The following is a 72,089-nucleotide window of genomic DNA, read 5'->3' as shown; positions in this document are numbered from 1 at the left end:
TATATTAATTGTATCACTTAATATTGAGCAAAATTAAAGTATGCGGACAACCCCTATGGACAGAGTGAGCACCCCCCACGTAGTCTGCACATGTACAGCATGAGCCCCCACACAGCCCCCACGACACACAGCGCGAGCCCCCACGACACAGCGCGAGCCCCCACACAGCCCCCCAGACACACAGCGTGAGCCCCACGTAGCTTCCTATATACATACAAGTATCCCATGCATATAAAAAACAAACACCCCCCCATATATCGCTCCTATACCCCTGGTGCTCTGCTACTGTGCACAGAGTTTCAGCAGGAGTATGATGAAATGACATCATCCCATCTGCTGTCTCATATGCTGATTGGTGGGATATGGAGTCAGCAGCCCCATCCTCCTCCAATGTATTCACCTCTCTCTGCATCCTGAGGATAGCGGTGACAGAGGGAGGGGGGAGGTCTGCGGGCAGGAGAGGGCATGGTGCAGCCTGTGGGCCACTGCCTCGATCTACAGGCTGTAGTTTGCCAAGGTCAGCTGTAGAATATGTCAATGTGATGGCGCTATAATAAGCAAAAGTATAATATACTCAAGTAAGACGCAGCTTTTGGAGTGCTGTGTGTGTATACATACAGCACTCCAAAAACTGCGTCTTACCTGAGTACATTATACTTTTGCCTATACAGCTCCATCACATTCCGCAGCCCTTTGCAGACATCAAGTTCATAACCGTGTTCCTGTCTATAGAAGGGAATAAGCAACACTATTCCATGCAGTGACTTCTAGGTGGACATACCTGTGATGCAACCTGAGAAGACAGGGGCCCTGGAGGTAAGGGGGCTACTAACGGCTTCCAAAGCAGGCGGAATTGTGCATTCTGATGAGTTATTGGGCGGCACAGGGCTCATATACTGTTCTAGCACAGGGGCCTCTCCTGTCTGCTCCAGGAACGGTTGGTACGCAGACGGCACCGACAGTGTGAACACAGACGTACGAACCAAACCTGTGCAGAAAGTGAGGCTCACTCACTAGTGGCTCTTAGTTCTCAGCGCTGAGCGATCACTACAGATCACTGTTGATGGGAACCCATAAACCAGTAAGGGGCACCAGCCTCACCCTGTCCTCCTCTGTACACACCATTGCCGCACACTAGACCAAGGGAAAAGGCCCAGGGACTTCACATCTACCGAGCACAGAGGGACCGTACACATAACGGCAGGTAATAGACGTGACTATACGTATACAAAAGCCGCAACCCGCCCACAGCCGTACACAACCGGAATCACCGAGCTCCGCACACACCCACCCAGCCTTACCGACGGTAGCGTCCTGGTTCCGTTCTACAAGATGGCAACTAGAGGAGTCGCGCTGCTGTGACGTCACCCCGGCAACCGGCTCATGAGGAAATGCGTCACACGTCACCTGAGCGCAGGAGGTACGACTTCCGGGTCGTCCTCCTTGTTGCTATGGTAACAATAGTCCCCAAAGCTTTGACGAATGTTTCTTTTCAAATCTCTGTAGAATAATCATCATTATGGAAACTTCACATATTATTATTTTTGTAGATATGTCTACCCAGATATAAAGACTGTTTCTAAAGCTGTGTGTATTTCTGTATAGAAGTGAAGTATAAAAAAGGTAAAAATTAAAAAAAATATATAAAAATTCAAATCATCTCTCCACCCCCATTTAAAATAAAGGAAAAAAATACAAAAATAATAAACCTATTTGGTATCGAAACATAAAAGGAAGTAGTCCGATTGATAAACACCATAGTCATGAAAAAAGTGAAAAGTTTTTATTGCTCACCTTTTCTCCCCAAAATAAAACATAATATCTACCTCAAATTAGCATTAAAAAAAACCCTTCAGCACGTCACGCAAAAAACAAGCCCTCCAGCTGCATCGACCAAAAAATATGCCTTATATATATAAAAATAATTCCAAGTGATTTTATATATCCACCAGCAGTAATCAGAGCATAGTATAGTGCACAGGAATCTGTAGGATTCCATTGCTAGTACATAGTTCAACCAATATCTGACCTAAACCTAAATTAGTAACATTCCAGTGCCAAGTAAGTAAAGCAGTTTTTAGTCTAAGCCTAGAATTACTGACTGGGTGGATCTGGGAAATGCGGTAGATATAGTATATCTTGACTTCAGCAAAGCATTTGACAAAGTATCTCATGCAATCCTTATTGAAAAAATGACTAAGTATGGAATGGACAAGGCAACTGTTAGGTGGATTCATAACTGGCTTAGTAATCGGACCCAAAGAGTGGTCGTAAATGGCTGCACATCCAGTTGGAAGAATGTCTCAAGTGGGGTACCACAGGGCTCTGTCCTGGGCCCTGTATTGTTCAACATCTTTATCAATTATTTAGATGAAGGAATTGAGAGTAAACTGATTAAATTTGCTGATTACACAAACTAGGAGGGATAGCTAATACTAGAGAAGAGAGAGAGAGGATTCAAAAAGATATAAATAACAGAATGCTATACATGGGGCAGAATGCTGGAGACTGGGGCAGAATGCTGAACATGGGGCAAAATGCTAGAGACTGGGGCAGAATGCTGGACATAGGGCAGAATGCTCTGGACCCCCTTCCTGAAATGTAATAATGTCCCCATCCTAGCACCTTCCTATAATAATGCTGAGCCACTTCCTGTTAAAATGTTCCCTATCCTGCCCCCTATTCTGTACTAATGCCCCCCCGATTCTGTACTAATGTCCCCCATTCTGGGCCACTTCTTGGTATGATGTCCCCCATCCTGTAATAATAGTGCCCACGAAAGACACGCTGTCAGCTGCCGACCTCTGATAGGCTGGCGGCTGCTATAGCTATTGCAGCACAAGGGAGCTGGTGGATTTGTACTCCGCAATACATTTCAGCTGAATGTACGTCCTCAGAAAACTGGGCTGGTGTTGGCAGGCCCCCTGACCCTAATGGGTCTAGTTATGATTATTACACCACTGATCATAATATCTAAAAGCCCTCTTAGATGAGGTGATATTTATGAAACGTGTGTTCCCGGTAACCATTGTGTTGGTTTCACATTATCCAACAGTATAAAATTCTTGTTTGTCAGGTTATTTGATTTTTCTGCTAGTATAAAAGTCATCGTTATCTGCAGCACATCACCCCGTGGAAATAGGAGATGTGCTGCCGATAATATGATGGTGTGTATGTGGCGCCCCCAGGAGCATGGTCGTCACAGTGGCATTGCCTTCCTCCAGGGAGGGTGATGTCAGGCTTGGAAACAATGAAGGGTCTCTCTGGCAGTTAACCATAACATGCAACACAGTTCCCACTCCAGGTCAGCAGATGGAGCTCTGAACCAGAATTGGGGGAGGAGTGCGCTCTGAGGGCCAGGAGGGGAAATTAGGGAGTTTGTGTGAGGAGGGCAAAGAGTGTAGACGTGTGGAGAGAAGCTGGATGTTGAGCTGAGGATAGAGAGCTCCCTCCCAGTGATAGTGCATGATCTGGAGCCTGGTCTCCACGGATGCATGGATACTGAAGGTCCTGCAACAGAAACCAGAGGAATAGGAAGCTGTAAATGCTCTATTCCCAACTAAGACTCGGAGGCACAACAGCGACGGGTGAGCCAAGAGAAATAGAGGGTTACAGCTGTCTGCCATACGAGGTAGATCCAAAAGGGAAGAGGAAGGAGGAACTTCAGTGTAACACAGTACTGCATGTACCTCAAATAAGCGCTAGAGAGGAGACTACACAACCTATCTGACTGAGAGATACCTAATTTGCTCCCAGGCTAATCATCTCCGGTGCCATCTGTAATCTGGACCCTGTGTGGGAGGAACAGCCCCCGTCGAGTGCCCGGGCCGGAACCATGGGAGCCGTCATCTGGGTTCCGGGGGAAACTGTCCCCGGGGGACAGGATTCAGGGGCGGACCACTGTGACAGACAGATGGGCTGGGGGAGGGACCAATATAAAGAAGGTGGGGATTTCCCGGGCGATGAGTCAGCAGACGACACAGAGAGAGCAGGAGACAGTGGGAGCGGCTGCAAGGGAGAGCGACTCACCAGTGCCAGGGAGGACGCTCACCGAGGACTCCAGAAGGACGGTACAGAGGAGACTATCCGGGACTTGTTGCCCCGCTCCAGCCCGCGGCCACTGCGGCCCCAGTCCAACCCGCGGCCGCTGCCGCTTCCCCTCAGCCCGTGGCTGCGGCCTGCTCGCGGTCACCCGCGGCCGCTGCTGTCCCACCCAAGCCCGTGGCTGCGGCCTGTTCCCCGCCGCCAGCAGCCGCCCTGTTCTCACGAGTGGCTGCGGCAAGTACAGCACCGCCAGAGGCCATCACTGTCCCGCTCCGGTCCACAGCAGAGGCCGGGCCTCTGCTGACCACGGACCCCCCGTCGCAGCCGTTAGCTGCGCAGGTGGCCTGCCCTTCGCCACCACATATCCCTGCTGCTTGTCCCAGGCCAGGGGCTGTGGCCCAACCGTCCAAGGACCCCGCCGGAGCCTGTGGGGCTCCATTGTCATCAGCGCGCCAGAGTGCGCGAAGACTTTGTCATCGTCTCAGCAACTGGGCCCAGCAACTACTACGCCGAAAGACCACCAACCCGAACGGCGAGGGACATCTGGACGGCTAAGTTGACTTTATAATTAAGGACCCGTAGTCGACCATACCGCGGCCCTATAGTGACCGGCTGTTGCCGGAAGTAGTGTTCTACGGTTTTGTGTGTGCCTGTATAGAGCCCCTGCGAGGGCAACCCCTACCCATTGACTTTCAGACTGGGGATCGGGTCCTCGTACTTGATCAACGTCCCCAAAACAAGTTAAAGCCATGGTGGGAGGTGAATCCGTACCAAGTGTTGCGCCGAGTAAACCCCGACGGGCCTGTGTACGAAATACAAGCAAAAGGAGACAACGCGCCTCTCACTCGAGTTGTGCACCGCAACATGTTACGACCTTGTACGTCTACCGATCCCCCGCGGCTCGAACCAACCCTCCAGGTCCCCGACCCCCTACCCACAGTCTGGGACCTGGATGACGAAGAGGACTCCCCCGTCACATCTGCGGGTCGCCCCAGTAGTAGCACTCCAGTAGACCCGGACATCCCACCAGAACCCACTATGCGACCACCCTCCACCACCCCAGAAGACTCCACGATACCCGAGCTTCGACGCTCCGAGCGGTCAACAGCTGGTAAACCCCCTGAACGTTACGAACAGGACCAGTTCGTATGGCGACAAGGACTGGCGTCCCAAAAGACTAGCCCAAGTCTACAAAAACCCTCACTCGAGGACTGGCGAGCATACAGGGCGGGGGAGTGTGGAAGGAACGGCCCCCGTCGAGTGCCCAGGCCGGAACCATGGGAGCCTTCATCTGAGTTCTGGGGGAAACTGTCCCCGGGGGACAGGATTCAGGGGCGGATCACTGTGACAGAAAGATGGGCTGGGGGAGGGACCAATATAAAGAAGGTGGGGAATTCCCGGGGCGATGAGTCAGCAGACTGACACAGAGAGAGCAGGAGACAGTGGGATCGGCTGCAAGGGAGAGCGACTCACCAGTGCCAGGGAGGACGCTCACCGAGGACTCCAGAAGGACGGTACAGATGAGACTATCCGGGACTTGTTGCCCCGCTCCAGCCTGCGGCCACTGCGGCCCCAGTCCAACCCGCGGCCGCTGCCGCTTCTACTCAGCCCGCGGCTGCGGCCTGCTCGCGGTCACCCGCGGCCGCTGCTGTCCCGCCCGAGCCCGAGGCTGCGGCCTGTTCCCCGCCGCCAGCAGCCGCCCTGTTCTCACGAGTGGCCGCGGCAAGTACAGCACCGCCGGCGGCCATCACTGTCCCGCTCTGGTCTGCAGCAGAGGCCGGGCCTCCGCTGACTGCGGACCCCCCGTCGCAGCCGTTAGCTGCGCAGGTGGCCTGCCCTTCGCCACCACACATCGCTGCCGCTTGCCCCAGGCCAGGGGCTGTGGCCCAACCGTCCAAGGACCCCGCCGGAGCCTGTGGGGCTCCAGTTTCATCAGAGCGCCGGAGTGCGCGAAGACTTCGTCATCGTCTCAGCAACTGGGCCCAGCAACTACTACGCCGAAAGACCACCAACCCGAACGGCGAGGGACATCTGGACGGCTAAGTTGACTTTATAATTAAGGACCCGTAGTCGGCCATACCGCGGCCCTATAGTGACCGGCTATTGCCGGAAGTAGTCATGTTCTACCGTTTTGTGTGTGCCTGTATAGAGCCCCTGCGAGGGCAACCCTTGTTACCCCTGTTTTTGGTGATCAGGCCGGGACTGAGGAAAGTTCCCTCTGGCCCTATAAACATTAATACACAAAGCACCTACTTGTCTCGCGACTTGTCACTGCATCCTGCGCACCTGCGAGTACCACATTTGGCGTAGTCGGCAGGATGCAGTCTCCGAGCGTGGACAACGAGGGCCCCTGGCCCAGCATTTCTTTGGGGGCCATGCTAAGCAATCTACCCAGGTTCTCCGGCAGCAATACTATGCTGTGGGACTGGACGGAGCGAATGTGTGGGTTATTCAGGATGCATCCGCTTACCCCTGACCTAGAGGCAGAAGTGGCCCTGATGGCGTTGGACGGGGAAGCCCGGGATACCGTAATGTTGAGGCCCTGGGGGCAGCGCAATACCTTCATCCGGGTGTTACAGATCTTGGAAGAGGCCTATGGGGACCCGACCAATGTGGGGGAACTGAGAACCCAGATGTTTAGATGCATGGAGAAAGAGGGGGAAACAATGACCCAGTATATGAATGTTTTGCAGGAACTGTTTTTAGCCATTGAAAGGAAGGATGGAGTCGGCGTGGGGACCGTGGACGTGACATTACTTGACCTGTTAGTGACCGGGTTACGAGACACCCTGACAAGACAGGCTTTGCGAGAGCGAGTGGATCCACATCTGACCTTTTCAGAGATAGGGAAGGAGGCTCGGGTTCGTGAGCAGGAGCAAGAGATGACGGTCCCCGTGGGGATGTCTTGGAGTATCGAAGCATTCGTAAGCGCCCTGAGCGAATCCCACTGGGTACAAGAGGTGAAGCGAGAGATACAGAGTATTAAAGGTGAACTGGCCGAAGCCAAAAAAGCAGCCACAAGGAGTCGGCCAGGGCCGGGTAAAGGGGGCATGAACCATCGCGGCCCCCACCCAAGTCGGTCCCCACGACCATTCATCGGTTATGATTGTGGAGAATTGGGACTCTCCGCCCGAGAGTGCCCACATTCCAGGGGAAACTCACCCCGCTGGTCAAGAAGAACAGAGGACCCTGAGCCATGGAGATGCTGCCCGGAGCTGGAGCACATCACACGGGGTGGAGGAAGTCACAAAGATCTGATCGCGCTGTGCCCAGTGGTATGGGCAGAGATCGAAGGCCGTGCCGTGCGATGCCTAGTAGATACGGGATCGCAAGTTACGACCATGCCAGAGACTTATTTTCGGCAGCATTTTCCCGAAGCAGTGAGACCTCAGTGTGGGACAGTGATAAAGTTGGTAGCCACCAACCAGCTACCAGTTCCTGTCGTCGGAGTAGCCTGAATGCAGATTTCAATAAGCGGCAAATCACTCGGCCGCCGGGGAGTGGTCCTGACCCAGGGAGACACAAATAGCAAACATCCGGTTATTCTGGGTATGAACATACTACGAGAGTTCGGCAACCTCCTCCTCAATGAACCCACACAAGAGACTCTGAGCCACCGGGGTTCTCGCTCGGCCCAGGGGCAGGTTTTCCAGCGGTTGGTGCGGGAGGCGCGAGTGCTCCAGGAGTGTCAGGAGGGTGAGGCGCTTGTCACGTCCGCCATGTCTGCCATGTCTGTTTGTCTCAAGAACTCCTGGAGCGATGTGCATGCGCATGTTTTGTCTGCTGTCCTGCATGTTCGCTAGAGCTGTGTGCAGACTCACCTCATGTCTGAGCTGCAGGATGCCTGCGTTTCTGCTCTGCCTTCTGTGATCTTCTCGTCATGTCTGGAGTCCTTGATCATGTGATGTTTCTTAAGATCCTGCACTGTCTGGTTCTGCAATCATCTCGTCATGTCTAGAATCCCGGATCATGTGTTCTTCCTAGGATCCTGCACTGGTTGGTTCGGTGATCATCTCGTCATGTCTGAAACCCTGATCATGTGACATTTCCTAAGATCCTGCACTGTCTGGCTCTGCTATCATCTCGTCATGTCTAGAATCCCGGAAGTTCTCCCCTGGTCCTGACCTGGAGGAGGAGGTGCTATGCCCTATATCAGGCCGCCTCTTCCTATGCTCAGGGCCTGATTATTGTGTTGCTTCCCTGCAAGGCTCTGGGTCTGTGGGGTTGCTCCCTCTATTCTGTGCCCTTGCACTTTGCTCTGTAGTGCGTCTCTGCACACGCTCCGTGCTCGTATTCCGCCTCTTGTCTTGTGCCATGTCTTGTGTTGTCTCTCATGCCATGTTTGTCTTTGCCTTGCTTTGCCTTGTAGTCCTTCTGCTGTTCTTTGTCTTAGTCTGTTTTGCTATGTCTCGCCTTAGCTATGCTTTGACTTGTAGTCCTCCCTGTGTTCTCTGCCTTGCTATTCCTTGCTTTGTGTTCCTCCCTATGGTCTCAGTCTTTGCTTGCTCTGCCTCGCTCTCTCCTATGGTGCTCTGTAGTGCTCCCTGGCACACGCACCATTTCTCCTCTCCTTAGTGCTCGTTTCTTTGTCTAGTCCCAAGGTCTTCCCTTGGCCCGGCTCTGGGCTTCTGCCTACGCTCCGCTGCTAGACTCTGTCCTCTCGCTGACCTGGCTCTGTTTCTGCCTGTATTCCTTGCCTTGTCCTTGCATTGAACCCCGGCGTGGGTTCCCCTTGGCCGTCTCCTGTGCCGTGGTAAGTGCCACGTGTTTGTGTACAGCCGTGTGTACTGGCCAGTGTGGCGTGCCCCCTGCGTGGCTCCTAGCACGCAGCCCTTCCTTGTGCCCTGGCGTGGCTCCTAGCACGCACCCTGCCTTGAACCCTGGCGTGGCTCCTAGCACGCACCCTGCCTTGAACCCTGGCGTGGCTCCTAGCACGCACCCTGCCCTGAACCTGGCGTGGCTCCTAGCACGAAGGTTCCTTTGCCCCCTCCTGTGCCTTAGTCGTGCCTCGTGCTGGCGTTACAGCCGTGTGCATTGGCCAGTGAGGTGTGCGTCCCTGCGTAGCTCCTAGCACGCAGCCCTGCTCTGAACCCTGGCGTGTCTCTACACGCACTCTGTCTTGTACCTTGGCGTGTCTCTACACGCACTCTGTCTTGTACCTTGAACCTTGGCGTGTCTCTACACGCACTCTGTCTTATACCTTGTACCTTGGCGTGTCTCTACACGCACTGTCTTATTCTATGCTTTGGCGTGGCTACACACGCACCCTGTCTCGTTTGCGAACCTTGGCGTGTCCCCTACACACGCACCTCGCTTTGAACCCTGGCGTGTCCCCTACACACGCACCTTGCCTTGCACCTAGTCTTGAACCCTGGTGTGTCCCCTACACACGCACCTAGCCTTGGACCCTGGCGTGTCCCCTACACACGCACCTAGCCTTGGACCTTGGCGTGTTCCCTAAACACGCACCCTGCTTGGATATCTGTCGTGCCTCCTTGCCTGAACCCTGGTTTGCCTGCCGGATGCCCGGAACCTGCCGACCGTTGCCAGACGTCCGGAACCAGATGACTACGGCCTGATGTCCGGAGCTGACGTCCGCAGCCTGATCCCTGGACCCTGTCGGTTTGCCAGCAGTCCGGAGTCCGATGCCATCTTGCCATTACCTGTGCCTAGGCGTGCCATCTGGCACGTACCATGTTATGGACCTTGGCGTGCCCACGCGCGCACCTTGCACGTTTTGCTTGTTTTCTCTGTATGTGATCTTGTGTTATTCTAATGAAGATACCTTGCACCTACGTCTAGTCTCGTCTTGCTTCCTGCTCGTCCTTGTTGTCAGACACTCGTCTAGTGTCCCCTGAGCCGGCCGTCTGGTCCCAGCAGTCGTGGTGGCTCACCCCCTTGGTCTTGCCCCTGACACTCCCTGTATAGGGGGTGGATTCTCACAAGGTCAGCTCGCCCTCGGTGGGTGGGTGCCACGACCCAGAGGGTCCACTCAAAAAATGGGCTCAGCAGGAGCTGAGTCCGTCACAGTTAATCAGGCCATGGACTCCGCTGGTACCTCGGCTACCCGTCTGATGACCCGTCTGTTATAGAATCTGATCTGCTCTGTCTCCTGGACTCTCCTGAATATGGCGGTACCCCGGCCACTCTTCTGATGTAAATCAGACCTGGCCCTTGACCTCTGGACTCATTTGGAAATGATGGCAGCCAGAGTAAGAAGACTTGCTTGTCTAACCGCAGTCCTCACCACTGGATCTTCATGTCTCGTTAGCGGCTCCTGTGTCTTGACCGGTGCAGGTGTCCGTTTCAGATGTCGGATCAACATTGTTGGAGTGGTTTTGTACTAAACTCTGGTTTCTGCCGAAGAAAATTTTTTTTTTTCTTCTTTCCAGCCCCGGTGAGAGGGGGCTTAAAGAGGGGGGTACTGTCACGTCCGCCATGTCTGCCATGTCTGTTTGTCTCAAAAACTCCTGGAGCAATGTGCATGCGCATGTTTTGTCTGCTGTCCTGCATGTTCGCTAGAGCTGTGTGCAGACTCACCTCATGTCTGAGCTGCAGGATCCCTGCGTTTCTGCTCTGCCTTCTGTGATCTTCTCGTCATGTCTGGAGTCCTTGATCATGTGATGTTTCTTAAGATCCTGCACTGTCTGGTTCTGCAATCATCTCGTCATGTCTAGAATCCCGGATCATGTGTTCTTCCTAGGATCCTGCACTGGTTGGTTCGGTGATCATCTCGTCATGTCTGAAACCCTGATCATGTGACGTTTCCTAAGATCCTGCACTGTCTGGTTCTGCTATCATCTCGTCATGTCTAGAATCCCGGAAGTTCTCCCCTGGTCCTGACCTGGAGGAGGAGGTGCTATGCCCTATATCAGGCCGCCTCTTCCTATGCTCAGGGCCTGATTATTGTGTTGCTTCCCTGCAAGGCTCTGGGTCTGTGGGGTTGCTCCCTCTATTCTGTGCCCTTGCACTTTGCTCTGTAGTGCGTCTCTGCACACGCTCCGTGCTCGTATTCCGCCTCTTGTCTTGTGCCATGTCTTGTGTTGTCTCTCATGCCATGTTTGTCTTTGCCTTGCTTTGCCTTGTAGTCCTTCTGCTGTTCTTTGTCTTAGTCTGTTTTGCTATGTCTCGCCTTAGCTATGCTTTGACTTGTAGTCCTCCCTGTGTTCTCTGCCTTGCTATTCCTTGCTTTGTGTTCCTCCCTATGGTCTCAGTCTTTGCTTGCTCTGCCTCGCTCTCTCCTATGGTGCTCTGTAGTGCTCCCTGGCACACGCACCATTTCTCCTCTCCTTAGTGCTCGTTTCTTTGTCTAGTCCCAAGGTCTTCCCTTGGCCCGGCTCTGGGCTTCTGCCTACGCTCCGCTGCTAGACTCTGTCCTCTCGCTGACCTGGCTCTGTTTCTGCCTGTATTCCTTGCCTTGTCCTTGCATTGAACCCCGGCGTGGGTTCCCCTTGGCCGTCTCCTGTGCCGTGGTAAGTGCCACGTGTTTGTGTACAGCCGTGTGTACTGGCCAGTGTGGCGTGCCCCCTGCGTGGCTCCTAGCACGCAGCCCTTCCTTGTGCCCTGGCGTGGCTCCTAGCACGCACCCTGCCTTGAACCCTGGCGTGGCTCCTAGCACGCACCCTGCCTTGAACCCTGGCGTGGCTCCTAGCACGCACCCTGCCTTGAACCCTGGCGTGGCTCCTAGCACGCACCCTGCCCTGAACCTGGCGTGGCTCCTAGCACGAAGGTTCCTTTGCCCCCTCCTGTGCCTTAGTCGTGCCTCGTGCTGGCGTTACAGCCGTGTGCATTGGCCAGTGAGGTGTGCGTCCCTGCGTAGCTCCTAGCACGCAGCCCTGCTCTGAACCCTGGCGTGTCTCTACACGCACTCTGTCTTGTACCTTGGCGTGTCTCTACACGCACTCTGTCTTGTACCTTGAACCTTGGCGTGTCTCTACACGCACTCTGTCTTATACCTTGTACCTTGGCGTGTCTCTACACGCACTGTCTTATTCTATGCTTTGGCGTGGCTACACACGCACCCTGTCTCGTTTGCGAACCTTGGCGTGTCCCCTACACACGCACCTCGCTTGGATATCTGTCGTGCCTCCTTGCCTGAACCCTGGTTTGCCTGCCGGATGCCCGGAACCTGCCGACCGTTGCCAGACGTCCGGAACCAGATGACTACGGCCTGATGTCCGGAGCTGACGTCCGCAGCCTGATCCCTGGACCCTGTCGGTTTGCCAGCAGTCCGGAGTCCGATGCCATCTTGCCATTACCTGTGCCTAGGCGTGCCATCTGGCACGTACCATGTTATGGACCTTGGCGTGCCCACGCGCGCACCTTGCACGTTTTGCTTGTTTTCTCTGTATGTGATCTTGTGTTATTCTAATGAAGATACCTTGCACCTACGTCTAGTCTCGTCTTGCTTCCTGCTCGTCCTTGTTGTCAGACACTCGTCTAGTGTCCCCTGAGCCGGCCGTCTGGTCCCAGCAGTCGTGGTGGCTCACCCCCTTGGTCTTGCCCCTGACACTCCCTGTATAGGGGGTGGATTCTCACAAGGTCAGCTCGCCCTCGGTGGGTGGGTGCCACGACCCAGAGGGTCCACTCAAAAAATGGGCTCAGCAGGAGCTGAGTCCGTCACAGCGCTGGGCAAGGTCATCGCACCGGCGGGCCCCCCGCTTGTGCTTCCTCCGGGGCAGATGGTGGTAGCTCTGCCGATCCGCGCTCCGATACCACTGGAGGGCGTGGAGGTGCAGGTGGAACCATGTTACGTGGAGCGACTGCACCCTGGCATCCTGGTGGCCCGCTCCCTGGCCACAGTGCGGGAAGGGACTGTCTTGGTACGTTGTGTCAACCTGGAAGATCAGGATATCGCCCTGAAGCCCCGGGCCGAGATGGCCAAACTAGTGAGGCCATTGGAGGAGATGCTGCTGGACCCCGCGGTCCAGTTGAAGATGCAGCCCAAAAATCCTTGGGCAGTAACGGTATGAACCCAACAGACTGCCGTAGCCTCGACCCAGGAGAAAGGTCGAGCCATCCTGGAGAGAATGCGGGCCGAACTTTCCGGCCTAGCGCCAGCCCAACTTCTTCAGGTAGAGACACTTCTCGGACAATTTTACAGTGTCTTCGCCAGCCACGAGGACGACTTCGGATGTACCACGGCCATAACGCATGGGATCCCCACAGCAGGAGCGGCCCCCATCCGGGAGCGATATCGGCAAATACCACCGCAGCTATACCAGGAAGTGAAAACTCTGTTAGCCCAAATGCTTCGGAAGGGGGTCATATGAGAGAGCCAAAGCCCTTGGGCGGCCCCTATTGTCCTGGTTCGGAAGAAAGATGGCACTTCGCGTTTTTGCGTGGATTATCGGAAGCTGAACGCCTGCACCATCAAGGATTCATACCCACTGCCCCGCATAGAAGAGTCTCTGTCCGCCCTGGGGAACGCAACGTACTTTTCAACCCTTGACCTGGCCAGTGGGTACTGGCAGGTGCCGATGTCGGAGGAAGACAGGGCCAAGACGGCATTCATCCATCCCATGGGACTGTTCGAGTTCAATCGGATGCCGTTTGGGCTGGCCAACGCCCCAGGAACTTTCCAGCGGTTGATGGAGCGGTGTCTAGGAGACCTCAACTTTGAAGCCACGTTGATATACCTGGACGATATTATCATCTACTCCGCCACGTTCAAGGACCACCTGAAGCGGTTGGGGCAGGTGCTCGACCGGCTGCAGAAGTACAGGTTAAAGGTAAAGCCCCAGAAATGCCACCTGTTCCGCACCCAAATCGAGTACCTGGGGCATACCGTCTCGGCGGAGGGTGTCCGACCATCCCTGGAAAAGGTCGCTGCCGTCCAGGGGTGGCTTACACCCGAGACGGTGAAGGACGTGCGGACCTTCTTGGGGCTGGCCGGTTACTACCATCGGTTCGTGAAAAATTTTGCACGGCGAGCTCAAGCCCTGCAGGACCTGCTGAAGGGGGCTCCCGCCAGGGCGAATGGTCGGAAGATCCAGTGGCAGCAACTGCAAGAGGATGCGTTTCAAGATCTTAAGGCTGCGCTCTCGGACGCCCCGGTATTGGCATATGCGTATTTCTCGCAACCGTTCATCCTACATACCGACGGGAGCATTCAGGGACTAGGAGCTGTGTTGTCACAGGTGCAGTACGGCCGGGAGAAAGTGATCGCCTATGGTAGCCGGTCGCTGCACGACTCAGAACGCAACCCGGACAATTACAGCTCCTTTAAGCTCGAGCTCCTCGCGGTGGTGTGGGCAATGACGGAGCGATTCGCAGAGTACCTGGCGGGCTCCAAAGTAGTAGTGCGGACTGATAACAACCCATTAGCCCATTTGGAGAATGCCAAACTGGGGGCCCTGGAGCAGCGGTAGGTGGCTCGGATGGCCAAATTCAAGTATAAGATCATCTACAAACGGGGTGCTGAAAATGTGCATGCCGATGCGCTCTCCAGAATCCGACACACCACCCCAGGGAGAAGTCGAGACGACAAATTAGAAGCAGATGAGACACCGTTCGCCCTCACCACCGCCGTGCCTACAGTCAGCACGCAGGAAGTGCCTCATCCAGGGCTCCTAGGAGGGATGCTGGAAAAGCCCCGTGACAAATGGATTCAGCAGAAACAAGAAGATACAGAAGTTGGACTCCTGCGCCGATAGGTGGCCACCGGTAAATTGCCCACGGGCTCACAGAGACAGGCTTTAACCCAAGATATGTTGCTAATGTTGCGCCAGTGGGAAAGACTAATCATCAAAAATGGACTTTTATATCGAAAAGCCATGTCACGAACCACGTCAGCTACAATATGGCAGGTGATCGTGCCGGGAGCCCATGTCAACCAACTGGCCCGGGAAGTCCATGAGAAGGGGGCTCATTTTGGGGCTCAAAAGACTTTACAATGGTTGCAGCAGATAGTATACCACCCACGCTTGCACGCTGCTGTAGAAGAAGTTTGTTGAACCTGCCGTCCGTGCGAGCTTGCTAAACCCCCTGCGCAACGAGCCCCGGTGCAAACTCTCGTAACATCAGCCCCTCTGGAGCTTCTTACGGTGGACTATCTGACTATAGGTCCGGCCTATCAGGGGTATGAACATTGTCTCGTTATGGTGGACCATTTCACCATATTCGCCGTTGTCACCCCCACTCGAGACCAAACAGCGGAGTCGGCCGCCAATGCGATTTGTAAGAACTTTATTCAAGTATACGGCTGTCCACAACGGATACATTCAGACCAAGGAGCATGCTTCCTAGGAAAAGTCATGGAAGAGCTACACCATCTTTATGGCATCGATAAGTCGTGGACTACGCCGTACCACCCGCAGGGAAACGGAGCCTGCGAACGATTCAATCGCACGCTATTCCAAATGCTGCGTACTCTAGAGAGCGACCGCAAGGCCCGCTGGCCTGAATATGTCCCCGAACTGGTGTGGGTATACAACAATCGGGTGCATCGAGTGACTGGTTACACCCCCTACTCATTGTTGTTCGGACGGGAAGGCAAAGGAATTACGGAGGTGGAGTTGAACCCGGAGGAGCCCCTACCCTGGACCGGGGTATCCTCGTGGGTCCGAAACCACCGGCACCGGCTGCAGACCCTTCACCGCATCGTCCACATGAAACTTCAGGATCTAGAACACCAGGGGGGAGCACTGCCCCTACCCATTGACTTTCAGACTGGGGATCGGGTCCTCGTACTTGATCAATGTCCCCAAAACAAGTTAAAGCCACGGTGGGAGGTGAATCCGTACCGAGTGTTGCGCCGAGTAAGCCCCGACGGGCCTGTGTACGAAATACAAGCAAAAGGAGACAACGCGCCTCTCACTCGAGTTGTGCACCGCAACATGTTACGACCTTGTACGTCTACCGATCCCCTGAGGCTTGAACCGACCCTCCAGGTCCCCGACCCCCTACCCACAGTCTGGGACCTGGATGACGAAGAGGACTCCCCCGTCACATCTGCGGGTCGCCCCAGTAATAGCACTCCAGTAGACCCGGACATCCCACCAGAACCCACTATGCGACCACCCTCCACCACCCCAGAAGACTCCACGATACCCGAGCTTCGACGCTCCGAGCGGTCAACAGCTGGTAAACCCCCTGAACGTTACGAACAGGACCAGTTCGTATGGCGACAAGGACTGGCATCCCGAAAGACTAGCCCAAGTCTACAAAAAAATCCCTTGCTCAAGGACTGACGAGCATACAGGGCGGGGGAGTGTTGGAGGGACGACCCCCGTCGAGTGCCCAGGCCGGAACCATGGGAGCCGTCATCTGAGTTCCGGGGGAAACTGTCCCCGGGGGGACAGGGTTCAGGGGTGGACCACTGTGACAGAAAGATGGGCTAGGGGAGGGACCAATATAAAGAAGGTGGGGAATTCCCGGGGCGATGAGTCAGCAGACCGACACAGAGAGAGCAGGAGACAGTGGGATCGGCTGCAAGGGAGAGCGACTCACCAGTGCCAGGGAGGACGCTCACCGAGGACTCCAGAAGGATGGTACAGAGGCGACTATCCGGGACTTGTTGCCCCGCTTCAGCCCGCGGCCACTGCGGCCCCTGTCCAACCCGCGGCCGCTTCTACTCAGCCCGCGGCTGCGGCCTGGTCGCGGTCACCCGCGGCCGCTGCTGTCCCGCCCGAGCCCGCGGCTGCGGCCTGTTCCCCGCCGCCAGCAGCCGCCCTGTTCTCACGAGTGGCCGCGGCAAGTACAGCATCGCCGGTGGCCATCACTGTCCCGCTCCGGTCCGCAGCAGAGGCCGGGCCTCTGCTGACTGCGGACCCCCCGTCGCAGCCGTTAGCTGCGCAGGTGGCCTGCCCTTCGCCACCACATATCCCTGCTGCTTGTCCCAGGCCAGGGGCTGTGGCCCAACCATCCAAGGACCCCGCCGGAGCCTGTGGGGCTCCAGTGTCATCAGAGCGCCGGAGTGCGCGAAGACTTCGTCATCGTCTCAGCAACTGGGCCCAGCAAATACTGCGCCGAAAGACCACCAACCCGAACGGCGAGGGACATCTGGACGGCTAAGTTGACTTTATAATTAAGGACCCTTAGTCGGCCATACCGCGGCCCTATAGTGACCGGCTATTGCCGGAAGTAGTCGTGTTCTACCCTTTTGTGTGTGCCTGTATAGAGCCCCTGCGAGGGCAACCCTTGTTACCCCTGTTTTTGGTGATCAGGCCGGGACTGAGGAAAGTTCCCTCTGGCCCTATAAACGTTAATACAGAAAGCACCTACTTGACTCGCGACTCGTCACTGCATCCTGCGCACCTGCGAGTACCACACCTGGACTGCACTTACAAGTAAAGATAAAGAAACTACATTCCGCTGTGTCCTTGCCTTCTTGGTGCAACTTCTTCAGCACTGCTACATCTCTGTACCAGACACTGCACCCTCTTCCCCAACACCTATCTACACTGCCCTGGGACCAACAGTCCTGCCTGTGGAGGGCTACAACATCTTTGCTGCACTACACCATCTGTCCCAGAGGATCTGTCTGCAGCGTCGGCTTAACACCTCCCTTGCCGAACACCACAGGTGGTGTCACGAATCACTCATAAACTTTATTTCATCACTCAAACCCCCTTTTACATGGGCGCCCAGGTCCACGGACCGGGTCACCGCTGCTGTGACACATCCCTCTGAGAGACCGGCCCGGTACCAAGTACCCCACAGCCCTGGGAGGGCGACCCATTTTGGCGTCACGGACAGGATTACGGATCCCGGTATCCCCTGGTCCTGTGTGCCAGAGACTGTTGTGTGCTATAGACTGTGAAATTGCCGCCTTTACCCCGCTGCTTGGCGCGCGCGGGAAACCAAAGAGGCGTGCCGTCGTGGGCGGAGCCTGCCGAAGAGCGCAAAGAAGTGAAGTGCCGCGCGGGAAGAGGACAGCGCGCGAGAAGGGGGAGGAGCTGAGGCCTGCAGCCGGTAAGTCTGCTCAACCCCGGGGTCTGGCTAACGTTAACTAGGGAGGGAAGAGAATGTCGGAGGCACGCGCCGATGCAGCGGCGGATGCTCCCGCCAACCTCCCAGCGCCGCAAGATGCAGGGTCCAACGCGGCTGCGGCTCCAACAGCGCCGCTGAACCCAGCAGCCCGTGTTGCCTCCAGAGCACCGCAAGAATCAGCGCCCACCGCAGCGGTCCCCATATTGCCGCTGTATATGCCTTACATACCGGGAGCAGCATGGCTACCGCAGTATTCAGGGGAGTCACACACCCTGAGTGACTTCAAAGAGAGACAGTGCAGTTTGTTTGAAGTGTATCCTCTGTCTGAAAGCCAGAAGGTGAACATCCTTATTGGGCAGCTAACAGTTGCAGCACAGAGAGAAGTAAAAGCCTGGCAGGACACTGATAAAAAGACTGTTAAAAGGATTCTGGCCAAGCTAATGTGGCGCCCCTGAGGCTCAGTCGCCACAGAGGTACTGCACCTTCTCCTAAGGTGTGGTGCCCCACCGTCCAGGTAAGTTGGAGGCTCCTGACCACGCTCCAACACTCGCACCCCACACAATAGAGTAGTTCAGCAAAGCCACATTGCGGCTATTTGCTTAGAGAAAAGCAGAGCACCTTTGGTGGTTCCCTGCTTGGAACACTAGACCTGCTGGGAGGTGGGTGGAGTTTAGAATACATATAAAAGAGCGGGACAGTTCCAGGATTGAGGTTCAGTCGGGGTTCAGCCTGACAGGAGGTCAGTGAGGAAGGAAGCCACTCGGAGAGGAGTGGGGATCCCTGGAAGAGGGATGGAGGAAGGAGTGCTGCAGCTGCCTCAGTGATCTGAGCCAGCTGGCACGGGAAAGGAAAGAAGGAGGAAGACATTGAACTGAAGCCTGAGCTTCCATAGAAGGGAAAGACAAGTACGGAACGTAGGAGTAAAAGGGAACACAGAGGACGTGGGTTAGAGGAAGAACCCTGCCTAGAAGTTCTAAGCGCAAGGCCGGGGCCCCGTCCCCGAGGTTGTATGGACACTAATGGTTATGCAGCAGACACCGGTGGAGTAGTGGGCTGTAAATGCACTACTCCCATCTAAGACTTGAGGGCACAACAGCAACACGGATAGAGAGCCGGGATTCAGGAGTAGAGAGTCCCCGAAGCAGGCTACAACTGTCTGGCGTACAAGTAGAGTTCTTGGGAACACCTGTCAGGAGGAACTCCAGTGCAACACAGTACTAGGAGATCTTCACACTTAAAGGCGCTATAGAGGAGACATTCAGAAAAGGCACATAAGTTGGCGGAGTGTGGAAGGGAGCATTCCCATTCCATCTTGCCTGGAGGTTGACTGAGTCCCTGACCCGGAGGACACGGCACAGAAGCGGGCACTACAGATTGTGAGTAAAGCTTTGGAACTACATGCCCTGGTGTCCTCCATTCCTTCCTGCGTCCGTCCGCCTGGCACTGCTACATCCCCTGCGCCAAACACTACACCATCTAAGTGTCTCCACATCTACACTGCCCTGGGACAACAGCCCTGCCTGTGGAGGGCTATACCATCATTGCTGCACCACACCATCTGTCCCGGAGGATCTGCATGCAGCGTCGGCTTAACACTTCCCTTGCCGAACACCACAGGTGGCGTCACAAACTATTCATTTAACTACATTCCACCATTCACATCTTCCTATTACTTGGGCGCCCAGGGCCACGGTCCGGGTCACTGCTGCTGTGACACATCCCACTGATACCGGCCCGGTACCGAGTACCCCGCAGCCCTGGGAGGGCGACCCACTAAGAAGCACCTTTGACACCCGCACTGCCGCTGAAATCAAGATGAGATTCTTTGGGTGTAAGCAGAAAGCGCAGGACAGTATACGGGACAATGCTCTTAACCTGCAGGAGGCACTACGAGCCGTCAAGCAGATTGACCCAGACAGTGTGAAAGATGGAGATGGACTGTTAAAGGAGTAATTCATTGAAGGACTCTTATCCAGCACCCACAGAGCACAGCTGCGCATCATAGCCCTACAGAACCCTGATCTGGACTTTGCTGATTTCAAAGACAGGGCTATCCGGGTGCTGCATAAACCAAGTGTCAGCCGTCCAGTGCCCCCTAGGCGCCCAGCGAATACATACCACCAGGGAGTAACATCTTTCCCTTCCATCCCTGTGGAGGCCGATGCACAGACTCTGGACAAAGATCCATCTGCAGATCTGCGTCTTCAGGTCCAGGAGTTGACCAAGGGTATGGCTGCACTTGCTAAAACCGTGCAGTCCCTGCAAGTATCCTCCAAGGAAAAGATCCAGCTCGCCTCCAGTCCAGAGGATGTCCCGTGGCTAAAGAAGAAGAGGATCCCACTACTCCGAGGAAGGAACAACGATCGCTATGACCAGGACGGACGTCCCATCTGTCGTCACTGCCACAAGGCAGGCCACATCGCAAGATTCTGTCATTTAAACGAGCAACCCCTGGGGCAGAGGGCCAACCCCCAGGAGCAGGACCACAAGGCCCAAAGAACTGGCGAGCCAAGTATGTTGGAGGGAGACCAGTCCTCCCAGTGGTGATTGACGGTATCCCCATGAACGCTTTGCTGGACACTTGCTCCCAGGTGACAACTATGCCCTATATCCTTTACAAGCGGTATTGGGCTGATTCTGAACTTACTCGCGGCCCAAGTGATGAACTCACAGTAGTTGCCAGTAATGGTCAGTCTTTACCGCAAGTGGGATGTAAAGAAATTACTGTTAAAGTGGGTAGAGTAGAGTTAAAATCTCAAGGTCTGATAGTTGTAGATATTGATCGACGAGAATGTAACCCAATGATGACTCTTGGTACCAATGTGATTGAAAATTGTCTTTCCGAGGTTATTGTCTTGTTGCAACAGGTGGCTGAGACTACTGGTTCTAGTGAACAACGAGTCCAGCAGAAGGAGATCAAAGCCCTGATGCAAAGACAGCAGGTAGAACTCTCTGGCGGAGAAATTGGCAGCGTCAGAGTGAGTGATTCTTTCCCTATTGCATTACCCCCCAGATGTGAAATGTTGATTTGGTGTCGGGCAGCCATAGGCCTCTGAGCAAAAGATTACCAGGCATTGGTAGAACCAGTGTACTCTGACAGCCGGCCCACTGTCCTGACAGCCAGAGGGGTAGTTGATGTTCGCAAAGGGAGAGTACCTGTACGCCTCTTGAATTGTGGGGAGGAGGAGGCCATAGTACCTCGGTATGCCACAGTTGCTAAGCTACTTACTGTCAGCAACAACGCCATGCGGGCAGCAGAGCCCTTGGTCTCGTCCGACCAGGTGGAGGACAATGGCTCTGTAAAGCAGCTGGAGGAGTGGTGTCAGCAGCTGCAGGTGGGGACTGACTCCACCCCTTCATACCAAAAGAATGGGGTTTACAGAGTGACTCAGGAGTATGAGCAGGTATTCAGTAAACACCCTCTAGATTTTGGGAAGGCAAAAGGGGTTCAACATCATATCCCCACTAGAGATCATCCACCCATTAAAGAAAGGTACCGGCCAATCCCCCCAACACAATGTCAATGTGCCAAAAGTATGTTGCAGGAAATGAAGGAGGCTGGAGTGATCAGAGACAGTTGTAGCCCCTGGGCAGCTCCAATAGTTTTTGTAAAGAAAAAGGATGGTACCATGAGAATGTGTGTTGATTACAGAAAAATTAACAGCATTACACATAATGATGCCTACCCATTACCCAGAATTGAGGAATCATTAGCTGCACTTAAAACTGCTAACTATTTTTCCACCCTGGATCACACTAGTGGGTATTGGCAGGTTCCCGTGGCAGAGGCAGACAAGGATAAAACAGCATTTACCACCCCAATGGGTCTCTGTGAGTTCAACTATATGCCATTTGTGCTCTGTACCGCCCCTGGGACATTCCAACGACTGATGGAGTGCTGTCTTGGACACAAGAACTTCGAGACAGTCCTGTTGTACCTTGATGATGTAATTGTTTTCTCCAAGACTTATGAAGACCATCTGAAGCACCTGGCTGAGGTGTTTGAAGCCTTGTCCAACTTTGGCCTGAAGGTGAAGCCTTCCAAATGCGACCTCCTGAAGCCCAAGGTTCAGTACCTCGGTCATATAGTGAGTGCAGAAGGTGTGGCACTGGATCCTGACAAAGCCACAGTCATCCGGGACTGGCAGAAGCCCAGCAACCTCCATGAAGTACGTCAATTCCATGGGCTGGTAGGCTACTACCGAAGGTTCATCAAAGGCTTCACTGAGATAGCCACTCCTATGCAAAATCTTCTGGTGGGTCAGCCCAAGAAGGCCAGAAAGCAGAGTCCTACATTCGAATGGAATGAGGAGCTGGAGCGGTCCTTCACTCAACTGAAGATGGCTCTCACAGAAGATGAAGTTCTGGCCTACCCAGATTATGACCAACCCTTTGTGTTGTATACTGATGCCAGCAACGTGGGACTGGGAGCAGTACTGTCACAGGTACAGAATGGCAAAGAAAGAGTGATCTCGTACGCCAGCAGGAAGCTTCGTCCCATGGAAAGGAACCCTGACAACTACAGTTCCTTCAAGCTGGAGTTTCTTGCCATAGTCTGGGCTGTGACTGAATGATTCAAGCATTACCTAGCTTCAGCCAAGTTTACTATCTTCACGGACAACAACCCGTTGACTCACTTGGAAACTGCAAAACTAGGTGCATTGGAGCAGCGATGGATGGCTCGGCTGTCTAACTATGAATTCACCATCAAGTACCGAGCGGGGCACAAGAACGCCAATGCTGATGCACTGTCCAAAATACCTAATCTGCCAGATGCAGGAGAAGACCCTGAGGCACTTGAAGAAATTGAGTTACCTGCCTTTCACTGGCCAATTGCGGCCCAACGTGCCCAAGGAGTGAGAAACAGACAGTCTGGCTTGAAAGAGGCCACCCTAAATCCATTGCCTCATCATGACTGGGCAGAAACGCAGGATAGCGACCCCACAGTCCGCCTGGTGAAGGAGCTACTGTCACAAGCTGACTCACGCCCAGAGTCGGATGCTCCTGAAGAAACCCAACAGTTGTGGAAGGAAAGAGGTCGGCTGTTCATCTATGAGGGAAAGCTGTGTCAGAGGCGTATCAGCGCCCGCACTCATGAGTTGGTCTGGCAAGTGGTAGTCCCAAAGAGGGAGGCATCAATGGTCTTAGAAGCCTATCACAATGGAGCTGGACACTTCGGATGGAAGAAGTTGGAAGCCTTGCTCCAGGAGAGATTCTACTGGGCTGGTATGAGGAAGGCCATTGAAAATTGGTGCCGGGAGTGTGGACAATGCAATCTGCGCAGAAAGGACCGTAACAGCCAGCGAGCTCCTTTGCAGCCAATAATAACCAAACAGCCACTTGAGTTGGTCGCCCTGGACCATGTGAAGCTGGTCCCAAGCCGTTCAGGCTACATTTATGCTCTTACCATCGTTGACCACTACTCAAGATTCTTGGTAGTTGTGCCTGTCAAGGATCAACAGCCAGGACAGCAGCCAGAGCATTCCAACAGCACTTTTGTCGGCCACACGGATATCCCGAGCGAGTGCTTACAGATCAAGGTCCAGCCTTTGAGGCGGAAGTGTTCCAGGAATTCTGTAACTTGTACGGTTGCAAGAAGATCAGGACAACACCGTACCATCCACAGAACAATGGCATGTGTAAAAAGATGAACCAAGTGGTAATCGACCTACTGAAGACCTTGCCTTTGGAAGAGAGGAATCTGTGGCCAGAAAAGTTGCCAGATCTGGTAGACCTCTACAACCACATTCCTGTGAATTCCACCAACTGCACTCCAACCTACCTAATGAGAGCGAGGCCTGGTAAGCTGCCTATTGATTTGGATATGGGAGTCCTTACACCTGAGGTGACGTCACCAGATGCTGACTGGGACACAGAGAGGCAGCAACAGTATCGAAAAGTACAAGAGTGTGTAGAAAAGAGTCTAGCTCAGGCAAGACAAAAATAGGAGAAGAACTACAATCAACATGCACCTGCAGTTCCCTTGTCACCAGGAGAACAAGTCCTAAAGAGGAAAAGAAGGATGCATAAATTGGATGACCAATGGGAAGCTGAACCCTACACCATTCTACCCTTAAACTTCGACAATACCAAGGTGTGCCTTATTAGTAAAGATGGAGGAGAAACCTCAGCAGCAGTATCAAGGGATCATTTGAAATTGTGCCTTGACTAGTTAAAAGAAAGAATGGAAGAACAAAATAACATCCAACCCATAGAAGAAGAAAAGGTCAGCACTGTACTTGGAGAATTCCCTGAAAATTGAACTAAAGTAAATGATGCCATAGTGGTGCCAGTGTTGACATTTCCCCAACTGGTAGTACAAGAAGAAGTGACTCATGAGAACTCTGAGAATCAGGAAGTTCAAGCAGATGCCACACCAGCAGTGGAGCCAGAGAATCCTCACCCTGCCAGTGGTGAATCTGTCCTACCCATGGTGAGTCTAGGAGTTCGTAGAAGGATGCTACCTAGTTTACCCACACCAGAGTTACGTAGATCTACCCGTCCTACTCAAGGTATACCACCCATTAGATTCCGCATATTACTAAGTTAAAGTATTGTAAGTGTTAACATGTATATATGTAACTGTTCAAGTTTTGTGCCTATAGACACTCTGTAAGAAATCCCTTTCTGAATATTCCAGTTTTGTTTTGATGAACATTTTCACCACAGGACTGTGTGTGGTCACTAACTTTGTACATAGTTCACCATTTGCCCAGGAATGGACCATGGACGTTGATGCATGGACTTACCATCACAGGACTATTTTTGGAGCTTTTGGTTTTTGTAATTTTTCATTTTTCTAAATTTTGTACATTTATATTTGTTCATTTGTTATGTGTTCATATGTTGTTTTTTTTTCATCAGTCCAGGAGTACTGAGTTGCACTAGGGGGGAATGTGGCGCCCCCAGGAGCCATGGTCGTCACAGTGGCATTGTCTTCCTCCAGGGAGGGTGATGTCAGGCTTGGAAACAATGAAGGGTCTCTCTGGCAGTTAACCATAACATGCAACACAGTTCCCACTCCAGGCCAGCAGAGGGAACTCTGAACCAGAATTGGGGGAGGAGTGCGCTCTGAGGGCCAGGAGGGGAAATTAGGGCATTTGTGTGAGGAGGGCAAAGAGTGTAGACATGTGGAGAGAAGCTGGACGTTGAGCTGAGGATAGAGAGGTCCCTCCCAGTGATAGCGCATGATCTGGAGCCTGGTCTCCACGGTTGCATGGATACTGAAGGTCCTGCAACAGAAACCAGAGGAATAGGAAGCTGTAAATGCTCTATTCCCAACTAAGACTCGGAGGCACAACAGCGACGGGTGAGCCAAGAGAAATAGAGGGCTACAGCTGTCTGCCATACGAGGTAGATCCAAAAGGGAAGAGGAAGGAGGAACTTCAGTGTAACACAGTACTGCATGTACCTCAAGTAAGCGCTAGAGAGGAGACTACACAACCTATCTGACAGAGAGATACCTAAGTTGCTCCCAGGCTAATCATCTCCGGTGCCATCTGTAATTTGGATCCTGGACTGCACTTACAAGTAAAGGTAAAGAAACTACTGTCATGATACCAGTGCTGGGTGACCAGCACTTCTGGGGTTAATGTTTTGATCTCAGTGCAGACTCTTACCTGCACACCTGGGACCTGTTATGGTGGCCTCTCATTGGTTCTGGGAAAGCTTCTTATAGCCTCAGGAAGCTCCCATCCCCCGTCAGTTATACTTTGTGTGGTGACCCCTGAGTGTGTTTGTGCTGTGTTCTGGTTGCTTAATTCTCTGTGTACGACTCGGTCTGTTCTCTGGATATTGCTTTGGATTCTGCTTGGTACCTTCTATGTCTGTTGGTTTTGACTTTTGCTTGGCCCTGACTATCCGTTCTGTCTCATCCCTGGTACTTTACTGATATCTCTGTGTATGACCTCCGTTTTGCCTGACTCTGAGTATTTCTGTATAGTGTCCTGCCATCTCTGAAAGCAGGACGCTAAGCCCCGCCCCCTTACAGTCACATGACCATAGGTCCTGTGACTGCTTGCTAAACTTCAGCGTCCACAGGTCCTGTGTATCTGTACTTTCCGGCTGTACCTGATCCTGGGCCCCCCTACAGTGTGGGTGAGTCCCTGCTCAGCGGAGGCTGCACGCCGGCGTTGACAGGATCCTGACATTATAACTGACCATTAAGTTTTTGGGCGTTTTTTGTGCAGAGAGTTATGGATCCCATACAGTCTCTGGCTGACCAGATGAAAAGTCTGACTCAGATGTTTCAGAGTTTATCTCTGGAGCAGCAAGCTCTGGCTCGTTCTCAGCAGCAGGTTTCTGAGACAGTGCGAAGGGCTTTATCTGCTGGGTCTCCGGGGGCTGGGGCGAGGGATGTTGTTCTGGTGTCTCTGGAACCACCTGTTAAACTGCCTGATTTTTTTTCTGGGAGCAAAAAGGAGTTCAGGGTCTTCATGGAAGGGTGCAAACTTTTTTATAGTTTGAGACCACGTTCCTCTGGGGACGAAAACCAGAAGGTAGGGGTCATTATGTCGTTATTAAGAGGGTCCCCACAAGCTTGGGCTTTCTCCCTTCCTCCCACTGCCCCTGAGAGACTGTCTGTGAATGCATTCTTTGAGGCCCTCGGGCACATTTATGATGAGCCTGACCGAGTGCGATTGGCAGAGGACATGGTGATGAGCGTCTGTCAGGGGAAAACTCGGTTGAGTGGTTTTGTACTGAATTCCGCCGCTGGGCCGCAGAGGTCTCTTGGGACGATGACGCACTCCAAGGACTCTTTCGCAGAGGCTTGTCCGAGCAGCTGCAGGATGCCTTGGCGTTACATCCCCCACCTAACTCTCTCGAGGACGCCATGACCCAGGCCGTCCGGATGGACCGCAAGCTGCGGGCCAGAGGGGTGATGCAGGTGGCGACTCCATTGTTCCCCAGTCGGAAAGAGACTGCCCCTGAGCTCACGGATGTAGGCGCCCTCTTCCTGAAGGATACGGAGAGGAAACGCCGGAAGGACAAGCAGTTATGCTTTTACTGTGGTAAAAGGGGACATTGGAAAAGGAAGTGTCCTGATTGCCCGTCTTCGACCCGGTCGGCGGGAAACGACTAGGTCTGGGTAGTCAACGGGGAGACTACTCAGACCCTCAGGTACCCTTTTCCTCGTTTTCTAAAGTGTTACTTCATGTGGAACTGTTTGTGGACGGTAGTTCTTTTCCCTCTACTGCCTTAGTGGACTGCGGATCATCGATTAATCTCATTGACTCCCAATTGGTCACACACTGCAAGATAGGGACAGTTAGGCTCAAGGTTCCGATCAAGGTGGTGGCCATTGACTCCTCTCCCCTCACTAAGGAGGGAATTCTCGTTATGTCTGACTTGTTTTCGCTCAGAGTGGGTGCTACTCATGTGGAAAACCTTAGTTGTTTTGTTCTGGACAATCTACCCGCAGGGTTGGTGTTGGGCATGCCCTGGTTACAACGCCATAACCCAGTTATTAACTGGAAAACGGGGGAGATTGTTCAACGGGGGTTTAATGATTTTAAGTTATGTGATAAATCCGCACTGCTGGTTGAACCTGTTAAATCTGTGTCTGTATCATCTGTCGAGCTGGAAGGTATTCCGGAATGCCTGAAGGACTTCGAAGATGTATTCTCTGAAAGAGAGGCCGAGACGTTACCGCCACATTAGACCCTTTGACTGTGCTATCGAGCTGGTCCCAGGGGCTAAATTACCTAAAGCCCGTCTATTTAATTTATCCGGCCCTGAGCACTTGGCTATGAAGGAGTACATTTCTGAAAGTCTGCGCAAAGGACACATACGTCCTTCAGTCTCACCTGTGGCGGCAGGTTTTTTTTTTTGTAAAGAAAAAAGATGGCGGGTTACGTCCCTGTCTCGATTTTCGGGAGCTTAATCAGATTACTGTACGGAATACGTACCCCCTTCCGTTGATTCCCGACTTGTGTAACCAATTATCGGGCAAAGTGGTTTTCTAAACTGGATCTTCGGGGGGGGCATATAATTTGATAAGGGTCCAAGAGGGGGATGAATGGAAAACTGCGTTCCTCACGTCCGAGGGACTGTTTGAAAATTTAGTCATGCAGTTTGGTCTTACCAATGCCCCGCCATATTTCAGAATTTCATCAACGTGGTATTCTCGGATCTCATTGGTCGTTTTGTCGTTATCTACTTAGATGATATTTTGATATACTCCTCCGACAGGCATTCTCATCTGGTATATGTACGAACTGTTCTCCAAAGACTAAGAGAAAATCATCTGTATGCCAAATTGGAGAAATGTGTATTTTGTGTGCAAGAATTGTCTTTTTTGGGATTAATTGTATCCTGTGAGGGTTTTCGCATGGACCCCAAGAAGGTGCAGGACATTGTGGATTGGGTGCAACCCCGAGATCTTAAGGGTCTTCAGCGCTTCTTGGGGTTCGCCAATTATTACCGCAAATTTATCCGGGGGTTTTCGCAGGTGGTCAAACCGCTCACGGATCTAACATGCAAAGGTGCAGATGTGAGAAATTGGTCCTCTCTCGCAAAAGAGGCCTTTGCGACGCTGAAAAAGTGTTTTATGTCTGCTCCTGTGCTGGTACAGCCAGATCCGTCCAAACCATTTGTGGTGGAGGTGGATGCCTCCGAGGTGGGGGTGGGGGCAGTGTTGTCCCAAGGGCCTGCCACTCTAACCAACCTCAGGCCATGTGCTTTCTTTTCCAGGAAGTTCTCTGCTGCTGAAAGAAATTATGATGTAGGCAATAGAGAGCTTCTTGTGGTCAAGTTGGCATTTGAGGAGTGGAGGCACTTTTTGGAGGGGGCCAGTCACCCGGTTACTGTGATCACTGATCACAAAAATTTGTCATACATTGAGTCTGCTAAAAGATTCACGCCCAGACAGGCCCGTTGGTCACTTTTTTTTTCTCATTTCCAGTTTACTATTACATTCCATCCAGGGTCAAAGAATGTCAAGGCTGACGCCTTATCTCGTAGTTTTCACCCTGTGTCTGCCCCTGAGCCACCGTCCTCCATTCTGCACCCTGGGGTGGTGTTAGCAGGGATCTCGTCTGAATTGGAACGGGAAATTGAGGGGGCCCAGTCGCTGGCTCTTGAGAGCAAGCCAGGGGTCAAGTTGTTTGTCCCAGAGCAACTTCGCCTTAAACTCTTGCAAGAGTTCCACGAATCCAAGTTGTGTGCTCACCCTGGTATATCAGCCACGCGACTGGCGGTGGCTAGGATCTTCTGGTGGCCTACCCTTGGCTCTGATATAAAGAAATTCATTTCTGGTTGTGGGGTCTGCGCTCGTTCTAAAAGCTCCCTTAGCCAGCCGGCTGGGAGCTGATGCCTTTGGAAGTTCCCGAAAGACCATGGACCGACCTGTCCATGGATTTTATTACCAATCTTCCCTCTTTCAGGGGTAATACAGTGGTATGGGTAGTGGTGGACAGATTTTCAAAGCAGGCTCATTTTGTTCCCCTGTCCGCATTACCTTCAGCTGAGATCTTATCCAGATTGTTTGTGCAGCATGTGGTCCGCTTGCATGGGGTACCCCTGAATGTGGTGTCTGATCGTGGTGTGCAGTTTGTGGCTAAGTTTTGGCATGCTTTCTGCAAAAAATTAGGGATATCTCTGTCCTTTTCGTCCGCATACCATCCTGAGAGTAATGGTCAGACGGAACGCACTAATCAGTCTCTGGAACAGATCCTCAGATGTCTGACTTCTGCTAGACAGAATGACTGGTGTGATATAATGCCGTTGGCTGAATTTGCCTTCAATAGTGGGGTGAGTCAATCCACTGGTATGTCCCCTTTCTTGATCAACTATGGGTTCAGTCCTCATTTTGGTGAGTTTTCTCATCTGGATTCGGGGTGTCCCGTGGCTGAGTACTCTGTTCAGCGGTTAAAAGATACATGGGCAGAAGTCCAGCGGTGTATATCTAGGTCTCAAGGCAGGTATAAGTTTTTCGCGGACAGGAAATGAACACCTGGTCCCATTTTTCAGGTTGGAGAGAAAGTTTGGCTCTCCACGCGGAACATTAAGTTAAAGATTCCGTCAGCCAAGTTGGGCCTCAAATTCATTGGCCCGTACAAGATTGTGGAAAAAAATCAACCCAGAAGCGTACACGCTGTGCCTTCCACTCTCTTTCAAGATCCCTAACGTCTTCCATAGATCTCTACTGAAGCCTTTTGAAGCAGTCCGGGGAGAATCCGAGTCCGTTGCTCCTCCGGTTTCGGTTGAGGGACATGTGGAATATGAGATTGGTCACATCGTAGATTCTAGGTTGGTATGGCGGTCAGTACAGTACCTAGTTCATTGGAAGGGGAATGGGCCAGAGGACAGGTCATGGGTGCCGGCCCGGTTGATGCATGCGGATCGCCTGGTTCGGGCTTTCCATGCTAGGTACCCAGGCAAGCCTGGGGGTCCAGAGGCCCCCCGTTGAGAGGGGGCACCTGTCATGATACCAGTGCTGGGTGACCGGCACTTCTGGGGTTAATGTTTTGATCTCAGTGCAGACTCTTACCTGCACACCTGGGACCTGTTATGATGGCCTCTCATTGGTTCTGGGAAAACTTCTTTTAGCCTCAGGAAGCTCCCATCCCCTGTCAGTTATACTTTCGCCCTTGGCATTGTGTGGTGACCCCTGAGTGTGTTTGTGCGGTGTTCTGGTTGCTTAATTCTCTGTGTGCGACTCGGTCTGTTCTCTGGATATTGCTTTGAATTCTGCTTGGTACCTTCTATGTCTGTTTGGTTTTGACTTTTGCTTGGCCCTGACTATCCGTTCTGTCTCATCCCTGGTACTTTACTGATATCTCTGTGTATGACCTCCATTTTGCCTGACTCTGAGTATTTCTGTATAGTGTCCTGCCATCTCTGAAAGCAGGACGCTAAGCCCCGCCCCCTTGCAGTCACATGACCATAGGTCCTGTGACTACTTGCTAAACTTCAGCGCCGACAGGTCCTGTGTATCTGTACTTTCCGGCTGTACCTGACCCCGGGCCCCCCTACAGTGTGGGTGAGTGCCTGCTCAGCGGAGGCTGCACGCCGGCGCTGACAGGATCCTGACAACTACATTCCGCTGTGTCCTTGCCTTCTTCCTGCAACTTCTTCAGCACTGCTACATCTCTGTACCAGACACTGCACCCTCTTCCCCAACACCTATCTACACTGCCCTGGGACCAACAGCCCTGCCTGTGGAGGGCTACAACATCTTTGCTGCACTACACCATCTGTCCCTGAGGATCTGTCTGCAGCATCGGCTTAACACCTCCCTTGCCGAACACCACAGGTGGCGTCACGAATCACTCATAAACTTTATTTCATCACTCAAACCCCCTTTTACATGGGCGCCCAGGGCAACGGACCGGGTCACTGCTGCTGTGACACCTCCCTCTGAGAGACCGGCCAGTTACCGAGTACCCCACAGCCCTGGGAGGGCGACCCACTGTATATGGGGATTGATTGTCCTGTGACCTTGAATGTTCAGCAACCTATTTAAAAAATACCATTGAGCGCTTATGGTCTTGTAAATCATTGATCGGCGGTCATTTAATGGCCTCAATTGGCCAGTGTAAGCCCGGCATAAGACCCAGACTATGCCTTTAAGCAATCACATGCCAAAATGGTGGCACAGAGGGTTAAAACAGCTTCTAGATACAACAGTTTCTAAGTTTTATCAAGTGCAGTTAATGGCTATCAAATGATTGAGTCATCAGTGCTTACGCCCAAATAAAGAAACCTTTGTTCAGTTCAGCTCAACATCAAAATCGATAATTCTTCGAAGATGGACGTAGACTGTAAGACCGTACGGCAGGGCATCTACTGTATATGTGTATACTGTATATTTACAGGCAGCGGGATGTACAGATACATGACTGAGTTTGATTTTGTTTCATTGCAGCGGGCTGGTCTGGCATCCCAATAGTCATCTGGTTTGGATTAAGAATTGCGTCAATTGTTTTAGGTAAGAAAAAGTAGAGGTAATGTAATCTTTATAAGATGATTTTTTCCCATTTATTTTATTCCGTTATTTTTTTATTGTTAAGAATTGATATTAGTTTTTTTAGTGTTTCCTATTTGGTGGAAAGCCAGGAGCCATTTTTATTTATTTTTTCTTCCATTTTTTTAATCAATTTTTTTACTGTACCCTCTTTTTAAAAACCATATTTCTAATTTTCCATTAACATAGCCATATGAGGGAGAGTTTGTTTTTTTGCGCTTTTTTGTCCCACGAAACACAGCTGCTTCAAACTTTAATGACTTGTTCAGATGGCAGTAATAATTGGACCAGTGTTATCCTTTGTCTTGACCGATAGCATTTATCCCCATGTTATTCTATGGGTCTGAAAAAAAACAGCGTTCCGCGACACCAGAAGTCATGGTGCGCCGCAAAATAAAACTTCCGTTTGTTTTTGCGGCCCCATTGAATTACAATGGGGGCCGTGTCCGTACACCGTATAAAAGATCAAGCAAGCTAGATCTTTTATCACAGCCGCAAAAATGGCCCTCACGGCCATACGGCACACGGCGCACCGTGGAATTTTTGTGGGCTGATTTTGCGGCCCCATAGAAATCTTTTGGGGCAAAATCGGCCTGCAAAAACATGGTAAGTGTAAAAGCAGCATAAAATGGTACAGAATAAAAGTTACAGCTTGTCACACAGAAAACATATAATTGAAAATTATATAATTCAAATCCGCAACTTGTTGTCCCACATAAAACAAATCCCCATATGGCAGTATTGATGGAAAAAAATAGAAAAGTTATGGCTGCTTGAAGAAGAAGAGGCTGCAGGGGGATCGGGTTAATCAGCCTTTCATGGGAAGTAATTTTTGAAGGGTATATCATTAGTCTTAGAAAAGTTAAAACTGATCGTAAGCATCACTGAGCTCAATTTTGAATTGTTCGGAAAGTTCTGTTATCCATTATGTAGGTGCAAGGCCTGAACGAGGGGTAGGCACCTGTCTATGGCGCCACCTCCTGCCTACCCTAGGGGGTGAACTTTGAAAACAAAATTGCTGAATGTCTGCGTTCGCCCGACATCTTCCTGGGGCCATAGACATTCAGAGCAGTGACGGCCGGGAAGCAGGCAAGGAGGTGAGCGATGTCAGTCACAGGCAACCGGTCACCCCTCTTTATGCCACCACTCCAGTTGTCGCTCCCCCCCGCTCTCAATTTCATAATTGTATTTGCGAATGCAATTGCTGTGTGTGCCGCCTGGGACAGGAGCAGAGGAGCTGTCAGTTCCCCTGCTCTTCTGGGATCTCCAGCAAGACGCAGGCACTTGGGAGAAGGCGCATGCAGGGGACGCCGGATGGTGTGGTGCAGTGACATCATTGCACCTTCGAGCATCCACTGCTGCACTTCACAGAAGAGGAGACGGTGGACTGAGAGCCTGTGTTCTTTATTATGTTTGGATGGATTAATATATGCCTATACCTTATAGATTAATATTAGCCCAGTCGGGCCTGTTGCATTCTTCATCTCTTATATGATCATGGTAGTTCAGCACCATGTTTAATTATGGTTTCATGTTTTATCAGATCTTCTGCATTATACTATTGGATCACCTGTACTGTATAACAGAGCACCGCCCATTGCACATTTTATTTAATATGGATAGAGTCTTCTTTTGTGTTGTTTTTATGGTGGTTTTATCATGTCACTTATAGTTTTTTTCAATAAAATTGTTCTGCATTATTCAGGTGTGCACATTACTAGTGTATTTGTGCTCTTGTTGTATATCTAAGGTTGATATATACTGGGGCACCATATTGTGCCTATTGTGATATAATGGTTGTGCATCCACTCTATTTATATAAAAGTCATAATGGCATCTAGACAATGGGGAGATTGTCATGATCCATTTTTGGATCTGTGTCAGAGTCTGGACTCTCTTATATAAACCTTTTTCCTTTCTGGCCCTCGGGGCTTAATATGAGTTTTTGCCCCGGTGGCCTCTGGTGTTACTACAACTGTAGTTGGTCGGCTGCTGGGTTTCCCTCCCCGGTGGCCGCTGGTGTTACTACATGTTTAGTTAGTCAGCAGGTGGTGACTACTCCCACATCCCTTTATAAGGCCACCTGGTGCTGCAGATCACTGTTGGTAATACTGGTCATTTGCTAACCAGCCTTGGTGAAGACTGGACCTACCTGATGCAGAGGGGGTTCAGCTTATCTGGAGCAGTGGTGGTGCTGATCGGGTGCCTTACTCTGCTGCTGGGAGCATTGGCAGCAGATAACGCTAAGTTTTGGTTTTTAGTTGTTTTAACCCCATGGTGTCTGTTTTATCTTTCCTTGTTTGTTATTTGGTGCAGTACACTCTTTTCCCTGTCTCACCTCCTGGGGAGGGGGTTGGGGGTTTTGGGTCTGGGATAAACAGGAGATAGGGACAGGTCGGGGACTTGGGCCTCACTACCATCAAGTGTACAACCGAGTTAAGGAAAGTCAGGGCACCTCCTTAGTCTGAGGGGCAGTTTAGGGGCCCAGGTTCCACATCTCCTGTTTTTCCCTACTGCCCCGTGACATTGATGAACAGAAAGAGACAACTGTAAGATGTAATCTGTAAGGAACCTGGATTTAAATTTTTATTTGTGATTTTGACTAAGTTTCATCAGTACTGTGGTTCCTATATGGTCCGCAGTCTGATGATGGCTGTTAATAACAACTCCCAGTATCTCCTTACCATTGTTAAGGACATACTAAGAGTTGTAAGGTTGTACACTTCTTTTTAGACTGACTTGATATTACAATTGATCCGGGGCTGACTTGATATTACAATTGATTGTTGTATTAGGCTTGGGTCTTGTATTCAAGTACTCTTGGTTCTGGTCATGTATTCATGTACCTGTGGTGGCTATGGTGACATATTCATGTACTTATGGAGGTTCGGGTGGCGTTTTAGTTTGCTGATGGTGGTTTTTAGTGACGTCAAGTACTGATAGTGGATCTGTTGATGTACTAATGTACTTATGGTACATTTAGTGATGCATTGATGTACTAATGGTGGTTCTTGTGACATTCATGTACTGATGGTGGTTCTGGTGATATTCGTGCACTGATGGTGGTTCTAGTGATGTATTTATTTACTGATGATGTTTCTGGTGCCATATGCATGTACTATTGATGGCTCTAGTGCTCTAATTATGTACTGAAGATGATTTTGGCTTTGTATTAATGTACTGATGATGGTTCTGATGATCAATATATCACCAGAATCATCATCATTCCCCTGTATTATGTAAATGGTCCTAAAAAATGATTGATTCTGTATCTAACTTTAAAATTGCATTCCCTGTTAAGTCACATCCCTAAAGTAAACCCCTTTTTTTTACTTTTGATAACATATTTTTGTGAAACAGGTAAAAATTCTTGAGTAATTGGTCATCAGCGTTTGCTACCTAACCCATAGGAATGGGGATGTGCATTAGGGGTCCTGTTACCTTAGTCTCTGAGCCATTCCTTTGCTTTGGGATGGGGTGGCGCCATTGGTTTTGTCTGTCTTGGGAACCAAAATACTTTGTCCCGGCCCTGTGTAGGTGTTTTCTTATTGAAAGATATATGATTAGTGCTGGGATATACACAGCAATGCTGTGTACACGTCGTGATAACTTCCATTTATGGTCCAACACCTTTAAATATTTGATACAATAATAGATAAAAAGAAGGCAATGAGCTCCATGAATTTGAGGACAAGTCAGGAGACCTATCTAACTTAGCAAAAGAAGCAAAAAGTCTGGGCTCCATTTTTATGAGCTCCTCTTATCAAGGGCCTTATAGCAATTGCTTCCTGCTAAAGTAATTTTAAGGCAAGACATTATAAGGTGAGTGAATACTAAAGTCTTTGGGCCATGTGCCAAAACAGAATCTCAATGTGCCCCTCGTCAGTGCAGAATATGAGATCTAATTTGGCTAGGTGAGAGGCATAAGACTGGGATCTAAGGGAAACCTAAGTTATATGGCTAGGCTCGTAACTGACTTTTAGGATTGCTACTTCCAATAGGCAGGGCCGGTTTTAGGCAAAGTGGGGCCCTAGGCAAAGTTTAAAATGGGGCCCCAAATGCTAACATATTTACATGCGCTGAGTTCACACCGCTAAATGAGTGTGATCAACAATATTGATGTCGTTCAACTCTTGTTTCCCGGCCTCTTTCCACCGTCTGAAAAAGAATGATAGGGACAGAACAATCACTAATGGATCACTAATAGAAGACAATACAGTATCATGTTATCAGCAGCACATCTACAGTTTACACCCCATAGTCCTCCATATAATATAATGTGCCCCATAGTCCTCCATATAGTATTATACACTCCCTATAGTCCTCCATATAATATAATGTGACCCATAGTCCTCCATATAGTATAATACACTCCTCATAGTCCTCCATATATTAAAATACACTCAGTCGTCCATATAGTATAATACACTATTCAGTCCTCCATATAATATACTGCACTCCTCATAGTCCTCCATATATTAAAATACATTGCTCAGTCCTCTACATAGTATAATACACCGTCAGTCATCCATGTAGTACAATTCACTTCCCATAGTATAATGCACCCCATAGTTCTTCTTATAGTATAATGTATTCCCCATAGTCCTTGATACAATATAATGCAGCCCACATATAGTATAATGCAGCCACCCCCTAGAGCATATTGCAGCCACCCCACAGAGTATAATGCAGCCCCGCCATACAATATAATGTAACCCCCCATAGAATATAATGCATCCCCCCTCTTATAGTGTAATGCAGCCACCTCTTAGAGCATAATGCAGCCACCCCACAGAATATAATGTAACCCCCCATAGAATATAATGCAGCCCCCCTCATATAGTATAATGCAGCCCCTCCATAGAATATATGGCAGCCCCCTCAGAGTAGCACCACATGGTATATAGCACAGCACCACATGGTATACAGCACAACACCACATGGTATATAGCACAGCACCCCATGGTATACAGCACAGCACCACATGGTATATAGCACAGCACCACATGGTATATACCACAGCACCACATGGTATACAGCACAGCACCACATGGTATACAGCACAGCCCCACATGGTATATAGCAGAGCCCCACATGGTATATAGCACAGCCCCACATTGTATAAAGCACAGACCCACATGGTATACAGCACAGCCCCACATGGTATATAGCACAGCCCGCATAGTATATAGCACAGCACCACATGGCATATAGGACAGCACCACATGGTATATAGCACAGCATCACATAGTATATAGCACAGCACCACATGGTATATAGCACAGCCCCACATGGTATATAGCACAGCCCCACATGGTATATAGCACAACCCGCATAATATATAGCACAGACCCACATGGTATATAGCACAGCCCCACATGGTATATAGTACAGCCCCACATGGTACATAGCACAGCCCCACATGGTATATAGCACAGCACCACATGGTATATAGCACAGCATCCCATGGTATATAGCACAGCCCCACATAGCATATAACCCCTCCCCTCGAGAGAGGCCCTACAGTCCAGTACTCACTGTTACATTAAAAAAACACTCCTCACCTCTCCTCGTGCCCGCGCTGCTCCCGGCTCCAGTCTCAGCGGCTGCACTGCCAACACACAGTGAGTGCGCGATGACATCATCGCACACCCGCAGTGTCAGAGGGAGAGCGGGGAATGATGAGAGACGGAGCGTCATGTGACGCTCTCTCCTCTATCATTGCTTTGAACTGTACCAGACGCCTGTATAGTTCAATGCGGCGGTGGGCAGAGTCTGTGCTGGTGGCAGGCGGGTCCCCCTGCCTCTCAGGGGCCCCATAGCGGCTGCATGATATGCCGCTAGCTGGGGGCCCCTGGGGGAGCAGGGGCCCTAGGCAGCTGCCTGGTCTGCCTGCTGCCATCGCCGACCCTGCCAATAGTTGGCACTTGAGTTCCAGTCCTCTTCCTCTCTGAAGAGGCAATTTACATATTTAAGTTCATAGAGGAGCATGCAAGGTGTATAAGTCTCCTCACTCTGACATACCATGCCTTCCTTGTCACTCTTTACAAGGAAAAACCTTACCCCTTAGATCCCAGTCTTAAGCCTCTCACTTAGTCAAATCTAATCTCATACTTTGCACAGACGAGGAGCAATACCCTGAAACACCGTTTCTGTATACTGAGATTCTATTTTGGCTCTTATCCTGAGTCATATGGCAAGTCTCGTTAAAGGATCAATATTGATTTTTAGGATCGCTGCCTCCAATACGTGGCACCAGAGATCAAGTACTCTTCCTCTCTGAAGAGGCAATTTACATATTTATGTATATCTGACACTTTGGTACAATTATTTTGACATTCTACTGGAACATAAGACTAAAAAAAAGTCTGAAAACAGGTTAAATGACACAAACTGCTTTTGATTTTGCACAATAAAATATTCATTAATTCATTTTGATGTGAATTTGGAGCAAGTACCACAAGACAAAAAAAATGCAAATAATGAATTGGGCCCTTTGTGTTACATTGTTACATAAGTTATGGCTATTCCTTTTGTCATTCTATAGGTGTGATATACAAAGATGACTGTGCTTATCAGCCATATGTACCAATTTATATGATCGTTAGTGGTGTCATCGAGGCATTGGCTTGCCTGATAATTCCTTAGCTTTTCTATAAAAAAGTGTACAATGCTATAGAAGGTGTCCTTCTAACCTTCTCTGTATGTTGGCTCATCCCAGGTTAGTGTGTATTATATTTCCATGATTTATCCTAACACATCTATGCTTTTCTCAGGATTAAAGAGATTTGGATCGCCAGAAAATGACTTCAGGTTTTTATATACCATGCATTTAAAAAAAAGAAAAAAAAATTGGCAATGTATTTTTTTCCCATATCACAATTTTTAAAAAAAATAAAAATCTAGCACTTTTTACAGCCTTTTTTGATTTACACTTCCTGTTTCAGGAAACAACACATGTACATAGCTACATAGTACATACTCTGACTTTTGTATTAACGCATCTAATGAGAATGTGAAAAGGTCATTGTGGAGGGAGGGAGAGCAGGGTCAGCTGTGACATCAACTATTGTGGATCCTGTGTTATGTATGGAGGTGTTACCTGTCATTGTAATCATTTCGGTGATGATAAGGAGCCTGCTGAAAAGAACAGATAGTATGAATCTAAAAAATCCCCAGCGGACAGTGTGAAAATTGAGTACTAATTTAGTTTATTAATAAAGATCAAGATGTATAAAAAAAAGTACGTGTCACAAAATCCTGATTCATTTTAGGGGAGCACTTAGGCTATGTGATCTCATAGTGGAATTTCAGCCAATCAGCTGCAAAATCTGTATGTTTACCACGCTGACTTCATCCCTGTATATTGACCTGGATAAAAATGATCAATGCATTTGCATGCTTTTAAAATCCATATAACAAATGCAAAATGTCTGCAACGTATAGAGGAGAATTCGAACGTCTAATCTACTTAGCTGGTACTAAAGTTACTTACACAAACCCACAAAGCTAAACCTGATGTGCATCTCACATTTAGCTTCCTAATAGTACACAATGCTGGAACCTGGAAAGTTAAAAACAAAAAACATCCGATCACGAACTTTGCAGAATTTTCCCTGGATTTTTTTAAAATTCTTACTTCTCTGAGGGCTTGTTCACGTAAGCATATTTTTTTCAGTCAAGGCACTGTCCGTGAAAAAAAAACGGACAGCACTAGGACCACTGAATGACCACTCAATAATTTGTCCTAAAATTCTTAATTTTTTTTAATGAGTTTTCCGTGTTATGATCATGTAGCAAATCACTCGGGTAAATAGGTAATACACTAAAAAAACTGCAATTGACCCTGCCAGTTCTTGTACAGACTAGAGATCCTGACGCTGCAGTCCCTATTGGTTCCTGCAACAGCCAAGATAGCCCTAACCACAGACTAGAGAGACGATGGCAACTAGGACCTATGCTGCCTGAAAGGCCATCAAGTGCTTCACGTTACTCCTAAAGATCTGTATAGCAGAGCAGAGTGTAAATTACCTACAGAATGGAAAGTGTGCTGAAATAAAAAGTGATCCCAGAGTGAGTAAAACAAATCACGAAATACAAAATAAAGGATTAAGTACGTAATGTTAGAAAATATGTCTCCTACTTTCTAAAAAGAAACAGAAGATAGGTGTAGGGTAAAGAACAAGCAGCAGGCTGACTGGCTTTAACTACAGCAGTATGGCTGGACATCCAAATGAGACTATCACCAGCAGGAAATGCCAGCAGGGAGAAAGTATATAAAGCCACACCCAAAAGGTGATAGAGCAGACAAATGAGTAATTGAAAACACCTGTTACTGTTGTGAGTTCATTTTCCCCTTCATTACTGAGGCCCGAGGAACTCCCTCTTCTGGTAAAGAAAGGTAGTGAGCCTGATTATCAAACACCTGAGGCTGATGATGATGACTGGCTGAGTGGAGTTACTGACTGGGCTGCCGACGCCCTTCTGCCCTGCGGGTGATTTCTCTGTGGGATCCTTGGAGACCAGTCTGAATTCCTGCTCCTCTAAAGCTAAGTTTGCTGCTCGGCCTTTTGCTTTGGTGCTTTGACTTTGTTTTGCTTTGTTTTTCTGGATTTCTGCCATTCCCTGCTGGGGTGTGCTGAATTCATTTAGCTCTGTCTTCTGAAAATACCTGAGTGCTGATTTAGTTTTTGAAGCCTAGCTGCTTCAGGGCCTTTTTCATATCAGCTTGTTGGCTTATGTCTTTGATAGGGTTTTGGCAGATTGCAGACAGCAGCCTTCCTGTCCTTTCCTACCTAGGTAGTTTTGGGCCCCATCTTTGCTCAGTCTATCTTTCTGTCTGTGTTAGTATTTTCATCTTGCTTCACCGTCATTATATGTTGGGGGCTGCCTATTGCTTTGGGGTCTGCTCTGGGGCAGTTTAGATTTCCCCTTTCTTTCTTTAGGCCTATGTAATTCTCCGGCTGTGATCGAGGGGTCTAGGGCATCGTAGGAAGGAACCCCCCCACGGCTACTGCTAGTTGTGTTGATAGGTTCAGGGGTCTGCAATCTGATAGTTGCCAACTTCTCTGGTTTTCTGGACTTAGCTTGTATTTCTGCTTTTGCCTCCTACGGTGACTCATTCATAACATGTTACCCTAAAAAGATTGAAGCAAGGATAACAGAAACTAAACACGCAGAGAAAAGGTGTATCAGCTGTGACTCGGTGGACAGAGAAGCTGACCACAAAGCACAGGCTCAAGGGTCCAGACGCATGACACTAGGTTGATTTTTGCACACATGATACCAAGGCTATAAGGTCATATTGCTACATTGTAAGTATTCATTGTGATTGTGGATTACTGCAACATAGCCCTAGTTTTACAGCACAACAATTGGGATTATCAGCAGATTCCTACAATTTTTTCATTATGCTTGATTATATTAAGCTAATTTCCGCACTGGAATTTACCTTACTTGGCAAATAAAACAAAAATGGACTCTTGTGCAATTAATATTTAATCTCATTTATTGTGAAATGAAAATTATTTTTACATTCTTAAAACTCTTTTTTTTTTTTCAGGTGGTATCTGGATTTTCCGAATGCACGAAGAGTATCAGGTTGACTGTCACATAACAGTGTATTTTTTCACCTTTTCGATGGTGATTATTAAGTGCATCATTGTCATCTTATTCATAATTGTGTTCATTGTTGTCCTCTATCAAGTTTTAGCAGGTAATGCGATATCTAGATAATACCTTGATTATAATTTATATATTCATCCAGTTACCATTACTTTAAAAAGGTTATCCAGTATTCAGATCTTGACAGGCTATCCTTCAGATAGGTAATCAATATCAGATCAATGGGCGTCCAACATCTGCCACTCCCACTGATCAGCTGCTTCCTGCTCCTGCCGCAGCCGGATGTGCACAGTGTATAGAGCCGCCATAGCACCGCTCCATATACTGTGTAGTGGTTGCTGTTGGATACTCTATCTCAGTCTATATTGAAGTGAAATATAAGTTAAGTTCCCATGATGAGTTTTGGACAATGTGTATTTTTGCTGCACAAACATGCAGCATCTTACAGTTCCAGCAAGTGAAAATGATTGTAGAAACTCTCATGCCCACTCCACTTATTTTTAATGCTGCACAATCTAACCTGCGGTGTTTTTAAAAAAATCCGCAACATGTCACTTTCTCTTGTGGATAAACTGAGTTTTATACTTTTAGTAGAAGCGGAAAATTAGCAGGTATAGAACGCATATGCATTTTTAGTGCATTTCAGCGGCGGAAATGCACTAGAAAAATGTGATCCGCACATGATTATCAATAAAGGTTTGTCAAAGCCAAATACCATAAAGTATAAAGAACAAAGCAGCATAATATAGATTATGACATAAAAAAGAGAAAAAGAGACAAAAAACCGCAGGATCAAAAGCGCAATAAAGACACATGTAAAAAAAATGAATATATCCTAATTTACCTAATAAGGGCAGAAAAGCTGCAACATCAAAAACTTACCAAATACTCATTGTGGGAATTTAGTCTTAATGATAGTCGATACACCTATTTATGGTGGTTATGTTATGGGGTATCATTGCATTTAGGAGTAATTGCATAACAAATTGAGGGTGCAACGATTCCACCCCTCAGTGCTGAGCTGTCTGTGCAGTGATTGACAGCTCAGTTCTCCAGTCTGGTGTAGGGGCATCCTGAGCTCTCTGTACAGTGATTGACAGCTCAGTTTTCCGGTCTGGTGCAGGAACGTACTGAGCTGTCTGTGTTTTTATTGACAACTCAGCCATCCAACCTGAGACACAATGGTGCTGAGTAGAGTTGAGCGAAACGGGTCAAAAAATTTCAAAAGTCGCCGACTTTTGGCAAAGTCGGGTTTCATAAAACGAAACCCGACCCTAGGATGAGGTCAGCCACGAGGTCGGCGACTTTAGCGCCAAAGTCCCGTTTCAAAAGTTTGTTTTGCGCTCTTTTTCAGCGAATCAGGATCCACGGACACTGTGGGCAACGTGATGACATAGGCAGGGGTCACCACCATCTTTCAGAAGGGCATGCAAGTGATTGGCTTGCTTTGGTGGGCGTCACAGGGGGTATAAAAGGGCGTGCACGCCGACCGCCATGTTACTCATGCTGATCTCAGAATAGGGAGAGCTGCTGCTGATTTTGCAGGGAGAGCGTTAAGCAGGGAAGAAGACACCAAAAACTGCCTCTGCTGCTAGCGATTTTGCCTGTACAACACACCAGTCACTGTGTGTGCAGTGCAAGTGGAGGCTATATTTTGCTGGATCAGTGGTGTTGGTTGTTAGGCTGCCTTCTAAGGCTAGTACACATAGGGATAAGAAGAATTCACTAATTATCCCAAAAAGAAGCGAACCAGCTAACCATATTTATAGAAATATTATTTTATTAAATATCAAATATACCAATTTTCATAAAAATTGCAGACTACATAATACTTAGCCAATAACATACCCCTCTGGGGTATGTTATTGGCTAAGTATTATGTAGTCTGCAATTTTTATGAAAATTGGTATATTTGATATTTAATAAAATAATATTTCTATAAATATGGTTAGCTGGTTCGCTTCTTTTTGGGATAATTAGTGAATTCTTCTTATCCCTATGTGTACTATTGTGTCTGAAGTGCCAAAATTAGTTGTAAGGACATTTTAGTGTCTTGCCTTCTAAGGCTGCCTGACGGCTGCATTGCTGTTTACCCACTGCTCTGCAAACTGCTTTTTTAAAAGCAATCCCAATTTTTTTTTAGTCCTGGTGAGGTACTGAGCGTGCATTTTTTCACACCATACAGCGGTGCACACTCCTCACACAGTACCGTGTAACAGCTGTTATCACAGCCACAGTGAAGCTATCTGTGTGTCACTCTGTAAGAATAAGTCGAGGACATGTTCCGGTCTTACAGACCTGCACCTTCTAGTTTTGTCTAGCTTTCAAACAGTTAAATATATTTGCTGTTTGATCACATTCAAAACTATAGAGAGACAGCGTGTGTCAGTCCGTATACTTAAAAAACACGGAGCTTGACAATTTTACGTACACCGGACAGCCGTGTACGTGCACGCTGCTCTCTCAGTACCGTGTAACGGCTGTTATCACGGCCACAGTGAAGCTATCTGTGTGTCGCTCTGTAAGGATAAGTCGAGGACTTGTTCCGTTCTTACAGACCTACACTCTAGGGAGATTCCTATTCTGCCCAATTCTATATACACCTTGTAGTTTGTCATACACTAGCCAATTTCTGCCTGTGACATACCACTGTGATATTCACTGGGCCTCACACAATCCAAAAGTGTCCAGTGTCCACAAGTGTGTGCTGAAATTCAAAATCTCCGTTATCCTCTAGTCACATTTTTCACACCTGCGACATCAAGCCTGTGACATAGCGCTGTGATATTCAGTGGGCCTCACACAATCCAAAAGTGTCCAGTGTCCACAAGTGTGTGCAGAAATTCAAAATCTCCGTTATCCTCTAGTGACATTTTTCACACCCGTGACATCGAGCCTGTGACATAGCGCTGTGATATTCAGTGGGCCTCACACAATCAAAAAGTGTCCAGTGTCCACAAGTGTGTGCAGAAATTCAAAATCTCCGTTATCCTCTAGTGACATTTTTCACACCTGCGACATCGAGCCAGTGACATAGCGCTGTGATATTCAGTGGGCCTCACACAATCCAAAAGTGTCCAGTGTCCACAAGTGTGTGCAGAAATTCAAAATCTCCGTTATCCTCTAGTGACATTTTTCACACCTGCGACATCGAGCCTGTGACATAGCGCTGTGATATTCAGTGGGCCTCACACAATCCAAAAGTGTCCAGTGTCCACAAGTGTGTGCAAAAATTCAAAATCTCTGTTATCCTCTAGTCACATTTTTCACACCTGCGACATCGAGCCTGTGACATAGCGCTGTGATATTCAGTGGGCCTCACACAATCCAAAAGTGTCCAGTGTCCACAAGTGTGTGCAGAAATTCAAAATCTCCGTTATCCTCTAGTGACATTTTTCACACCTGCGACATCGAGCCTGTGACATAGCGCTGTGATATTCAGTGGGCCTCACACAATCCAAAAGTGTCCAGTGTCCACAAGTGTGTTCAGAAATTCAAAATCTCCCCTGTCCTATAGACACCTTGTACCTTGTTTTACATTACTATATAGTTTGTTGGATTTTGTCTACATTTCTACCAAAAATGAGGAAGGCTGGTGGAAGAGGCCGTGGAATTGGGCGGGGGTTGGCAGCTTGTTATGATGGTGTTGGTGGTGGATCTGATGGTAGTGGCAAAATCAAAATAGGACCGAATGCAGGAGATGTTGAGCCTGCATCATCGTCTGGCTCCACAAGGCCTCGAAGGCTTAGTTTTCTAGGAGTTGGCAAACCGCTTTTAAAGCTAGAGCTTCAGGAAACAGTTTTGTCTTACATTGCTGACTCAGCCTCAAGCTCTATCGCCTCCTCTTCTGAAGTTGTAAAAAATAAAAGCACTGAGTCGTCATTGGAGGCTCATGTTCATGAACCACACCTTTCCTTGTGTCCTTCACCCCAACCAAGATTGAAGGATGACGCAGGCCATACTACTGATTACTCCATGGAGCTGTTTTCACATACCATGCCTGGATTATCAAGTGAAATGGTGAATTACCCAGGCCAAGATGAATCTGACATGGAGTGCACTGATGCACAGCCACTGATAGATGATTCTGCTGGTACATTCACTCAGAGCACTACATCGTCCTCTCAGTGTACAGAGCCAGATTCTGACCCTGATGAGACTCAGGTGCCCCTTCCCGCACACTATACCACCATACACGGTGACACAGAGGAAGGTGCACATGACATTGAAGAGGAGGTGATGGATGACCCAGTTGTTGACCCAGATTGGCATCCATTGGGGGAAGAGGGTGCGGCTTCCAATAGCTCAGATGAGGAGGAGGAGCATCCACAGCTGACATCGACATCGCAACAGCTGTTATCTGGCAGGCCCGGAGCACCCCAAAGACAGGTTCCAAAAATCAAAAGAGTTGCTGGACAGCTTGTCCAGAGGGTCAAAATATCACAGCGTGCTAGGCCACAAAATGTCTGCCAAAGTAGGAAGAGTGCAGTGTGGCACTTTTTTGAACAAAATCCTCATGATCAGGCCAAGGTTATCTGTAGAAGTGCGCAAAGACCTTTAGCCGAGGGAAAAATCTGAAAAATTTGAATACCAGTTGCATGCTTAGACATTTAACCAGCATGCACTTGCAAGCGTGGACACAACACCAAACCTCAAGTACCACATGTGCAACTGATCACAAAGAAGGTAGTCAGCAATGCTACATTGTTTCCCCCACTGTAAGCCCACCGGTTAGCACAGCAGCAAATGTTGAGGTGTCGTTGCAAGGCCACAGCAGTCAGGGAATCCCACTGTTATATCAACGAAAGACTGAATCTAGGCCATCAGAAAGAACACCAACTCCATCACCATCATCAACCCTCTCTCAGTCCGCCCTGTCCACCGCTACTTCCACCATATGCAGCTCTCAAGTCCAGCTCACCCTCCCAGACACTATGAGTAGGTCAAGAAAGTACTCAGTCTCTCATCCGCGTACACTGGGTTTGAACGCCCACATTGCCAAACTAATCTCGTTAGAGATGATGCCCTATCGGTTGGTGGAAAACGCAGCTTTCCGCGAACTCAGGCCTATGCAGTACCACACTATGACCTACCCAGTCGCCACTTCTTCTCTCGCAAAGCCATCCCAGCCCTCCACCATCATGTGAAAGACCGCATTGTCCATGCACTCAAGCAGTCAGTGAGTGGAAAGGTGCACCTCACAGCTGATGCATGGTCCAGTCGGCATGGCCAGGGCTGTTACGTGTCCATCACTGTGCACTGGGTTAATGTAGTGGATGCAGGGTCCACAGGGGACAGTGGTGGTGGGACAGTGCTGCCTAGCCCACGGTATAGGAAACAGTTGGCTGTAGGCGTTCGACCCTCCTCCTCCTCCTCCAGAAGCGAAAGCTCGTCCACAGAGCGCAGTCGTACGAGCACTCCATCTGCAGCTGCCACTGTTGCACACGAGGTGTCCCCCTATCGAGCAGCTAGTGGAAAGCGTCAGCAGGCTGTGTTGCAGATGATGTGTTTGGGCGACAGACACACCGCCGAGGTGCTGGCCGAGTACTTTCAGCGACAAACTGAGTCATGGCTGGGCAGTGTACATCTTGAGGCAGGCAAGGTAGTTAGTGATAACGGCCGTAATTTTGTGGCAGCCATAGCCCTTTCAAAACTCAGCCACATACCTTGCTTGGCTCACACCTTGAACCTGGTGGTGCAGTGCTTCCTCAATAATTATCCGGAGTTGACAGCCCTGCTCCAGAAGGTGCGAAGACTGTGCGCGCACATCCGCCGGTCGCCTGTACACTCCATTCGTATGCAGAAGCTGCAGCGATTGCTCCACCTTCCCAACCACCGCCTCATTATCGACATTGCAACAAGGTGGAACTCCACCCTGCACATGGTTGAGCGGCTGTGCGAGCAGAGGCAGGCCATATTGCATTTGTGGGAGGATACACGGCCAGGCACTTTGAGAGCAGACATGGAGTTGACAGGTGTGCAGTGGTCGAAGCTGACAGACCTCTGTAAAGTCCTTCAGTGTTTTGAGGAATGCACACGGCTGGTAAGCGCAGACGACGCTATCCTAAGCATGAGCATCCCACTTATGCGTCTGCTCATGCAAACTTTGACGCACCTTAAGGAGCAGGCGTCTGCAGCCAATGTTGACGAGGAGGAAGAGGTGGAGGGAATCCTTGATGACATTCAGCCATTGTCTGCTCAGGGACCTCTCCTGGACGAGGTGGAGGAAGAAGAGGAGGAGGAGGATGATGATGGGGATGATTACTTAGGGGAGGAGGATGCATCTCGTGGGGCAAGTGAAAATGTTGGCGTGGCAAGGTCTGGTACAGGGTTTGTGCGTGACTGGAGGGATGTGGATTTGCCAGAAAGTGCTCCTCCACCCAGCACTCGCAGTGCATCATTGACACCGGGAACATTGGCCCACATGTCAGATTATGCCTTGCAGATCCTAAAAAGGGACCCACGCATTGCCAAAATGATGAACGAATACGACTACTGGTTGGCCAGCATCCTGGATCCACGCTATAAAGGCAAATTACAAAACATCATGCCACAGGAGAACCTTGACCTAATATTGGCTACTAAACAAGCAACTCTGGTTAACTGGTTGGTTGAGGCATTCCCAGCACACAGCAGCGGTGATGGTTCTCACACGAGCCGTACGGGCCGGGGGCAGCTTGGCAGAGGTGTTCGTGGTGCACACAGCTGAAGTGGCGTTGGAGACAGGAGTTTCATGACAATGTTGTGGACTGATTTTTCACGGACCGCTCACACAACTGTTAATACAGCATCGATGGAAAGTGACAGGAGACAGCAGTTGTCAACTATGGTTAACAACTACTTTTCCTCCCATATCGATGTTCTCCCGCACAGGTCATTCCCCTTTGACTATTGGGCCGCTAAACTGGACACCTGGCCTGAATTGGCACAATATGCCTTACAGGAGCTCGCTTGCCCAGCTGCAAGTGTGCTATCGGAAAGAGTCTTCAGTGCAGCTGGATCAATCCTGACAGAAAAAAGGACCCGTCTGTCAACCCTAAATGTGGATGATCTAACCTTCATTAAAATGAACCATGCATGGGTTTCCAAGGATTTTGTCCCACCTTCCCTTGATGACACATAGGTTGCCAGAAAAATGGCTTGCTTTGGTCCTCCTCCTATTCCGCGAACTTGACCTATTTCACCTTTTGCAGCAGCTGAATTACCCACATCTACATATGCCACTTTGTAAACCTCCCTAAGTGGGCGGCCCCCCCCATGACCGGGGTCACCACCTAGCGCACAAAACCGTGCGAGTGCCGTTGCCCTGGACAGGTGGGTAGGCCGACTCTTGGGCGCGAGCACTGGCATAGGGTCCCTCATAGTGCAATCAAGTGTCTCTGACAGTGGTGGTGCACACCCGCCGTCAGACACACCGCCGTACTATGAGGGGCCCAGTGCCAGTACCGACACCCACGAGTGTGCCCCCTTGCTTGGGCAGGGCCCCAGCATTTGCAATGTTTACCTCTCCCTGCTCCTCCGCTGTGTAGTCTGGGCTGTCAAATCCTTCACTGGGACTGCCACTACAAATTGATTGAACTGAAAGATGATGGTTAAGATGTAGCTATGCCCTGTCCTGCTGGCCGGGCTCTAGCTCCAGATGATCAGTGGCTTCCATTTCTTATGGACGTCGACTCACAATTACATGCAGTGGTGGTTTATCATCAGCTTTCACAGTTTTCCTACTCACAAACGTGTGACATTCCGGCGCACATTTCAAAATGTGCCCTCTCATGCCAATCAAATAGAATCGCCTACGGCCTGTGACTTCTGTCTTTTGCACTCCAAAGTTACGTGACAGATCATGATAGCCAGTGAGCACCATGTTTACATCGCTCCCTGTGATAAAAATTGGATTGAGATGAGTAACAGTGATGGAATCAACGGAAGTGCGATACAGCAAGACTTTATTCACAAAAAAATGTTTTCACTGTCTCAACACACAAATTAATTGAGGGTCAGCATCGCCTATGAGAATTGTGACGGAAGTTTTTCCCGTGAATAATAATTCCTAGATTTCTGCAATCAATAGCCTTTATGTCACTAATTGTATGCATCTCATTTCCTATTGCGGAGAGGCTGGACTGTATTACTGAGACAGAAATATATATGAAGATTTAAAAATAACACCAAAAGTATATAGTTGTGTACGCCTCAAATGCATTTCCTTTTTTCCACTTTTTAGATTGCTGTGTAATCCATACTGAGAACACGGAGATTTTACATGTTTAAACTATGCTATATATACCTGCTATCCAGTGATAAAGTACCCTTTCTCAACTTTGTACAATCTGGTCAAATCCATACTGGGCCTGAGAACATCTGAGTCTGCCTCCTGATCTATAGACATATATTTTAAATGTGTAAACTAGGCTACATATATACGTGTTATCCGGTGAAACTGTACCCTTTATCAACTTTCTACAATGTTGTTGAATCCTTACTGGGCCTGAGAACGGCTGCCGAGCTGTTAAGCAAGCTACAGCACCTGTGGTTTGGACACGTAATTTTTTCAGGAATGACGGTTAGGCCTAACTCCGGAATTGCGGTTGACCTGAACTTACTGGGAAATCATCGTTCGCGGGGAATAATCTGAATCCCAGATCCCCATCACTAACGGAGGTCAGCAGGTTATATGCACCTGTAAGCGACAAAAGCTGGTCCTTTCAGTGTAGCGTGCATGCAGCCCCGGACATGTACTGGAATGCTAGACCTGTTATTGCTCGATCTCACGTGCCACAGCCTCGCGTATCCCTATAGTAAGCTTGACGCGTACCGCGGGGCCATGCCGGAGTCTCGGTCGTTAACGGAATAAAGCTGAGAAATCGCTAGCACAACTACAAACGGACATACCACACCACACACAGAATCGACAAAGCTTGCAATCTGTCCATCTTTTCTGTAGCTTGTATGGTAGTGGTTTCCCGGGTGCAGTCCAATTAAGCCACAGGCTCCACTCCTGGTGGTGCCCTTTTGGACATTCCTTTAAGGTTCAGTTTTGCAATCATACTGCCCCCGGAAACCAAAAACTTTGCCTTCAGGGACGCTGTTTGGAGGTTCGTGGGAATAACGCCGCCCGATCAGCAGTTGGCATATGGATCGCCCTCCCAGGGCTGTGGGGTACTCGGTACCGGGCCGGTGTCAGTGGGATGTGTCACAGCAGCGGTGACCCCGACGGTGGCCCTGGGCGCCCATGTAAATGGCGTGGTATAATGGTAAAGAGTTTATATAGATAGTTTGACGCCACCTGTGGTGTTCGGCAACATAGATGTTAGGCCGACGCTGCATGCAGACCCTCTGGGACTGATGGTGTTGTGCAGCAAAGATGGTGAAGCTCCCCACAGGTGGAGCTGGAGTCCCAGGGAATTGTAGATGTAGTGATGGGGGAAAGGCACAGGCGGTGTAGGTGCTGGTACCCAGATGTAGCTGTGCTGGAATAACTGTAGGACACCAGAGCGTGCAGTTCCAAAGCTTTACTCACAGTCTGCAGGTTACACAGATGCCTGCCTCCGTGCTGTGTCCTCCGGGTCAGGACCTCTGCCAACCTCCGGGACCAGAATGGAAAGCTCCCTTCCAACACTCCGCCAACATGTACCTTCCTGAACGTCTCCTTTCTAGCGCTTGTGGGGGAAGCACTCACAGGACCGTGGTTCACTGAAACGCCTCCTGTCTAACAGATGTTCCTCAGACTTTACTTGTATGGCAGACAGCTGTAGCCTTTTCCTTCTGCCTCGCACACGTCGATGCTGGGGCCTCCAAGCCTTAGTTGGGTACAGAGCATTTATAGCTGCTACTTCCCCCGGTTTCTGCTGCAGGAACGTCAGTGTCCCTACAAACTCGGAGACCGGAATCCGGACCATGCGCTCCAGCTAGGAGTGAGCCTTAACTCTGCTCATCCTCCAGCTCCCCTTCTCACGTCCACACACTTCCCCTTCCCTGCACAGAGTGCCCTAACTTACCTCCTCCCGACCACAGAGAGCAGCTCCTCAGCAGTCAGGTTCAGAAGTCTCCCTGCTGGCCTGGAGTGGGAAATGTGTTGTGTGTTGGTTTCACTGCCAGAGAGATCCTTCGTTGCTCCCAAGCTTGACAACACACTCCCTAGGAGGAAGGCAATGCCACAGTGTCGACCGTACTCTTGGGGACGCCACAAGTGCACTGAGGCCCAGCCACTGCTGGATGATGCTGCTGGTACATTGACCCAGACCACTACATTCCCCTCGCACTCTACACAGCCAGAATCTGACCCAGAGGAAACTCAGGTTCCCCTTCCCGCATACTATACCACCTTACACGGTGACAAAGAGGAAGGTGCAGATGAAAGTGCAGGTTCCTTGAGCAGGTGGGGGGGCATACTCATGGGCGATGGCACTGGCACAGGGCACCGCATAGTACGCAAAAGTGTCTCTGCCGGTGGGAGGGCCTAAACAGCCAAGTGCAGTGAGATGTAAGATGAGGACGACAAGGAGTTCAGAGTAGTGCAGGGATTCCCTAGCAAGGAGACTTATGTAATTGTTTTCAGTGTTGGGACAGCAATTTCTGGGGAGCACTATACTCTGGTGAATGATATATGGGGCCCACCATACACTGGAGCATTCCAAAGGTGGACATCAGACACTGGAGCAGCATTTACAGGGCCCATTATACACTAGAGCAGTAGAAATGGGGCCCATTATATATGGAGCATTATTTGGGCCCATAAGAGAGTGGAGCTTCATCCATTGGGACCAACATATACTGTAGCATTATGTGGAGCTCATATATGGTTTGAAACATATGGGAATAATGATTCTGTATGGAGAAATATATGGGCCTCATTACTCTGTATAGCGCACTAAGCGCTGGCCATAATACTGTATGGAGTTATATACTGTCCGTTTTTGGAGGTATTGGAGAATTTAAAATGGATATCAGTCATGAGATGTAAGAAGTGAAGTATTTTTCATTGTACTATACTGCTATTTCTCTGCCGTATCGGAGCATCATGAGTTGTGGTATGTGTTAAAGGGGCGCTCTTTGGCCCTGGGCCCACGAAAACCTGGAGCCAGCCCTCTCCCCCCCACAACTGTAGCCAAATAACCCCCATTTTTCAGTGCGTAACTAGTATTATGAAGTTAATTAAGGTTGACAAGCTTCAGTAACAAGAATTTATGCTTTTGGCATTCAAATGGGCACTGTAGGTGTGTTTCCTGTCCTCCTCTCACTGCCGACTTTAATTCTCCATTGACTTACATTGGGTTTCGTGTTTCGGGACGACCCCGACTTTTCCCTATAGTCGGCCGATTTTTGCTCGACCCGACTTTTGGAAAAGTCGGGTTTCATGAAACGAAACTCGACCCTAAAAAACCAAAAGTCGCTCAACACTAGTGCTGAGCTCTTGTCAGGTGCTCCCAGTTCACTTGATTGTTCAGCTATTTGACTGAGCTGGCAGTCGCCGATAGCAGTCAGCCGTAGCATCAGCTAAGTGTGGTTGGTTTACTCTGTGCCATGTATTTTTGCTTATTGATGTATTGCAGCCTGACCTTGAACCTCCTTCTGACCATCTGTCTATTTAACCCCTTCTGCTCTGATCCACTATCCTCCTAGTATTTTGATCTCGGAACGTTACCTGACTAGAACTTTGTCTCTCCGCTCTGTTTATGACTTACCTCCTGGCTATTGACCTCGGACTGGGGATGAGCGAGTATACTCGTTAGGATTCGTTACTCGGCGAGTAATGCGGTACTCGCGGTACTCGAATCCTGGCGACTATTTCACTACTCGCCTCGCAATATTCGGCAGAGCACGCACAGTCCCCGTGCACTCCCCACACAGCCCAGCACAGTGCCCGCACAGCCCAGCACAGTCCTACACAGGCCAGCACAGTCCCCGCACTGCCCGGCACAGTCCCCTTACAGTATCTGCACAGCCCGCACAGTACCTGCACAGCCAAGCACAGTCCCGCACAGACCAGAACAGACCCACACAGCCTGGGACAGTCCCCACACAGTACCTGCACAGCCCGCACAGTACCTGCACAGCCCAGCACAGTCCCGCACAGGCCATCACTGTCCCACACAGCCCGGGACAGTCCACACACAGTACCTGCACAGTCCCGCACAGTACCTGCACAGCCTGCACAGTCCCCGCACAACCCAGCACAGTCCCCGCACAACTCAGCACAGTCCCCGCACAGCCCAGCACAGTCCCGCAAAGGTCAGCTCAGTCCCGCACAGCCCGGCACAGTCTTTGCACAGTCCCCGCCCATTAATAGCAGTGTGAGAAGTGTCTCAGCATCAAAGATGGGGGTTAATTTTTTTCCTACTACACATGTAAAAATGGAACATTTGGGTTGAAATAAAAATTTTAGTGGAAAAAAAAGTTATTTTTTTCGTTTTTTCACTCCACTTTGAATTAATTCCTGTGTGGCACCTGATGGGTTAACAAATTTCCCGATGGCAGGATTGAATACCTTGAATACTTCAAAAGTAAATTGGTACATATAAAATACATCTTGTAAATTTCTGGAAAAAAAAAAGAAAAATGTATATAAATTTTTTAAGGCTTCTAACATGCTAAACAAAATAAAAGGGCTATTGAATAAATATGCCAATGTAAAGTAGACATATGGGAAACTTTATTTATTAACTTTTTTGTGTGCTATGACTTAAGGGCATAAAAATAAAAAATGTGTGTTTTTTTAAATTTAATTTGTCAAATTTCAAGTTCTTTTCATAAACACAAATCATATTGACCTAAATTTACCATTTCTATTGCCGTAGCTGAATGGAGATTTGTTGTTTGATGCAACTGTTTTATAAAGCACAAGTTTACAAATCTCATAATATTGCAATTTTGGGGTGAGAGTGGATGCAAAAACAATCGTTCCTGCCCCATGTTTGAAGTCATCTCTAGCTTTGGCGAGAAGGACATCAACCGAGTGAGGATGGGCGTTCTAATGTTGTGAGCACGTCACTGGTGCTGCATCGCTCAGATGACTAATGCATGCTGAAAGTAATGTATAGTGGTTTTATAGCTTCAATTTCTCAGTCCTAGTAAAATCAGCGATTTGAACATTTCCTAACTGTTAATGCTAATCACTGATCTTTTTTTGGACTTAAAGGGAATCTGTCACCGGAAGTTGGCGGCCTATGTAAATGACCTGTGTCCGGTCCAATGGGCGGTGTTTCTTCTTTTTTTCTCCACCCCATCCGTGACCCCTGTCTGCGATCTTTTCCAGAATTCTAGTAGTTCTACTCCATAGTTCACGCGTGCGCAAAGCAATCTTGCTTCGCGCACACGCAATATGCTTTGCCCAACTGCAGGCAAAGCCAAAAATCATTACTGCGCATGCGCCGGTACACTATGTCCCGGAAGTATTTCGCTGTGTTCCGGGACATAGTGTACCGGCGCATGGGCAGTAATGATTTTCGGCTTTGCCCGCAGTTGGGCAAAGCATACTGCGCGTGCGCGAAGCAAGATTGTTTTGCGCACGCACGATCTATGGAGAAGAACTACTAGAATTCCGGAAAAGATCGCGGACAGGGGCCACGGATGGGGTGGAAAAAAAAGAAGAAACACCGCCCATCGGACCGGACACAGGCCATTTCCATAGGGCGCCAACTTCTGGTGACAGATTCCCTTTCAGTAAATGAATTACGGTAAAAGATTGGCATTGGCGTTAAACTGTCAGTGAATGAAGTTTTGAGCCATTCTTGTAATGCATTTAATAAACAGAAAATGCATTTTTTTTTTCATTTAGAATCGAGGAGAACAAATCAATCCGGAACGACCACCTGAAGACATGTGGTTCTTGGTTTTGATGCAAACATCAAGTTGTGGAAAACCATTAAAATTCAAGCCAAAGTGTATTACTTTACATGATTATCCCAGAAGTGCTCATTTCACAATAGTTTTTCATTGCAAACAGACTGCACAGGAGCAAAACACTCAATTCGTCTTTCCCAAAAGATCATTGTTCTCGACAGCACCTCGTCCTGTGTAAAAAAGACTCGTGCTGCCGAGAACAATGGAAGACAAGGCACACAGTACGATCTATAACTGATCGTTTTTTGCCCATGTGAATTGCGATTGGCTTGTTTAAACAACTACCAATCGGTAAACATTTACCAAACGGCGGCCGTTTAACGTTGCAAATCGGCAAATGTAAATGCACTCTTACTTTTTATCTGGTATTTTACTGAAATTCTAATCATGTAATATTGCCCTCATTTGACATATGTGTATAAAAAGTTTGTGACTTACTAGATTGTTCGCAAAATGTTGACACTGTATTACACCACAAACATGCATGGTTGATACTTTCTTGCTTCACATTGAGGGAAGAGTCTTTATAGCTATTACAGATATTTGTCCCCTCAAAACTTTGTTGGAAGTTTCTTATAGTTTAGAAAGCAATAAAAACAGTATAAGAAAATATTTAAAAAAGGTACTCCAAAAGGTTATGTCCCTTATTTACACAGGCTGTTACTCAACCGACCACTGTTCATAAGAACTTTTATTCCGGATCATCCACCCTTGTAGACATGCCACTGATAATTATCGTTATGACTTTGGTGTGGGAGAAAACCAGAGAACACAGAGGAATAATAATAATCTTTATTTATATAGCACCAACATATTCCGCAGCACTTTACAGTTTAACAGTTGTGGTATAGTAACCACTGTGTCTGCTAGGGGGCGTTGTGTGGATGTCCTAGGAGAGAGGATGAATGGCAGAATACTGAATGACCGTTGTGTATCTCAAGGTGGGTGGCCTTGAGATGGAGACTTATTGGTGTGTTGATCAGCAGTGATAATGCTGAGGTGCTGTTTCAACGTGTCCCGGAGAAGTCTCCAGGTAGCTGGTGAGTCGGGTGGTACTAGTTACCTACAAATCTACCCAGGGGTGTGGTTGAGAACGATATTGTAAAGTGTGTGAGAATGGTTCAAGGACCTATGATGAGGTCATAGCCATGTGACCTGGTGGGCGTGGCTACGGACCATATAAGGTGGCCAGGGTAAGTAACATAAGGTGAATGCTGGGACCTGGTTGGTCCGTTTTGGAAGGCCCCGTCTGGGAGAGATGGGGGCTGTCTTCCTGACAGCAAGGAACGCTGTGTTCAATGGCTGCACGTACCTGATGATTCCCTGAAGGGAATGGACGTCTGCAGCATGAGATGAAGGAACTATGAGGAGACCCTGACGTGGCTGAGATAACTGAGGCTGAAGAGCCTGTGTATGCATAACCTGTGTGACCACAGGGATTACAGAGCTGAACATGGACGCTATGCTGATTAAGTGAACTTTATGTTACTGCTGTGGGTTTATGATGCTGAATAAACCGCATGGACTATGATTGATTTGTGGAAAACCTGTGTCGGATCTGGTTTTGTGGTGGCTAAGCGAGTATCCCCTACTTGAATAACAGCGCTACCTACACAGTTCATATACAAGTCATAAGTAAAAACGTTAACAATAATACAATAATTAAAGCAAAATAAGATGACTCTGCTCTTCAGAGCTTACAATCTACAATGAGGCAGGGGAGACACAAAGTACAGGTGCTTATTTTCAATAATCGTCCAGCCCTGCTTGAGGGCGTGGGGGATAGATAAAGGCTGCATGAGGTAGTCACCAGCCAGTATTTGTGGTGCTATTGGGTGTGGTGGAACTTGGTGGATGGTTATTCTCAGATAGTGAATGGGCTATACACACACACTTCAATTAGGAAACAATTATGTTTAGGAGGCCGAACTTTTAAATTCCTATTTTGCATCTGTGTTCTCTAAGAAAGTAATTGCAACATCAACTGATCTTCGCGGTGTGATCAAAAGAATAAAAGAATCCACACTATCTATAAACAGAGAGATGGTGAGGGAACATGTAGCTAATTTAAATGAATCTAAATCTCGTGGTCCAGTTGAATTAAAATCTATGGTACTGGTGGGGCGCGGCTATGTAGCTGAAGAGAGAGGACGCATGTTGAGAGAGCTCCTAAGAATCCTGCCTTATCCTGGACTCTGGACCTTATTATTGTGGCATATTTGGAGTTGCCTGGACCCCCTGGATATCGGGTTCCCCCTGGACCCCCGCAGGAGGACGTGGAGCGGCTCTGGTGAGCTAGCAACCGGGGAGAGAGACTGGGACGGGCGGCTGATCCTGCACGAGGCGGCGGCCATCTTAGACGCGCACTCTGTCAGTGAGAGCTGCGGCGTCAGCTCATACCGCTGCAGCGCTACCCGGGCAGTGAAGATATATACTGAAAGACTAGAGGGGACACGCAGTGAGTGCCCTGGAAGATTGGGCCCTGCGTTCTCCCCCCTCCATTGATTAATCACTATACCCGCTGGTGCCATCACTGTGGGAGTCTCTGAAATCCTCCTACTGCTGCTGTCTCTGTGGGGCCCCCTCTCCTTTTCTCTCTCCCCTGGCCGCAAAGAACTCTTTTGGCATAATACCGGTCACCGCCCTCACAACTTCACGTGGCCTCCTTTGTGTGTCCTGAGCTATTATCATCTACTAATAGCCCTGCTGTGTTCACCATCTGCGGTGGGGAATATCAGGAGCATATACCTCTAGCTGTCTTACTGGATCACACTGCAGTTAACCAAGAGTCGATTTAAGGGGTCAGGAGCAGCAGAAAAACTAAAAGAGTTTGCAAGACCCGATCCCTCTGAAAGTGCATGGTCTCTTAGAAATAATCCCTCTCAAGTTCAGCGTAAAAATCGTCGCTCTGGGGGTGAGGAGGAGACTGAGCAGGAAGAATTGACTCTTAAACAGGCGTCTGGACAATTGATACAGGCTATCTCCCTAACTAGGACATCCCTGGCTGAGAAAATAGAGGATGTCTACACTGAGGTGAGGAGACTTCGTCAAGATATGCAGGCCATGACGGGACGCGTTATGGAGGTGGAGACGAGGGTGTCCCAGGTAGAGGACACCATTACACCTATGGAGGCCAAATTAATGAAAGTGGCGGGCTCTATGAATGCCTGGAAACAGAAGGCGTAAGACATGGAGAACAGAATGCGTCGGAATAATATCTGCATCATTGGTCTGCTGGAACACTCGGAAGGTCAGCATCCTGAGCAGTTTCTGGAAGACTGGCTTAAGGCCTCACTGGGAGATGAATTCTTTTCAGTATTCGCTGTTGAAAGGGCTCATAGGGTCCCTACAAAACCCCTTCCTCCGGGAGCCCCGCCCCGGCCTTTCCTGGCACGCCTCCTCAACTGTAAGGACAGATACCATTTTGCGTCTTGCATGGCAAAAAAGTCCCATCAAGTTCGACAATGCTGTGATCTCAATCTTCCCGGACTTTTCCATGGAACTTCAGAAGCAGTGGGCACAATTCATCGAAGTCAAGAAACGGCTCAGGGAAAGAAACATTATGTATTCAATGATTTATCCGGCCCGGCTCCGGGTTGTTCACTGAGGTACCTCCGTGTTTTTCACGGATCCAGTGGAGGCGACTGAATGGCTGCGGTCCCATAGAGGATCCCCTGCAAAGGAATTCTATTGTGCCGGCTGTTAATTCGGAACCTTTCAGCCAAAGGTCTAATTGGAGCTCTCTCGGCGAGTATCCAGTTACCAACAATACCGGACACTGTGTTCAGTGATGGTATCCCCTTGTTTGTTTTTTGACGGGGGCGTGAGACTGTGCTCCTATATTACTAGGTTCTTATTCAGTTTTTTCTTTTTCAAAAGTTTTAGTTTTTATTGTTATTTAGGTAAATGCCGCAGCCAATGCCAATTTTGCTATCTAGGTGATATCTCTACATTCTGCTCGGACACCAATATGCAACATATCCGGATAGGCGGGAATGGGTTCTGAGTTGATATGTATGACCTGGAATGTAAGAGGCATAAAACCCCCCGAAAGAAAATTAAGGTGTTCTCACAAATTAGACAATGTCGCCCTCACATTGTGGCTCTGGTTGAGACGCACCTGACCAGAGATACAGTTCTGTGTGTGCAAAAACAGTGGGTACAATGGTTTATACATGCTTTTCATACCAGCTATTAAAGGGGAGGTTTCATTATTAATACATAAAGATGTTTGGTGGGAAACCAGGGAGGCCCGGAAAGATCCTGAGGGACGTTTTGTGTTTGTACATGCACTAATCAACTCTAAGAAATATGTTCTTTTGTGTATCTACAACCCCCCCAGCTAATATGTCAATTCTCCAGAAGGCACTGAGTTTTGCCCTGAATTATCCAGATGCAGATGTCATTTGCATGGGAGATTTTAATTTGGTCATGAATAATCATCTTGATAAACTGAGATTAGGTGATGGTATACAGAGTGGGACCCCCCCCCGGTTACATCCCAGTTGTCACAATTCATGGCAGGTAGCGAGTGGCTGGATCTATGGAAAATGTGCCACCCTGAGTCGAGGGAGTATACTTGCCATTCTTCCACTAAACGCTCCTTGTCTCGCATAGATTATATCTTTGGCTCCAGCGGCCTGGCAATATGGGTGGATGATATTGAACATGGCAGTAGGAGGATCTCAGATCACAGTCCGGTCATTCTTAAACTTAAATACGGACCATTGAACAATAGGATAACATGGAAATTGAACCCTTTTTGGCTGATGAAATCGCCTGATAGAACGATAGATCAGTTACGTTGCTTCATCTCATCCCACCCTGAACCCCGGAATATTAACTTATTTTGGGACACTCTTAAGGCATATCTCAGGGGTTGTTTATCCTCTACGATCTCTTACATTAAACGAGTGACATCGGGGGAAGATGATGAGATGGAGCGACATCTGAAAGATTCGGAGGCCACCTACATATCTGACCAGACTAACAGCAGTAGGGTGGAGTGGTTGACTGCTCAAAGGTTATATACTCAACACATTGACACTAAATCCAAACGTAAACTATTTTTTGCACGACAATCTTATTTTGGGCTGGGGAATCAGGCAAGTAATTTTTTGACTTAGTGCGTCAACATAATACAACTAATACAATATTACAGATTTGCAACTCGGATGGTACCTTGGTTTCTTCAACTGAGGAAATACTGAAATGCTTTTAAGATTATTATAGTTCATTGTACAGTTCTAAGACTGATGTTGATAGCCGGGGGTGTCTAAACTATCTGTCAGATATAGGGTTTCCCACATTAAGTCCTTCCCAACGGGCCTTTATGGATGCTGAGTTTACTCTGGAGGAGATAGAGGATGCCATGAAGGATATGGCCTCTGGGAAAGCCCCTGGACCGGATGGATTTCCTGTCGAATTGTACAGGAAATACTAGGAGATATTGGCGCCCCTTTTGTTGACGGTGTTTCGGGGGATTTGGGGGGGGGGGTCCATGCCGGAATCCTTCTATGAGGCTAATATAATAGTTCTTAAAAAGGAGGGGAAGGACCCTTTAGATTGTGGATCTTATCGACCCATATCATTAGTAAATGTGGATTATAAGATTTTTACCAAAATTTTGGCCACCAGGTTGAACTCAGTCATATTAGACCTCATACACCCTGACCAAACAGGCTTTATGCCTGGTAAGAGTACCTCCATCAATATTAGACGAGTCCAGTCGGTGGTCCAATATAGCTCCCTAGTGCCGGACAATGAATGGGCATTGGCATCGCTTGATGCGGCCAAGGCTTTTGATTCTCTTGAATGGCCTTTTCTACGTGCATGTCTGCAGAGATAAGGATTTGGTGGTAGATTCCTAAAATGGGTCAATATATTATACATGAAGCCTAAAGAATGGGTCATTGTAAATAGTTCCATATCTGAGCCCTTTTCAATACATAGGGGAACCTGTCAGGGGTGTCCCCTTTCCCCGGCCCTTTTTGCTCTTGCGATTGAGGCACTGGCAGTTCACATAAGATCTTCCCCTAATATTGCTGGTATAGAAATAGCTGGTCGGACAGACACCATAGAGCTATATGCTGACGATATGGTGATATTAATGGACAAAGCGGAGGAAACCCTGACAAGAGTGATCACTACTATAAATAAATTCAGTAAATATTCTGGCCTCTATATACATTGGGAGAAATCTGCTTTGATGCCTCTTTCCCATGCTCCAATTCCGACTTGAGACTCTCTCCTCACTACCTATTGTACCCAGTTTTAAATATCTAGGTGTCCATATTTCTCAAGACAGTACGTTTGATTTGCAACTTAACATACATCCACTGTTGGAGATGGTCAAAGCCAAATTCACGATCTGGGGTAAACTTCCACTGTCTGTAGCCGGACGTATTAATTTAATTAAAATGATATTACTCCCCAAGCTTAGCTATTCTCTTCATCACAGTGCTGCAGTGGTGCCTAGATCCTTTTTTGCAAACCTGAATTCTCAGATTACGTCTTTTATATGGGGAAAAACCAGGCCCAAACTTAAACTATCCACTCTGCAGAGACCCAAAAAGGGAGGGGGGGCAGCGTTACCGAATTTATTTCTGTACTATCTGGCTGGGCAGGCCAAAGCTGTAAGTATGTGGATGCCCGGTGGTCACTTCCCTAATTCTGAAGATCATCTGCTTCATGCCCCACAAGCTATTTGCCCGCTAGGGTTTTAGGAGATGAGGAAAATAAATGTCCCTCGGCTGTTACCCCTGCTTCGTCTGGCACGATCAGTATGGAAGCAGATTAAAAGTGTCACGCCGTGCCGACATACTCACCCGGCCTCCGCTCCCACGCCGTCTCTGCATACTCACCCGGCCATCGCTCCCACGACGCAGCCCCCCGACGGCCACGGAGGTCACCTCTGGCAGGCATGCGGCCGACGGCGTCTCTGCATGCAATGCGCATGCACCATAGGCCGCGGCCGCGCCTCCCTTCTGCCTCTTGTGTTCCGGCTGTGCCCTGACCCGGAAGCACCCCCTGACCAGTGGCAGACCAGACAGGGGCATATCAGGCCGCTTCCCCCTGAGGGAGGCACTTGATCATTGTGTTTCCTAGCACACTGGGCCCCGCTTCTTCGTGTGCTCTCTGCAGTCTCACACTCCCGTTCTTGTGTTCTCCCTGCAGCAGCCTCGCAGTCCTGCTCCAGTTCTGCCTCCGGTGTTCCTGTTCCATCCTGCTCCAGTCCTGCCGTCCTACTCCAGTCCAGTCTCCGGTGTTCCTGTTCCATCCTGCTCCAGTCCTGCCGTCCTACTCCAGTCCTGCCTCCGGTGTTCCTGTTCCATCCTGCTCCAGTTCTGCCGTCCTACTCTAGTCCAGTCTCCGGTGTTCCTGTTCCATCCTGCTCCAGTCCTGCTGTCCTACTCCAGTCCTGCCTCCGGTGTTCCTGTTCCATCCTGCTCCTGTCCTGCCGTCCTACTCCAGTCCTGCCTCCGGCGTTCCAGCTCCAGCCATCCCTCCACGTTCCAGTCTACTCTCTTACTCCATTCCTGTCTCCTGTGTTCCAGCTCCGTCCTGTCATTTACACTTCAGTCCCTCCACGTTCCAGTCTACAGACTTACTCCACTCCTGTCCCCCGTGTGCCAGCTCTGTTCTGCTATCTACACTTCAGTCCCACACTCCTACTCCAGTCCATCCTGAGCCGCCCCTTTCGGTATCGGCTATCGTGGTACTCGAACCCCTGGGCCTGCTCCTAACGGTCCCTGTATAGGGGTTGGTTCCACCTGGCAGCTCGCCCGGGGCCCCCTCGGTGCCACGGCCCAGAGGGTCCACTCCTGGAGATTCCGGCTCCAGACCAGCTACGCTAACAGTACGATCACGCCATGGACTCCGCCGGTACTACCGCTGCTACCCAGAAAGAGTTACTCTTCCTGCGGGAGAATCAGGGACGCATTACGTCTGTCATGAAGTCTATGGACACACGTTTGTCGGCCCAGCAGGTGGCCGATCCTGGAACTGCCAATCTACTGGCCAGTCTTCAACAGGAGCTTGGCCAGCAACAAGATACTCAAGCCCATATTTTGTTTTACATGGCCTCCTTTGATAGCCGCTTGTCGGTCCTCCAGTCTGCCGCCGCAACTCCGACTCCTCCCTCCGCTCCTACAGCTCTCCCGACGCCCCCACCTTGCCAAACCGCCTCTCTTCACTGGGGATCCTAAGCTCTGCAGGGGGTTCTTAAATCAGTGTAGTCTCCACTTTGAATGGTTGCCACAGCAATATCCCTCTGACCGGGCCAAAGTAGCCTTTATTATGTCCCATCTAGAGGGAGAGGCCCAGTCCTGGTTGAATCCTCTCTGGGAACGTGACGATCCCGTTGTCTCAAGTCTTCCGGTTTTCTTGGATACTTTTCACAGGGTCTTCAATGAACCAGGTTGGTTAGCCGCTCTCACCGAGTCACTATTTAACTTACATCAGGGTTCTCTCACGGTCGGACAGTATGCTCTCCGCTTTCCTCCGAGCTCGGCTGGAATAACACAGCTTTGGTACGGGTGTTCTGGCGCGGTCTTTCAGGCAGAATAAAAGATGAACTCGCAGGTCGAAATACCCCAACCACCTTAGAGGACCTTATCCCGCTGGCTACCCGCATTGACCTACGTTTCCAGGAGCGCGCTCGGGAGTCAGCGAGAGACAGGAGGTCCACCAGGCCAGCTCCCCTTCTCACCCATTCGGCCAGTCCTCGTTCGCCCGGGTCCCCTTCTTCCTCCTTGGTCGAGTCCATGCAGATAGACCGCCTCAAGTTGGCCGAGTTGCGTCACCAAGAGAGGCGGGCACAAGGTCTGTGCCTTTATTGCGGAGGTTCATCACACTATATCCACACCTGTCCTAAGAGACAGGGAAACTCCTCATTCGGCCTGAAGAAGTGGATAAATATCAAATTCCCGTGGTTGCTCTACTAACCCTCTACAGATTGCCGCGATGGATGGCAAACCGCTACAGGTGACCGTCACCTTGGTCACTGAAGAAGTGAAGTTGCAAGTCGGTGCCTTACATCAAGAGAAGATAGCCTTTTACGTTTTGCCTAAGCTCTCCCACGCCAATCTACTCGGTCTCCCATGGTTAAGGACTCATCAGCCTGTTCTCGACTGGTCCTCTGGGGAGATACTCCGCTGGGGACACCCGTGCCGAGCTAGTTGTCTGACTCCTGTCCGCCTGGCGGCCGCCCCTCGACCGCCCCCAGACCTTCCGGGTCTCCCTCCAGCCTGCAGTTCCTGTGCCGATGTCTTTGATAAGAAGGAAGCGGAGGTCCTTCCTCCACACCGGCCTTTTGACTGCCCAATTGAACTTGTTCCCGGTTCAACCCCCCCCAAGGGGCAGAATCTACCCCCTGTCTCCCACTGAGACCACAGCCATGTCCGAAAACGTCCGGGAGAACCTCGCCAAAGGCTTTATGCGGAAATCCTCGTTGCCCGTGGGAGCTGGGTTTTTCTTCGTCAAAAAGAAGGACGGAACTCTATGGCCGTGCATTGACTATAGGGGCTTGAATGAGATTACCATCAAGAACAGGTACCCTCTTCCACTCATTCCGGAGTTGTTTGACCGTCTCAAAGGGGCTCGGGTCTTCTCCAAGCTGGGCCTCAGAGGAGCCTATAATCTGGTCCGTATCGCGCTGGAGACGAGTGGACGACGGCTTTCAACACACGAGACAGCCATTACGAGTACCTGGTCATGCCCTTTGGTCTCTGCAATGCTCCTGTGGTGTTTTAAGAGTTCGTCAACGAGATCTTCCGGCACCTCTTGTACTCCTGTGTGGTCGTGTACTTGGACGACATCCTCATCTTCTCGTCCCATAGAAAGAGTGTCCGCTTGGTGTTACAGCGTCTTCGGGCAGAACCGCCTGTATGCAAAGATAGAGAAATGTCTCTTCGAACAGACCTCTCTGCCGTTTCTGGGATACATTATCTCCGACGCTGTACTGAGGATGGACCCCGAGAAGCTGTCTGCCATTCTCAAATGGCCTTGCCCTGTCGGAGTTAGGGCGATACAACGATTTCTCGGATTCGCCAATTATTACCGGCAATTCATCTCTCACTTTTCCGCAATCACAAGACCTATTTCTGCTCTCACCCGTAAAGGGACTGCTCCCCAAGCATTGGCCTCTGGAGGCAGAAGAGGCCTTTCTGACCCTAAAACGGGCTTTCTCTACGGCTCCGGTCCTGCATCGCCCGGAGAGCAAACGACCTTTTGTACTCGAGGTGGACGCTTCCTTGACGGGTGCTGGGGCAGTATTGTCCCAGAGATCCGCCTCCAGTCGTCTGCACCCTTGTGGCTTCTTCTCGAAGGCCTTTTCTCCATCCGAATGTAACTACTCGATCGGCGACCGGGAACTTCTGGCCATCAAGTTGGCCTTGGAGGAGTGGCGTCACCTCCTGGAGGGAGCTGTCCATCCCTTTGTCATCTTCTCGGATCACAAGAATCTGGCCTATGTCCAGTCTGCTCAGAGACTCAACCCTTGTCAGGCCAGATGGTCCTTGCTTTTCGCCCGATTTGACTTCGAGCTCCGTTTCCGTCCCGGCAACAAAAATACCAAAGCCGACGCTCTGTCCAGGGTCTTCCAGCCACACAAAGCCACGGAGGAACCCTCGCATATCATTGACCCCACTAGGATCATCACAGTGGCTCCAGTGAACTGGCTTGCTCCTCCTCCTGGCAAAACGCTTGTGCCTGAGAACCTCAAGTGAAAAGTCCTCCTATGGGGGAACTCCTCCAAACTGGCCGGCCATGCCGGGACTAAGAAGACCCTGGATCTTATCGCGCGTCACTACTGGTGGCCCACGCTTCGCCAAGATGTACTCGATTTTGTGGCTTCTTGTCCATCCTGTGCAAAAAACAAAGTGCCACGAAGACCTCCATCCGGCTTGTTGCTGCCGTTGCCCGTCCCTGCGGTCCCTTGGGAGAACATCGCCATGGATTTCATCACCGACCTACCCTGTTCTTCTGGCTGCACAGTCATCTTGGTGGTGGTGGATCGTTTTTCCAAGATGGCCTACTTCGTCCCTCTGCTCGGTCTCCCCTCGGCTCCGGAGCTGGCCAAAGTCTTTATCCATCAAATCTTTAGACTCCATGGACTACCTCAGCGCATTGTGTCAGATCGAGGGGTTCAGTTTACCTCCAAGTTCTGGCGATCACTTTGTAAGCTCATGAACGTTTCCCTTGACTTCTCCTTGGCCTACTATCCACAGTCCAACGGGCAGGTGGAGCGTACCAACCAGACGTTGACTGGGTACCTACTTCATTTCTCCATTGCCCACCAGAATGATTGGGTTGACTTACTTCCCTGGGCAGAATTTGCTTACAACAATCATGCTGGCGAGTCCTAGGCCAAGTCTCCATTTTTCATTGTGTTTGGCAGACATCCTGGTGTTCCCCTTCCGATAACCCCTGGCTCCGAGGTACCCATGGCCAATGCTTTGTCCTCCGAATTTTCCAAGATTTGGACCGAAACCAACACGTCACTCAAGAAGTCCGCTGATCGGATGAAGAGTTATGCCGACAAGAAGAGATTGAATCCTCCTCCCTATCGTGTCGGGGACAAGGTCTGGCTCTTTTTCAAATTCATCTGGTTGAAATTGCCCTCCTACAAGTTGGGGCCACACTGCATCGGTCCGTTTGAAATTCTTGGACGTATCAACGAAGTTGCCTACAAATTGAGGTTGCCTACTTCGCTCCGGGTCCTGAACACCTTCCACGTCTCTCTCCTGAAACCTGTGGTGCTGAATCGCTTCCATTCCTTGCCTGATTCCGGTCCTCAGACGGTGGGTGCCGATGATGTCTTTGAAGTGGAGGATATTATCGCCATGAAAAAGGTCAGAGGTACAGAGGTAGGACATTTTTTCTTGTTGACTGGAAGGGCTTTGGTCCTGAGGAGAGAATATCAATGCTCCCCTTATCCTCAAGAGATTTCTTGCTAATCTCCGGGGAGGGCGGCTTAGGGGAGGGGGTACTGTCACGCCGTGCCGACATACTCACCCGGCCTCCGCTCCCACGCCGTCTCTGCATACTCACCCGCCCATCGCTCCCACGCCGCAGCCCCCCACCGCCCGACGGCCACGGCGGTCACCTCTGACAGGCGCGCGGCTGACTGCGTCTCTGCATGCAATGCACATGCGCCATAGACCGCGGCCGCGCCTCCCTTCTGCCTCTTGTGCTCCGGCTGTGCCCTAACCCGGAAGCACCCCCTGACCAATGGCAGACCAGACAGGGGCATATCAGGCCGCTTCCCCCTGAGGGAGGCGCCTGATCGTTGTGTTTCCTAGCACACTGGGCCCCGCTTCTTCGTGTGCTCTCTGCAGTCTCACACTCCCGTTCTCGTGTTCTCCCTGCAGCAGCCTCGCAGTCCTGCTCCAGTCCTGCCTCCAGTGTTCCTTTTACATCCTGCTCCAGTCCTGCTGTCCTACTCCAGTCCAGTCTCCGGTGTTCTTGTTCCATCCCGCTTCAGTCCTTCCGTCCTACTCCAGTCCTGCCTCCGGTGTTCCTGTTCCATCCTGAACCAGTCCTGCCGTCCTACTCCAGTCCTGCCTCCGGTGTTCCAGCTCCAGCCATCCCTCCACGTTCCAGTCTACTCTCTTACTCCATTCCTGCCTCCTGTGTTCCAGCTCCATCCTGACATTTACACTTCAGTCCCTCCAGGTTCCAGTCTACAGTCTTACTCCACTCCTGTCCCCCGTGTGCCATCTCTGTTCTGCCATCTACACTTCAGTCCCACACTCCTACTCCAGTCCATCCTGAGCCGCCCCTCTCAGTACCGGCTACCGTGGTACTCGAACCCCTGGGCCTGCTCCTAACGGTCCCTGTATAGGGGCAGTTCCACCTGGCAGCTCGCCCGGGGCACCTCGGTGCCACGGCCCAGAGGGTCCACTGCGGGAGATTCCGGCTCCAGACCAGCTACTCTAACAAAAAGGGTTATTGGATTTGAGGATATTATAGCAGAAATGCCCTTATGGAATAATGGCTACCTTCCAGCATTACTTGAACACCCATCCGCCGAATTCTGGACTCAATACAATGTTTTTACCATAGGTGATCTACATGATCATGGAACTCTGATATCTTTTGGACAATTACAAGTCAACTGCAATGTCCCGAGATCACAGTTCTTCCGTTATTTACAACTAAGGTCAGCCTTTCAGTTACACATGAGATGTGTAGGTATAGACAATGCTATTTCATCTTTACCCTTGATAGGAATCCTTAAATCACAGGTCCCTCAAGGTCTCATCTCCTCTCTGTATACATACATGCTGTCAGTAGGGACAGAATCCACCATAGACTCCGTTAAGAGGAAATGGGAGAGGCTCATCCCAGATATACAGGGAGAGGAGTGGGAAGAAATTCTGGAGTCACCAATCAGGGTATCTCCGTCTGTTAACAACAGGATGATACAACTATATATTATAAATGAATCATATTTGACTCCAACTCGACTCTTTAAGATGGGCCGATACCAATCATCGGAATGTTTGAGATGCTATTCAGTAGATGTAGACTTTAGTCACATAATCTGGCAGTGTCCTATCGTTGTTAACATCTCTGGTACAAATTCCTGTTCCCCTTGAGCCACTGGTCTGTTTGCTTGGAATATAGGATGAGGAGACATGGGGTCAATATGTTGGGATTTTCTTACGGGAGACGTGTTTATGGCACGAAAGGTACTGGCATTACGGTGGATGGGAGGTTCATCTCCCTCTCTCGGGATCTGGATCAATTTAGTGAATTCGATTATCCCATATGAACGCACGTTATATCAAAACAGAGGATGCCCGGGTAAATTTGAGAAGATTTGGGAGAGGTGGAACTCCTCTCACCTTACTTTGTACAGTGAAGATGTCACATAATAAATAGTTAATTGTGTGGAAGTTGGCTGCGGAATAGCTTTTGTTTTTTGTAGATGTAGGTACGGTTCAGAAGTTAGATAGGTTTCATCACTTGAGTAATAACATAAGACCAATGTGATTTAATTGACATTATGTTTTATCTTGTATACAACTGGTATGCCCATTTTGCCTTGCATTTAATGTCATGTGAAACATATATATTTTGTACTATATTTAACATCATGTACAAGTATGTATGTTGTATACCCTGTTTATGGTTTAATAAACGAATTAAAAAAAAAATATCTATGGTACTGAAAGAGTTAGCTGAGGAAATTGTTGAACTACTAGCCAGAGTCTTTGAAAAATCCTGGAGAACAGGAGAAGCTCCAGAAGATTGGAGGAGGGCAAATGTTGTCCCTATTAGTGACGAGCGAGTATGCTCATTACTTGAGATTTACAAGCATGCTCGGGTGTTCTAGGAGTAGTTTGGGCGTGCTAGGAGATTTAGTTTGTGTCGACGCAGCTGCATGATTTTTGGCTGCTAGACAGCCTGAATACATGTGGGGATTGCCTGTTTGTTAGGAAATCCCCACATATGTTCAGGTTGTCTAGCAGCCGCAAATCATGCAGCTGCGTCGACACAAACTAAATCTCCGAGCACGCCCAAACTACTCGGAGAATACGCGAGCATGCGTGTAAATCTCGAGTAATGAGCATACTCGCTTATCACTAGTCGCTATCTTTAAAAAAGCAAAGAAGATGGAGCCAGGAAATTACAGGCCAGTGATCCTTACTTCTATACTAGGAAAGATCTCTGAAAAAAATATTAAATAACATGTAACATGTTTGTAAGTACTTGGATAAAAATACAGAAATTATCTAGAGCCAGCATGGGTTTGTAGCAAATAAGCAATTCAAGACTAATCTAATTTCCTTCTATGATGGAATCACTGACTGGGTGGATCAGGGAAATGTGGTAGATATAGTATATCTCGACTTCAGCAAAGTATTTGATAAAGTATCTCATACTATCCTTATTGAAAAATGACCAAGTAGGTGGGTTCATAACTGCCTCAGTGATCGTACTCAAAGAGTGGTAATATATGGTTGCACATCCAATTGGAAAAGTGTTTCAAGTGGGGTACCACAAGGGTCTGTCCTGGGCCAGTGTTGTTGAACATTTTTATAAATGATCTAGATAAGGGAACTGAAGGTAAACTGATCAAATTTGCAGACGATACAAAGCTGGTGCGATAGCTAACACTAGAAAAGACAGAGAAAGGATTCAGAAGGCTCTAGATAAGCTTGAAAAATGGGCAGCGACTAATAGAATGGTATTTAACAGGGAGAAAAGCAAAATTCTACATCTGGGCAAGAAAAAAAATTACATCTATAGAATGGGAGGAATAGAACTAAGCAACAGCACGTGTGAAAAGGAATTGGGTATACTAATAGATCACAGACTGCACATGAGTCAACAGTGTGATGCATCAACAAAAAATGCAAACACAGTTCTAGGTTCTAGATGTATTAAGACAATCATAGAGTCTAGAGCACATGAAGTAATTATCCCCCTTTACTCCTCTTTGATCAGGCTTCATCTGAAATACTGTTGTCCAGTTCTGGGCAACACATTTTAAAAAAGACATTGAAAAACAAGTTCAATGTTTAGAAGTATATTTTCTTATGTGAAATCTGGTGTATGAGGTCCGTCATTTCCTTAGCACCTAGGACCTGTAGAAGTGCATTTTTTGCACGAAATGGCCATTGTCCAGTGCGGCTCCACTGGGGGCTCTTCTGCTTTGTTTTTTTCTTTTTTATGTAAACCACAATAAAGGATATTGGATGGGATGGTGAGTGCCTTGCTTCTCTTTGTACATTGGTTTTGGAGGTTGTCTACCACCTATATATCACAAAGTGTATTAATTGATTTTAATTGACTTTTTTTATCTTGGCTGTCCTGAAGAAGAAGTATGTATACTTCGAAACACATTGACTAATAAACCACTTATACTCGGCTTGGCATCATTCCTCCTTCCTACATTGCACGTAGATTTAACCCATTTAACCAAGCATAATCACATATGTACTGTGTTTATAATTGTTTATAATTAATATGTTTCAGTTTATCCTGATATTCCCCCCAAAAAATAACCCATTTGAAAATGGAGCCTGCCGTGCCTGTGTAGTAGCAGTTATCGGTGATCGATAGCTGCTACTGCACATGCGCCGGCGACGCCATCTTGCTAGAGAAAAAAAATTCCTTCTCCAAGATGGCGCCGCTGGCGCATGCACAGTAGAGCTATCGGCAATCACCAATAGCTGCTATTGTGCAGGTGCCAGCGGCGCCTTCCTGGTAGTGAAGAAAAAAAAATTCCTCAATTCCTTCTCCAAGATGCCGCTGCCAAGCCTTCACAGTAGCAGCTATAGGATCACCTCTATATACACCTATAGCTGCTACTGCGCAGGCGCGGCGGGCGCCATTTTCAAATGGATTTTTTATTTTTTTTAACATCAGGATAACCTGAAACATATTATTTTTGCCTACAGAAGGGTTGATTTTTCAATATGTATGTATAATATTCATTATATAAACTCGGGGGCTGGTGAGTAAAGGATCAGTGACCTGTCAGCATTCTTCATTATGAATAGCTAATCAGAGCACCACATGAAGACCCCCACAGGCTGCCCCGGAGCACGAGCATATCATTAACTCAAAAATGAAAATAAACCAAAGCAGGTGGAATTGATGCTACTGGGCTGCATATATTGTTCTTCTCTATTGTCTGTGTATGCCATTGTGCTGCCCTGCCTGTGAC

The 72,089-nt window shown here is 49.2% G+C and overlaps 1 protein-coding gene and 1 long non-coding RNA gene across 5 annotated transcripts in view; one reads left to right on the top strand and one right to left on the bottom strand.

Annotated features, from left to right (window-relative positions):
• The window catches only part of SART1 (spliceosome associated factor 1, recruiter of U4/U6.U5 tri-snRNP), a 66,684-nt gene extending 65,243 nt beyond the window's left edge, over positions 1 to 1,441 (bottom strand). Inside the window, exon 1 of one of the 2 annotated variants that reach the window (XM_073554687.1) lies at positions 1,302 to 1,441. Coding sequence is in view for 1 of the 2 variants with exons in the window: in XM_073554686.1 (XP_073410787.1) it covers positions 782 to 893 (112 nt within the window). In the remaining variant the exon portion in view is untranslated. Of the gene's footprint in view, positions 1 to 781; positions 909 to 1,301 lie in introns of those variants that run through there. The other variant, XM_073554686.1, reaches the window with a different exon arrangement.
• A 30,270-nt stretch (positions 1,442 to 31,711) lies between these two features.
• LOC141058434 (uncharacterized) lies at positions 31,712 to 56,033 on the top strand. Of its 3 annotated transcripts, XR_012222169.1 has the most exons (5): positions 31,712 to 31,739; positions 31,844 to 31,906; positions 38,490 to 38,663; positions 41,505 to 41,657; positions 55,344 to 56,033. It is a non-coding gene; the product is annotated as an uncharacterized lncRNA (long non-coding RNA). The 3 variants fall into 3 exon arrangements; XR_012222167.1 differs by having other exon boundaries at positions 38,490 to 41,657; XR_012222168.1 differs by lacking the exon at positions 38,490 to 38,663 and having other exon boundaries at positions 31,722 to 31,739.
• The last annotated feature ends 16,056 nt before the right edge of the window (positions 56,034 to 72,089 follow it).

Source organism: Dendrobates tinctorius, unplaced genomic scaffold (genome assembly GCF_039654945.1).
Source record: "Dendrobates tinctorius isolate UK_male_01 unplaced genomic scaffold, ASM3965494v1 ptg000211l, whole genome shotgun sequence".
NCBI lineage: Eukaryota > Metazoa > Chordata > Amphibia > Anura > Dendrobatidae > Dendrobates > Dendrobates tinctorius.
The sequence above is the reverse complement of the archived record's forward strand: the minus strand, read 5'-3'. Positions and strand labels throughout refer to the sequence as shown.